Raw genomic sequence first — 72,089 nt, forward strand, 5'->3', positions numbered from 1 at the left:
AATTTGGTGCTGTGAATTTTACATTGAAATGAGGTTTTTCCTTAAAACCCTAGAGAAAACAGCCCCTGCACAGGAGCATTAACAAATTGCTTTGCAAATCTAGGCTAAAGTGAACATTCAATTTGAGGAGGTCAAATCAAGCTCAAGTCCCGAAGCCCAAAGCCTGGGCCTGGCACAGCAGAGTTGGGTGGATGTATCCAACCATTTGGTCCTGTGGTAGCCACAGCCTCTCCTGCGGGGCTGACTCCTTGTGGCTTTTCCAGATGCCCAAATGTCTCTGCCCAAGGTTCCTGGAGCCTAGGACTGGAAGCCGCTGACACCAGAGGCCCTTGGTGACAGCATTTGCTCAGTTACAGTCACTTGGGGGAGAGCAGAGACTCCTGGGGTAGGGCCTCAGGCAAGTCCATCATGGCATGAACTGTGGAGAGTATTTGATCGACTCCTTCCCTTCACAGATATAAACATCACAGTGACAACATTTATTGAGAGTCATCAATCCACTAGGCGTCATACTGAGTGCTTTACCTTTCACCATGGAAGGGTCCTGGGCAATCCTCTGTGATAAGACCATCACTACCCTGTCCCACTTTATAGATGTGGAAACTGAGGCCCAGGGGTTCCCTTGCCAGGTCGTGCAGCTGGAATTTGCATCTGGACATGCTCATTCAAGACACTTCATTGTGACCACCTGTCTACACTGTCTGCCCGTGCTTCTGAGTTGTCTCAGCCACATCCTCCCTGCCCTTGCCATCCCTCTTGTGTCACAGATCACTTCTCCACCATCTGGGGTTGTCATCGTCCTAAACTGCCAGCCTGCAGCCCTTGTGTCTGTGTCTGGGCTGAGGGAGGCCCCGGAGTGGGCCTGATCCTTGACTTAAGATGTGCTCTGGCACTGCGTTTGTTGGCCCGTCCTCTTTCCTTTGAGGCCTGGCTCAAGGACACTCATGCTGTGCCTGTTTGGTCTCGTGCTTGCCTTGTTTTCTCAGGATTTCAAAGCCTCTGCCTCATCCCTCTCCATGCTGTCATTCGGACCTCGTTCAAGCTCTGAGGGAAGGGACTCCGCACCAGAGTCTGTCACAACGACTCTGTCTTCTCTTGCATCCCGTACTCGAATTCAGGCCCAGAGAGCTGGAAATTGCTGCATGAGACCAGATGCCCAAAGCCCAGCAGGCCAGCGTGGAACTGCTTCTTAGACCCTTTATCCCCAGGGGTTCCTGGGGTTGTCTCTGGCTGGAGGGACCTTGGTCCCGGGGAGGGACACCATCCACCTCTCCTGCCACCCTGGGCACAGTTTCTCTGGAGTGATGGAGATCAAGGGGCCACAAACGAGTGTTGGGAACTGCTATAAACCTGGCCCCCAGGGCCCTTGCCACAGAGCTGGGGGCAGCTTGGGGACCTGGATTAAAATGATACGTTTTCAATTTGGCCTTAAACGAATTCACCAAATCGGCATCTTTGATGTCAAGTGGAAGTGAATTCCACAAATCTCAATTTATTTTATGGGGCAGTGTTATTGATTTTTTTTTATCGTCTGCTTCTCCTTCTTCTCCCCTCCCAGCTGCCGACCCTCTTCCACCTGGATTGAATTGTTTGATTTAAGAGTAGTCATTCCAAAAGAGGAAGGGACGCCTCTCCCTTCAGTCCACACCTCCCCCAGTCCCTGTGCAAGTGCACATCCCTTTAGCTGCAGAGCCCAGGAGTGGCAGGAAGGGACTGGCCTTGGCTGGGACTTCCCCAGCTGAGCCCGAGCCACCAGGGTACCCTCCCTCTCCTGGGGTCAATGCGCCATCCCAGCCAGCGGGGTGCCTGTGTACAGAGGGCTTGGCAGGTGACCTCATGCCTGTGTTCTGCATGGTGCCATTTGCTTCCCCAGCCCCTGAGCATGCCCAGGCCAGGTGGTCTACCACACCAGGCTATATAAACCAGGCCCCAACTGGTCTGCCCAGGCACTTCTCCATCTGGCCTTCCATTCCCTCTGGAGTGTCTTTTTCATATACAGGCATTTGTGTCTCCAGCTCCTGGTGACTATTTGTGGCTCATCCCTGCTTATTGCCCTACGGTCACACCTGGGACTCCCACTCGTGCCACCCTCAGGCCTGGTCTTGACTATACTGGGGCTCCAACATGAGGCTCCCCCAATTTTTATGTCCTGCACCGACTCCAAACTTTCTCACATCTTGAACAGAACCCCTGCTTACCCGCTTTCTGCACCTCATCGAGGGAACTTCTGAGTAGTGGCTCCACCCTTGACTCAGAGGCTCAGGTGAAACCTGGCCTCGTTCATGTCTTTCCCTCACACCAAGATCCCGTCCATCAACAATGTGCATGGTTCCTGCTCATGGCAGACAGAGTCACGACCCCCAAAGTCCAGACCTTAATCCCCAGGGACCTGGGAATATGTTACTTTACACGGCAAAAGGGACTCTGCAGATGTGATTAAGGCTTAGGGTTTTGAGATTGGAAAGATTATCCTGGATTATCTGGGTGGGCCCAGTGCAATCACACGAGTCCTGGCCAGCGAGGACTTTCACAGGCTGTGGTCAGAGACAGATGCACCCGTGAGGACTCACTGGCTCTTACTGGTTCTGTGGTGTAGGCGGGTATGAGAAAGGCCTGGAGAGAGGCCTCCGGAAGCTGGAAAAGACAAGGAAATCGCTTCTGCCCTTGAGCCTCCAGAAAGAAGCACGGTACCAACCATGTCTTGATTTTAGCCCAGTGAGAGCCATGTTGGATTTCTAACCTACAGAGCTGCATGATAAATTCGTGTCGTTTATAACCACTGAGTTTGTGAACGTGTCACAACAGCAATACAGAAGGAATTCAGGGCTCCAGAAATGCACATCCTGAAATGACCCTCCCCCACCTCCTCCCAGATGCCTGGACCTCCGCAGAGCCTCCTGTCCCCTTCCTCCACTGTGGCACCGGCCTTCTCCCCTCGCTCCCCACCCGCTGCAGTCAACCATCCAGCAGGAGCCCGTGTGTCCTTCTATTTTTCCACGTTTTATCTTGAAATAATTTCAAACGTGAAAAAGTTAAGCAAAGGATACAAGAAACTCTCACCCCTTCATCCCCTGAATTCATCAATGGCTAACTTGGTGCCCATGTGGTTGCTGGGTCATTCTCTCTCTTGGATCATGTCATGTCATACTCAAATCCCCAGTGGCTTCCCATTGCCTATAAGGCCAGCACTCAGGGCACACGGTCCTTCCCTGGACCCTACCCCCAGGCTGGCCTCTGGCCATTTCATCTGCAGGTTCTGTACTTCTCCTTCTCGTTGCTCAGGCCTGAGCTTTATGCCATCGCCTCCCAGAGTCTTCCCTTGGTCATTCACCAAAGCAGCCTCCAACCCCAACCAAGCCACCTGCCAGGATGTTACCCTATTGTATTCTCCTGTCGGCATCTACCAGGGGCCGAAGATCATTTCTGATCCACCTGTTTATGGGTTCATCCCTTCTCTCATGCACAGCTCCTTGGGCAGGGTGCTTATCTCCACCTCTTCCCCTCAAATTCTAGAACAGTGCCTGGCACACTTAGGTGCTCAACAAATATCTACCAACTGACCGGTTTTCTGTGACTGAGCCCCCTATACATCTCAGGTTGTTTCCTAGGCGTGTGTCTTTTCTTATAGGCAGACAGTATTCTTAGTTTTCCATCTTCAGCTCTAGGGGCTGTGCACATCCTGGGATCACCTCTGGGTACGGGGGATTTTCTTCCTAGGTGTGAGCTCCTCCGTGTGAAAGCCCATGCCTTCCCGCCCACCACCCTGACCTGCACAGCTCTGCGGTGAGTGGGCACAGCCGATGGAGGCTCAGGGGTAGGATAATCACCGGCTCTCTCCAGCGCCGTGTTTTCTTTTACATTTTTCTAAGTGCTGTTAACTTTTCCATGTTGTAGGGTGAACACACAGAACTGCCCCATCTGATGGATGATGAACCTGGAGCAGACAGGTTAAGTGGCTTGCTCGAGGTCACACAGGTAATTAATGACAGGACAGCTCCCCTGATCCCTAGCCCCCTGCCTTTTCCTACAAACCACAGAGTGGCCGCCTCTTGCCCCTCCCCTTGGGGACCATGAGCCCAAGGCTGATATGATGGGCACAAAGCTTTTAGCAGCTGAGTGGAGGGCAGGAAGCCATGTGGTTAGGTGAGCTCTGGGCATGTGTGCCTAATTGCTTTCCATTTCCTTTTCTTTCATTCATGCAGTCATTCATTCACTGAGGCAGATCCTCATTCACTGTGCGTTCATTGAGGGCTTCCCACATCCCCCGCTTTCTGCTTGGCACAGAGGAGGGTGCTGGGGAAGGAGGCGGGGCCTGCTGGCGGACCATTCTCACATGCAGGAGGTGATGGGGCGGGATGGGAGAGGGTATTCCTGCAGGCAGGGCATTGGCTGCTTGGAGATAATTGAGGAACTTAGCACAAAGTTATGCAGTCACAAATCACCAAACAATCCTTGTAGAACATTCAGCTTGGAATGACTTTCTTCATACCACTGCCCAAGCTACTTGCTCCTGCCTCCCGACAGAGAGACCCTATCTCCTAGTGCTGGGCTGTGCCCTGCATTGAGCTTCCCTGCCTTATAGTCCCTCCCCTCTGGTGGCCAGTTCAAGGGGAGGACTGCTGACCCAAACCTGGGCAATCAGGGTCCTTTCTTGAGATTTAAAAGCTGTATGTGAGACAGAAATCTCTCCTGGGGTGGAGAGCTGGGTTCACTGAAGGGGAGTGAGACAGGCTGCCCACAGCCACATCCTTAACATTTGTGCAGTCAAGGGACTGATACAGCCAATGGGCAGAGCCAAGAAATGTAGGGAGAGTCACAATGGTGACAGAGTCCCTGGACTGGTATCCCCAAGGGCTTCTGTCATTACCCACCCGATTGTGCCTATAACTCAAGCTCTTGTTAACTCTATAGAATTGCTGGGGAAGACCAACCAGCCTCTGTGTCCACTTGGCTGTGAAACCATGAAGGCAGCAGGGGAAGGTGTCTCCTCATTCAGGGGAGCTAGGAGTGGGAACCCATTTACCTACAGTAGGGGACGGAGAGCCTTCTGGTTCTGCTTACCCAGGAGAAGATTCTGACCCAGGCTCTGTGCTGTGCCCACGATGTGTGTTCACTACCTGTCATACTGTGCCACACTCACCAGTCTATTCAGGAGTTCAACTCAGCAAGATGTATATATGAAATGGCTTAATTTTTTAACCATCAGCCTGACGATCCTCAATGTCCCATCTCCATTTCTTAATGACGGCTTAGAGTTCATCACTTTCTGATCACTTTTAATTATTAACATCTACCTAGTTGGAAGTGCACCTTCAATTGTGACCTGAACCATGTCTCCTTGCCTCTCCCGGGTATAGACTGGGAGGGACCCTGACTCCCTCGAGGGTTGTTCGGGGCAGCAATGGTGGGGGTGTTGGGAGGAGTAGAGGTGAACAGTCTGGTTCTGAGACCACCCAGGCCTTTCTCTACATTAGTGACTGGCTCCTCCAGGAGGGTTGCAGGGAGAGGGACAAGTGACCCTTTACCCAACAGGGGCTGGATTTCTATTTTTTTCTTTTTGCTTCTCTGCTAGCCCCCAATAGGGCGGCAAGTCTAGGTAGCTTGTATCCAAACCCCGTGTCTCACAGGCCCTTGTGTGAGCACTCTGGGGTCCTGAGGGGCCTCTTCATATGCAGTACTCTTCCTGAGAGTCTTGGCCCAGCTCTGAGCGGCATACCTTGTACCCATCCATGTCTTTATTCTAGGGGTCCACCTCCCAGCCTCCTGCTGCTGGTGCCCCTCACAAGTGAAGAGACAAGATCTGCCCACATGAGGTGAAATGATTCTCTCTTCTCTTTCTTTTCCCTTGTTCCCCTCTGTCTTTTATAAAGTTGACTCTATCAGAGTTTTCACTAAAGTTGTCCCCAAAGACTCTCCTAGCCCATTCTCTGTGACCTGTGGTTCTCCAACTTTACTTATCTATTTGAATACTTAAGAAGTAGAGAGGGTTATACTTGTGAGGAGCTTGGAGTTTCATTAGGAAAGTAAAAGTAACACAGATGCAGCAACCCGGGACCCAAAGAAGGCACAGCATGCCAAGTGGATCACTGCACACCAGCAGGGCCAACGGGACTCAAAGTCAGCTGCAGGACGGAGGGCCAGGTCAAGTCTAGCCTTGCCCCTGCAAGCCGTGCACGCCAGGCAGTTGACCTCAGCTCTCTGTGCCTCAGCCTCCTCTTCAATAACACGTGGAGAGTCATCGCATCCTATTGAGGATGAAGTTAGGCGATGTATGGAAAGCATTGAGAACAGAGCCTGGTGCTCGTCACACTCCATGAATGGCTGATGACGGTGTGTAGTGAGGGCCAAACACGGGTGGGGTCACCTTCTGTGGATTCTGTGCAGACAGCTTTTGCCAAGAGTGTCTGTGTGGTGGGAAACTGCCCAGAGCAGAGGACACAGAGGCCCTAGGCAGTCATGAAGATGTGCCACGCCCCCCAGGGAAGCTTGGGTTCCAGGAGCACCTCTCCCAGCAAAAGATCCTATCCGCCTCACTGGGTCCATCTCGGAGAAGTACAAGAGGGCCAAAAAGCAGAAGAAACCCTTGTGGCAGTGGCAGTGTTGGCCCAAAGTGGGCGTGTCAGCAGGATTGTCCACCTTGACTCCATTCCCAGAACTGGAAGGTGGAGGGACCTCCATCTAGGACTCAAGCGGTGACTGCTGCGTGGGTAGAGGCTGAGGGGCCTCCCTGCCCTGACAGAACTCTGTTCTGGATCCTGGGTCAGGAAGGCCCAAGGATGCATAGCTCAGGTGGGAGGATCCCCTCCCTGGGATGAGTCTGGCCCCAGAAAGACATCGTCTTCTCCTGAAGTTCCAAGGGACAGGGCAGGCAGAACCAGGCCTGGAACTGCAATCTTCAAAATGAGATCACATGGAAGGCTCTTTTATCCCAGAGGCAAAACTGTCTCGGAAAACAATGAAACAGGAGTTGGGGACAGCCCAGGCAGGCAGGAGTGGCAAATTGTGCAGGCATCCAGGTGCTCTCTGCGCCCCAGAGCTGTGGCCCTGCAACTGCGTGTTTATGGAGGCTCGGGCGCTCCCAGGGCGCAGCTCGGTGGAAAGCCGGCCGCAAAGCTCCCCACAGCATCTGCCAAGAATACACCCGACATAATAATTTCTTTGACCTCCACCACATGAGTTTCTGAAAAGAACAAAACAGCATCATTCCCTGGCATTTACAGTTTAAACCTTTCCTATTCAAGTTTCTAACAAAAAAAGCCACCAACCCATTCTGGCCGTGATTAAAATTCATAGGCTTGCTGCAGAGAACAGATGCAGAAGCAATTTTAGGCCAGTCATATCCCAGGTCTGCAAAATTAATTTGACAGGTTTGCATTAAAGCACTGATCAATATCCACTTTAGAGCGGCAGAGGCTAACTGAGAAAAAATAAGTGACCGGAGTGTTACCAGACGAGAAAAAATGAATCTTTGAGACTTTTTTCCCTCTAAGCTTGCACCTACATCAGAAGTCTTGACCTCAATCCATTGATCGGCTGCAGTTAACATGACAAAAGGCCCAGCAGATAGACCGGCTTGGCCTACCAGGGAACAATCACCCGGATACACTAAATGTGGGACGAGTGACTAGACTGCAGAATTAGTCTTGGCTTCCCGAGGTCGGCCACCAGCTGGGCCTTCCTGAGACCCATTTGCAGAGAATCAACTTTTCCTAAACTTCCTCCCGCAGACGGCACCGGATGTGGTCCTGGGGAAGGTGGGTCCTGACCCAGGACAACCACCTTGACAGGGAGGCATCTTTCTCTAAGCGGCTTTTTAAATGGAGGCATTGAGAAGGGTCCTACACAGAGTATGATTCAAGGGAGCCCAACTTAAAACCTCAGAAAGTCCCAGCTGGACAGCGGCTCCCTGCACTGGACAGAGAGAGAAGGGCTCCGGCCAGCTTGTCTTTTATTTTATTCTTCGGTCTATAGGAATGTATTCCATCGTCTCAGCATCCCCTGAATCTGGGCCGTTCTGGTACTAGGCCTGGTTGACTTCCTACCTTCTCCCACTCCAGTGTAAATTCATCCTGAACAATAAGTCAACAAATCTAAAAAGGTCCCCAACTAAGGTGGGGACTTGCATCAGGCATTGGAGAGACTGGATGGAGCATCCTCCTGAGACTTACATGGAACTCTGCCTTCCCCACAAAAGTTTTCCTAAGGGAAGTCAAGTGTTCCCTTCTGCTGCCCTCTCATCTGCTAGAATGGGAGCCCCTCTGTTTGAGGCAGAGCCTCAGGTCCCACCCCTACATGCCTCCTTCTGCTCTGGACATGGAGCTGCCCTGACCAAACTTTACTTCTTCAGGGTTTGGCTCTGCTTTCCAGGACCCAAGATCACCCACACCAGGACATGATCTGCCAGCATGTCTTAAGCACATATTGGAAGACCTAGAACAACATTCCAGAATATGAACTCTGAAGTCAGACCACCTGAGTTTGAATCCACATTTGCCAATTACTAGCTGGATGACCTTGGGCAAGTACATTAACGATCAATGGTGCACAACAAACCACCCCAAAATTCAGCAGTTTCAAACAACTACTGTATTATGCTCGTGGATTATGAGTCAGGAGTTTGGACAGGGTGTCTCAGAGATGGCCTGTCTCTATGATATTTCGGGCTCACTGCAAAGATTTGAGAGCTGGGAGAATCTTAAAAAGTAGGGCTGGAATCATCTAAGGCTCTTACTCACACATCTGGTTCCTGGGCTGGAGTGACTCAAGACTAGTTCATGTCTACAGCATGTGCCTATAGTCTCTGCCCAGCGCCTTGGCTTCCTCACAATATTGGCAGCCTCAGAGTAGTGGTGATTCTTGTATTGAGTCTCGGTTCTCTAAGTGCATGGATTCCACAAAGTGGAAGATACCTGGTCCTTTGTAACCCAGCCTCTGGAGTCACATGACGTCACTCATGCCATACTCTACTAGTGGACACAGAAGCCCACCCAAATTCAAGAGCAGGGGGATATAAAATCCCACCTGTCAATGAAAGGAGCATCAAAGAATTCTGGATCCATGTTTTAAAGCAGCACACTTTTTTCACACTCAGTTACCTTATCTGCAAAAGAGAGATACTAAAGCCAATCTTATGATATTGTTTTGAGTCTTAAATTAGGTAATGTATTTACCTGGCACCACTCAGTAAGAGTCAGCTTTCATAACCAGGAGTAGCTGTGGCCAACTGAGCAGTCTCTATGCCTTTACGGTAGCCTTGCACTGTTGGCACACACATCCAGCCTCATGCTAGGGCTGTGAGGGACTCCTGGAACCCAACCCCTGCTATCAGGTAGGGGAGGTAGATGCAGACATAGGGCAATTAGCAACTGAAGTCAAATGATGTGGGTCAGACTCAGTACTGACAAGGTCAGAGGAAGGAGAGAGAAATGTGAGCCAATCTGATCAGAGAGGACTTTTAAGAGAAAATGGAACTTGAGTAGGATCTTGAAGAATTTAGATTGAACAAGAGGAAAAAGGTAGAACTGGAGGCCAAGTGTGTAGCTCAGTGTTCAAGCACTTGCCTGGCATGTGTGAGGCACGGTTCAGTTCTCAATACCACATATATATAAATAAATATAAATATTTAATATTTAATATAAAAATATTTTTAAAAAGGAAAAGGCAGGACTTCTGGGTAACAAAACTGATCTGAAAAAAGAGAGTGGAATGAGCTAGCAAGTTCTTGGGACAATAGGACATTGGCACTTTGCAAGGATATTTAACCTCTTTTAGTTTCCTAATGGTAAGTTGGAGATGCAAAAGAGTATTCTAATAGTGAAATATCTACCTTTTTGTCCATCCACCCACCCACCTATCCACCTACCTACCCATCCATCCATCTACCCAACCATTCATCCATACACCCTTCCATTTATCCATCCATCCATTCATCCATCCACTCATTCATCTACCCACCAACCCACTCATCCATCCACCCACCTATCCACCCAGCTACCCATTCATCCATCCATCCAGCCAACCCTGCCAACCTCAGTTTTACATGCTAAGTCTGCCAAGGTGAATAAGATGGCCTCAGTCATCCAGTAGTTCTCTTCACAATCTCCTGGGATATCTCCTTCAGTTCTTCTCTTTGACTCTGTACTATTACATATCCTTTGTGCAGGTAGCACTATCTGTTTATAGTTGAGTCAATTAGCTGTACGACTTTCATTTAGTAATTCTGGTTTAGCAAATGAAGGAGGAGGAAAGAAACAGATTCACTGGGTACCACCTAAATATCAGTTACTTTACTAGGGATTTGTCGTTCAGGTTTCTTATTGAATCTGGTAAAGAAGGCATTATTATTCCCACTTAATAGATGAGAGAGCAGAAAACTTTAAGAGAGTAAGCAATCTAAACAAGGAACTTCAGAAGGAAGCAGTGGGACTGGTATTTGAAACCAAGTGTCCCTGTCTTCAGAGTCTAGGCTCCTTGGCATAAATCACATGGCCTCAGAATCCCCAAGGTGTCACAGTAAGACACACACAGGAATTTTGTGCTTTAAGACAGGGACTAGAGGATTTGGGCCTGTCCTGCCTGTATAGCTACAGCAATCTGGCCCACCACCAGGAGGAAATGTCCATATTCTGTTACATTTCCCCTGAAGGGAGCCTCTTGCAGACAGAGATGAGTGTGCCCAATTCTGGCTCACCACCATTTCTCCATCCCTCCACACGAATATAGTGCTTTGCTGGCAGGAGGAAAATCTCCAAATATTGGTTAGTTTCTGTTGAATTTTCCAACTTTGGAGTTGGGTTTTCATGAAACAATCGTCCTTCGTATCCAGTCTTCCCTAAGATCACCAATTTCTGCTTGCAAGATTTATTAGCATGGGGTTGCAGGGCAGTGGGGGAATCTCAGGCTGTGGATGAATAAGGCTTGTGACCCCCCCTGGGGAATGAAACTCAGGCTTCATTTGCTTCCTCTAGTTGTCCACAGACTTCACCTGTCAGCCAAAGTTATGAGGAATGCCAAACGGAGCTAGTTTCCTTCCTTGCTAAAACCCAAGACAGGGTGGGTCCAGCAGCCTCACCAGTGGGCCAGAGCCTTCCTCAGCCCAGCCCACTCCTTGGGAGGCCACCAAATATGTGTCCTAGCTTTTCAGTGGGCTGCCTTTCCAATGGTTGCCTTTGGGGCCACACATTTTTGCCAGCCGCGTTTAATATTCAAATAGATCCGCTAATTCAATTATGTGTTGTATTTTTCTAACTGTAGTCACACATTGCTCAGCCACTCAACAGAGGTATTCATCTCATGGGACTTAAAGAGATTCAGAATTAGTGTGGGGTTAGTAATAAGGTCAGACATGGGAGGTATCTACCTATTAACCTTCCATTTTGGCAACCAAACAGCCATACCCAGCACATAAGGGAGGCCCTGGAGACTGTCACTATTAATAATGTCACCAATGCAAGGTGACTAAGGTTCATCTCAGCTATTTCAGTGACAATATCACTATTGCTCTAACCATAGAAGCCGTCCAGTAAGAGGTGGGGGTGGTGACCTGTTAGGATTGTCTAGTTGGACAAGAGCCCAAAGGGAAATCATGGCACGTACCCTAAGAGCAGCATCACAGCAGTTCAGAGAGTATGCAGAGAGGGACACATGGCTGCAGTGACAGCAGGTCATGGAAGACTTCCTGAAGACTCTTTTTTTTTGGGGGGGGGGTCCCAGGGATTGAATCCAGGGGCACTTAACCATTGAGCCACACCCCAGACCTTTTTTATATTTCATTAGGGACAGGATCTCGCAGGGTTGCTGAGGCTGGCTTTGCACTTGAGATCCTCCTGCCTCAGTCTCCAGAGCCGCTGTGCCATGTTACCCAAGCTTCACAAGAACAAGTGTTTGTGTGGAATAGCAACCAAGAGTGCTCTGCAAGTGAAGTATTACATTTTACTTCCTCTGCTACAAAGACGGACGTAGCACCTTCGTCAACTGGACTTGACCCTGCTCTTTTCATCAGAAGCACTGGTCTTGGTTCTCTTAGAAAAGGTCCTACACACACACACACACACACACACACACACACGGGAGCCTCTCTGGGTGGAACTGGGCTCTGTGAGTAGGGAGGGACCCTGAGGGAGTGTGGACTCTGGGCTCAGGCTTGGTGGCTTGTAGTTTCAGGGCTCTGAGACCTTAGCATCTCTGCTCCAGACCCTTCCAGACCCCAACCCTGGCCAGCGGGGTCCTAGATTCAGCTGTCCATTCATCAGAGAAAGTGGGACAGCAGGCAACAGTCAGCTGTGTCTCTATTTCTCAGACGAGAAAACAAAGGCTCAGGGAAGGAAGGAGCTGGCCTGGGATGCTGGGATTTGAAACAATCCTTTCTTTTTCAAATTCTGGGTTTAAAACTCCCTCCCTGAGATGCCTCCTCCTCCTCCTCCTTCAGTTCCTGAGGATCTTCCACACTGTCTGTCCCAGTCCCCCCTCAACACTGGCTCTCAGGGGAAGGCCACCCAAGGCCTGCCAGTGACTGCCTGGGGGTGGGTGGCCCCTGTGCTTCCCTCCCATGTAGGGCTGGCACTTACGCCCCTTCCACAAGGACCTCCCACCCCCGGGACTGAACGTTCCACGAGAGTCATCACTGGGTCCCCAGCACTAGGGAAGGACGGCCTTATCTCCTGTCAACGGCTTTTAGGCATCCATCTAGGGCCAGGAAGATGAGGGACTTCTTCAGTCCCACCCAGCAGCCTTATGTGTCTGGGACAAGTATGTCCTGCCAGAGCATGGGGTGATTTAGATAGGTGTCAGAATATGCCCTTTTGATCCAAAAAGACCTGAATATTGGGGGGGGGGCAGTTAGATGAGGGATAAAAAGGAGAGGGAGGAAACCAGGGAGGAGGAGGTGCCTGGGGTACGCCAGTGTGCTAGACTGATGGTAGAGGGACAAGCATATTCCAGAGGCCAGAACTAGGGTGACCAAGTGCTAAAATCAAGAAAACTGGAGGGTGGCTACCCTAGACAGGAACAACTTGGTTTAATTCAATCCCTAGAACCTACCTGGAAGGCTTCCTTGGGTGACTTTCAATCACAAACTTCTGTCATTATTCACTTCTCTGAGGCTGCTTTATCTCCAGCAAGATTTCCAGAGTAGGGCCTGTTGAATTAAACTGAAGTCCTTTTCCTTGGCTTCTATTATGGACTCTCCATGTATCACCTCCTTTAAACCTTCACAGTTGCTTGAAGTAGGTAATACGGTCCCATTTTTCAGACGAGGAAACTGAGGCTCCCTGGAGTTAACTAGTTTCCCAAGGGGCTGACATTTGAACCCATTGCATCAGGCTCCAAAGCCTACCAATATGTCTGGGCTAGCTAGCTACTGAGTCATGCCTGTCAACAGCATGTACTTCTCAAACTGTTACCCCAAATCCCTTCAAGGTAATAAACCAAGTAATGCACAAAACTGCCTGGGGAGGCCCCGCTGGAGCAGATGGCCTGGGCTGGCTACACCTGGTGGTGGTTTTCCACGGTGCAGTTCAGCCAGGCCCACCCCATGCCAGCCTTCAGTTCTGGGGGTGCCAAAACCCTCGGGAAGCTCCTTGTTGGCTCCCAGGCCTGCTCAACTAGCCTTGCCAAGTGCTCCCCATCCATCAGCCCATCGCTTCCAAAGGATTCATTAGGCTGCTGTTTCCCCTGAGTGATGGAATGCAATGGGGCAGCCGGAGCTGGGGACAGGTGTGACAGGTGAAGGAATTCTTGCCAAAATACGGAGTCAGCTAGGCTGCTCAGGCTGAGGTTATTTGTAGAACAATCTTTGAAGTTTCTAGCTCTTGGAAACTGGAGTATTATGATGGGGAAAGACCTCATTTCACTGCCTTGAGGCTAGCAAGGGACTCTCATCCTACCTTACACCTGAGTCAACCAAGGTAGTAAGGAGGCCACACCTTCCTGACTTCAGGCAGTTGAGGAAATGTTCAGCCTCGAGGACCACGTCTGGGCCAGAGGCAAGAGCCCTGGACAGAGCCAGCTAGAATGAGCTCCATTTATTCATTAAAGTGCCTGTTTTGTCCCAGAGGATTTGGGGGTATATTCACCGTAAAATATGAGTGTTTCCAATGCATTATTCTCACTCTTTCTGTAAATAAAAAATAAATGCCAAATAACCATGTCAGACCCAGTTGTTTGATGGCCTCTTTCCTGGTACTTAATTTTATTTCACGACATAAAATAAGGGGGAGGGTGGGGGCAGGGAAGCCGACTTTTGTCAAAATACGGTCTCATTGGTTAACACCTGAGGTGAAAATGACTGAAAAGAACTTAATTCAAAAGATCCTTTAGGCACACGGGAGCTTCTTCCCACCAGTGAGAATCAGACAGCTATGGAGAGAGAGCCATCAATAAATAATCAGCTGGCTTAGACTTTTAAACAGAAATCCCAGCCTCACCATCCAAAGGTAAATTGCATCTTTCGCAGCCTCCAAATAGAGCGTCATGCTCATGTGGACTGGGAAGCTCTGTGGCTGCCAATGGAACCTGACCTCTTTCTAATAGAATCTGTGTATCCTATTCATATGCTTCCTGTTTATGTCCTGTAAGTCCTATTAAGTGTCTGTCCCTCCAAACCCTGAGTAGCATCTTTGTGGCCAGATCCCACTGTGTCTCCATTTAAGGGACAAGATCCTGGTGCAAATGTTCCCCCTCATAAACAGCAGGAGTGGGATAGGCTCTGGGCAGGGAGGTGATATTGCTCAGGTCCTGGCCCCTGTGCCCAGGCAGGTGGCAACTCCCCAGGGTCCTGTGGAGTCCCAGTCCTCCTCCAGGAGTGATGTCATATTTCAAATCTGATTGCGGATATTTTCCTGACTGTGCCCAGAATAGCCCAGTGGACTTGATTTCACTGCCAGGGCTATGGATCTGTCAGTGTGACAAGGGAGCAGACTCTTCCAGGGGGATTTGAGTCCCGTCTTCTGCTCCCTGGTCAGGCCCCATGTAGCCTGGGGTTGCCGAGGGCCGGCCGCGAGGCTCCAGGGCATCCATTACCTGTCTGCTGGTGTTTTATGAGGCTGTCTCTGCAGCAAAGAGCCAGCAAGGGGTTTATGGAGCTGGCCTCTTTATCCCACAAGCACTGCTTCTTATTGCTTGTCACTCACTTCCAGACGGTGGACACCTCATTCCTTTAAAAGCAACCTGATGGGCCGGTCTTCTCCAATGGGCAGGAGTCTGTGAGCCAAAGGCCCTTTCTCCACCTGCAGAAAGCACTGCACTGCCTGCAATTTGGAAAAATAGCAGCCCCACCTCCAATCCTTTTTCCTGGATCTCCTGGTGGTGGGGCGGGTGACTCCTCTCTATGAATAAGCTCCCTACCCCAGAGCAGGAAGGAGAAGCGAGATGAGGTGATGTGATGTTTTCCTGGAACCACATTGCAGGCCTGGTGCAGCAGAAGAGCCCAGAGTCCTCAGCCCATGGCATCTGCCAGAAAAGGGGGTCTGGAGCCCCAGGGTTTGCCTGCCCAGCTCACTGGCTAGTCCTCACAGAGATGTGCAGCAGCGGGGAAAACCACACTGGATTTCTAAGACTTAAAGCCAAAAAAGTAAAATATTAAAAATTTAGGTTGGGTATATTAGGTTAAATAAAATATAGCATTAAAATAAATTTCACGTTTGTTTTACCTTTTAAGCTGTGACTACTAGAAAATTTCTACTGGACACCACACTATCTTATAGGACCTTTAATTATTTGAGTGGAGTTACTTACCAAACTAACACCAGCGTTTCTATGTTATTCCAAAATAGTGCTGCGTGTGCACTATTATATGTGTGCGTGTATACGTGTGCACACACACAGTATATGTAATATATGGTGCAGTTTAAAACCAGTGAAATGGTTACTTTCCATGCTCCCGTTTATCACTAAGAATACCCTTCAGATGTGGAAGAACTGTTTCCCCCTCTCTGACCACATCTCCTCCTGTCCCTGATCAGAAGCAATTGCCTTGTGATTTTACACTGATCTTATTAAATTATAATTTTTATTTTGAGAAATTATAAAATAATTTAGATGGCACCAATAACCATCTAACACCTGTGTACAACTGTCCAACCTTGATCACTGTTCAGCAATCGTGCTGTTTGTTTCTCTTTAAGTCAGAGAAGGTATTGTGGGTAATGCTGGAGCTGCCTTTGAATTGCCTGCAAACTCACTTCCCTCCCACCTGCAGGGCTCTATCTCTACAGCAAGGCATTAGCGTAACCTCACATGACAAGGAGAAGGCCGGCCACCCAACTGGCACTGGCCCCAGTGGGTACTGTAGAGATTCTCAGAAGGCATACACATCCTGGAAGGAAATCAGCAGATTATTAAAAAGAGAAAAAAAGAAAAAAAAAAAAAAAAGAATAGCCACCATCAAGTAAGACTGTGAGAAATCAGTTACAATGGAGCCAGAGAGGTTGAGTGACAGATCTGAGGTCACCAGCCCAGCAGGGTCAGAGCCTGGGTCTTCCATCCAGCACTGATTTCAAGATGGGCTCAACCGTCACCTGGTGGATCATCTGAATCAGAATCTTCTCCATATTAGAGCCCAGTAGGAGTAGTGGAATTGTGGAATTGTGGATTGTGGAATAGTGGAATCCTGGAAGCTGAAGATAAAGAAGAAAGCCTTTGAGATTGTGAAGATGGATTTCTTAGATACCTGGGTCCATTCCCCTGACCAAAAGTCCCTGCTTCTTCATGTCACATGCCTTTCTTGGCTGCCTATGGACCTTCTGGTAATTTCTTGGTAGACAGGAACACTCATGGTCCAAGTGGTGACTGAACGTGAAGGAAGAGAAGGCCTTGGACTGAAGCTAAGCCAACTTCATTATAATTGAGATCTGAAATGTCCCCCAAAGTCTCACGTCCCCAAAGCAGAGATGCTCAGAGGTTGGGCTTTTGGGAGGCGATTGGATCCTGAGGGCTCTCACCATATCAACAAATCAGTCCATTAATGGATTCATAATTTGATGGCATTATTGGGAGGAGGTGGTAGGACACCTTGGAGAAAGTAGGTTCCTGGAGCATGCTCTGGAAGGGTCTGTGTTGTCCCTGGTCCCTTCCTCTGTCTCTCTCCTTTCCAGCTACCATGAGGTAAACAGCTTTGCTCCATCGCACCCTCCCCACCATCATGTTTCACCTCACCACAAACCCCAGAGGGGTGGACCCAAGTGACCCTGAACTGAAACCTCTGAAACCACAAGCCAAAACAAAAATGTCCCCTTTAAGTTGCTTTTCTCAGTTATTTCGTCACAGTGACAGAAAACTGACTAACACACTTGATTTCTGTCTCTACTTCTTACTAAGAAGTAATCTTTCTTTTTGTTTGTTTGATACTGGACATTGAAAGCAAGGGGTGCTCTACCACTGACAGACATCGCCAGCCCTTTGTATTTTTACTGTGAGATGATCTTGCTAAATTGTTTAGGGCCTTTCTTTAATTGCAGAGACTGGCTTTGAACTCACGATCCTCCTGCCTCAGCCTCTTTAATCACTAGGATTACAGGAGTGCACCATTGTGCCCTGCTGTTCTTTTTTCTGTTCTAGGTGTTTGATAACCTTATTTTCTTGTGTTTCTAGTCTAACTTGGAATAATGAAAAATAAATTTCTACCTACCAGGAATTGCATTGAGTTCCAGTTAATAGCAGGTTCATTGTGGTGATTCTCACACTGCTGCTTTGGGGACCAAGCCTTCAACTCATGAGATACTCAGGGTCAACTGTGCAAGGAGGCAGGATAAAGTAACTTGCAAGAATAAAAGGAAACTGCATTCCATACTCTTTCCCCAAGAGCACACAGTTGAAGACTTGGTGCATGGATCCATCAAATTACCTATCTGAGGTCTCAAAATGAGGGTTTGGTTTGGCTATGTAAGATCAGTGACTAATTCCCTGCCTCTCTGAGGTCCTCTGGTCCTTATGCAGGTAAAGTCTTTATGCTGAATGTTGCTATCTCAGTCTCTAAGTTCATGAAGACAGGAGCTGGGCCTCTTGCAGAGTTCACCATGTCTAATTCAACATTCTGCATGCAAGTGGTGTTTGAGAATTTTTGTGGAGTAAATAATAGTGCAATACAATTAAGATATACTGCTCTTGCTATGAATAACTCTCCATCCCGAGGCAGAGCAGGTGGGTTGTGGTGACTCTCTTCCCTGTTCTGGATACTGACAGAAGGGTCGACATGGGGTCTCTTTGATCAGGGTGGAGAGGAGACAGCAAGAAGAAAGAGAACACATGTTCTGCAGAAACCTCCAAACAATCAACAGCACAAATGCCTCTTCTTACAAACGTGCAATTGAAGGCAGATGTTTACCCAGGACAATCCAGAGAGGAAAAGCCAGCAAAAGCCAGAGAGATTCACATTCCACAAACAAGGGATTTCCTGGGGGAAGGAGTGGCAGGTAATGGGTTCTGCAAATTTCTCCTCCTGATAACTACATCACAGGCTGAGTCCGAAGAGACGCTGTCTTCCTATTGAAACCTTATTTAAATACTGCCGCCTGTTCCAGGCAGAATCACTGCATATTGGCTGGCTTAGGCTGTTCTCTCAAACCTTTATGAAACACTTGGACAAGAAATAGCCTGTGTCTCTGTGGGAACAGGGGACACAGCTCACAGGGAATTCTCTCTTCAGGAGTCAGCCTTCCCCAATTCTGACTAGTGGCCTTTTACCAAGTAAAATCAGTAGAGAAAACTTAAGAAGCTATGCTTCTTAAGACAGCAAAATACTGCTCATACCTGTGGATGCTCCCGCCCTCCCCACCCCCAGGAACATTCCAGGAACAACCACCTCATGAGAAGAGTCTACATGACAGTCAGACTCGCTCCTTCTTGTGAATTCGCTCCCAGGATTCTTTGTAGGCACAGCAGAGGGCTCTGGAGCGGGCTCAGGGATTTCAAACACGGATCCACACACGAGCACCATATTCTGTGAGGCCTGGGATAAATTAGCTCCTGAAATAGACATGAAATGATCCTTGACGCCCTGTCAGTTGCAAAGTGCAGAGTCTGTGTTTTTTCCCTGGGAGTCGTCATGGGTGCCTGGCTGACCATTCTCCTCTGCCATCTGATCAATGTTGTTTTGGTTTTGGGTTTCAGGGGTGTTTTTTTGAGGAGGCAAACCAGGATTTCATGTTGGAGGTCTTAAAACCGAGCAAGGTCTACTGGCCCATTTTCCTCCACCAGTAGAGGAGTTGGTCATTCCTGAATCAAATGACCTTGTGAAACCAGCAAACTCCATCTAGTTTAGGCCCCAAGGCTGAGGCTGCTGATCAGAGCTGGGCTGATTCTTTTCAGATAGCTGGGGTTGCTCTCAAGCACGGCTGCGGGCGTGGGCGGTCACTCCCCACCCTCCCGCAGGCCTGTGTCTCATTATCATATTCGCTAAGTGCATATGAAGTGCCAAGCACTGTGCTCCACACAAGAAATCCAAACAGCAGCAGCAGGCCTGATCTGGCCCCATAGAGCTTGCAGCCTCCTGGGAAAACAGGTTCAGAAACCAGAGAATCACCAAGGCAAGGTAACGCCTGTGAAGGAGCCCTGGGGATGGTGACTTTAAGAAGTTTTATGGAAAGCTGCTAGAAGAACTTGTCCCCTGCCAGTCCCTGAAAGCAGAGGCCTGGTGGGTGGAAGCAGCTCCATGGTCATGAGGAAGGGTGGAGCCTGTCCTTGGAGTCTGACCGACTGACTTTCCTGGCAGCTCCATAGGGTCTTGACTTGTATATCCTGCTCAGAAGAGTCCTAGGTCCCTGCCTTTAAGGTGGTAGAAGCTTCTGGATATTTCTGGAATTTTCTATGTGGTCTGTGGCCAAGTGTGTGGTTGGGGTGGGGAGACTGGAAACAGCAAGAGAGGCAGCTTCTGGGGGCATGACCAGTAATAGGGCAGGAGCAGGTTGGGGACCCTGGAGGTCAGAGGGTCGGGAGGCTCTGCTGTGGGTGCCCTGGGCTGGGCTGAATAGCCTGAGAAGGTGAGCAGGAAATGGCCCTGAGGTAGAGCCAGATTTATTCACTGTCTGGGCTCGCTCCCAGCCCATCCTTAGCTCAGATCTGGCAAATCCTCTGGTTCTGGAGTCATTTTTATTAGCGATTGCCTTTTTTTTTTTTTTCTTTGAAAATGTGGTTGGACGAAAATGAAATTTCAGATGTGTGTGTCTCAGCATTGATTTTTCTATTTGTAATAACACACCCCAGCATATCTCCTTTGATATCAAGAGGATAAAATGTCCCTAACACGGAGCTCTCCATTCTGGGGTAATGGATAAAGCCTGTTTATGAGATGTCATTTATTCCACAATAGACAGTAAATAAAAGCCATTTCAAGCTTGGGTTAAATCAAAGCTTGTTCAGGATTTCAGCAGATTTGCAAATCACCTCGGGGACCCTCATCAGTTGCAGACGCTTTCCCTCCTTGTGGTTGAGGCTCCCGCCCTCTGCCCAGCCTCCTCCACCCCCAGCCGCCCCAGTTCCTGCCTGATTTGGAAAGACAACTGGCCCGGCTGAGGACCTAGTGTGACAGGAAAAGTTCCTTCCCTCCATTTGGGAAATAAAGCCTTTGAAAGGCAACAAGAAATTGAGGTTATATCAACAAAAGCCAGAATGTCAAAGGAAGGAAAAAATACTTCACAGGAAAATAAGACACCAACCAGAAATGGAGAAAGCCTCTGGAAGACCTTGGCTCCATTTAGTCATGTGCACATTCTGTGTGTTTCCTCCCCCAGGGACCCTGTGCACCAGAGGGAGGGGTGGGGGGAGGGGGGACCACCTTGAGCATCTCCTCACCAACCCAGGACCTTGCCCTGAGCTCCCCAATTCCCACCCTCCCATCCCACACCCAACCCCTGCACATCTGGGCCTTTGGGACCAGGCTGCAGCCTCAGCTTCCCCAGGAAGCCCTGTGCCTCTGTCTCCCTGCCTGTCAATCACTGAGGGTTTTTAGGCTACTCTACACATTTTGTCTCACCCAACTCCTGCTCATTCTGGCCTCTAAGTGTTGCCTCACCAACTGAAATGTATATTCCTCTAAAGCTGCAAGAGTCAATCCTGGGCTTCTGCTCCAAATTTCTGCAGGAATTACTCCCTGCCTTTTCGACTCCAGCATCCCCAAAGACATCCAGATCCTGACTTCCTGCCCCATGGAGCAGGTCCCACTCTGTAGGTCTGGGGACATTTTCTTCCAGAAAGCTGTGTGTTCCTCCCTTAGAACCAACCAACTTTTTTTTTTTTTTTTTTTTTTGGGAGGGGGTGGAGTACTGAGGATTGAACCCAGGAGCGCTCAACCACTGAGCCACATCCCTAGCCCTTTTTTATATTTTATATGGAGATAGAGTCTCACTGAGTAGCTTAGGGCCTCACTAAGTTGCTGAGGCTGGCTTTGAACTCGTGATCCTCCACCTCAGGCTCTGGAGTTGCTGGGATTACAGGTGTGCACCACTGTATTCAGCATAGCACACCCCTCTGCGATGCTAGACCTGCCTTTCAGAGGGATCACAAATGAGTCTAATTATGCTTCCCATGGTGGCATTCCACAAGGGAACTAGTCCCCATCTAGTATGATTCAGCCATGCTCAGGACAGATTGCTTATTTGGTTTCAATTTATTGCTATTTATAAGAATCTGTATCAAAAAATTTGGTTGGCTGTTTTAGACCTAACAACCACACCAGAAAATTGTGTTTAAATATTTCAGTTTTAACATACTTATCTCATCTTCCCAATTAAATATTTACTGAGCCACAGCTTTGTAGAAATTTTTATTCGGGGTCTGTAATAGGTTGTATTGATTGATAACTTTGTCACCCCTCCCTAAGTCTACCTTAGGTGGGAAGATGATATATTCCTGCCCTGCTGACTATGTGACTTGCTTGGTCAAAGAAATGTGAGCAGAATTTGGCACAAACCAACTACTAATTTTCTGTGGACATTGAACATGAACCAGCAAAAACATTTGCTCTTAGAAAGACACCTAGGTCATCAGCACTGGGCTAAAGTCATGAAGTAAGGCTCTAATTTCAAGAAATCACAGGCAGGTTCTGCACCCTCAGGGAGCTTGCTGTCTAATTGGGGAAAGTATTGTCTCCGTCTTGGACCAAGTAAGTGGTAAAAACTGAAGGAGTTCACAGGAGGGGGATGAGGATGAGCTGGGCGGTCTTGGGAAAGCTTTAGGGAAGGTGGGGTTTTCTTTCCATTTGGTCAGTGGCTTGAAGATCAACTTTCGCTGATGGGTCTCAGCAACTTCAAGATCTGCCTGTGGAAGTACATGCGCACTGAGCTCAGCCTCTCCTGTGGAGGAATTAAAGCCTCTGGGCATTCCTCTCCCAGAGGTGAGCCAGAGAGGGCAGCTCACACTGCACCAGGCCAGGCCTGGGACGACTTCTGTACAGACTACTTGGCAAGGGTTTCCTGACATAAGTGGCAAAGATATTTGAAATAGATGTCCCATTTTTCATCTTTCTGAAATCACATTGTAGGAGTAACTGTCTGTGCCTCAGTGTAAAACCAGTCTGGGTGAGGGACTGGCTCGTGGAAGGTAGCCAGGAAGGTCCTCAGCAGCACAGGTCATGACTGTCCCTTTGTTCCCTTCCTTGCCTGGACTAGTTCAGCTAACCCAGTGTTATCCATCTCACTTAATCTTCTCAACAGCCTTCCAGGGATGGTTGTTATCCCCATTTTACAGATTAAAACACTGAGGTTTAGAGGGGGTAGAGATTTTGCACAAGGTTATACAGCCAGTGAGTGGTCAGCCAGGACTGGAACGGTGCTGTATCTGAACCCAGGACTTTGTCTTCAACATCCTCTGCTGCCCAGGCAGTGGAGGCCCCACCCCATTGCCCTGCTCTGTGGAGAGCAAGGGAGGGAATCTGCCTGGGAGCCACCTGGCAGGCTCTGCTGCTCAGCCAGGAGGTACATGCCCAGAGGAGCTGCAGATGAGGCAGATTCTCCAGGAATTATGGAAAGACAAAAGGGGCCAGGGTGGGAGGGAGGCGGACAGAGATGAAGGGAAGAAGGAGAGGCCGAGGTTGGCCCCCTCAGTGCCCTGGTGCCTCCCATGCTCCTCTGTGCCTCTAATTTCTTGTGATCGGTGCCCGGGTGCGCTCTGTTACAGTTAACGTGGTGTCAGCGGCTTCATTAGGACCCAGGTTTTGATTTATAACCCTCCTTTCAAAAATGTGCTCCTGGCTGTAAACTGGCATCCAAGGTCTTGGGCCGAGAGAGCCATTTCTGTAGAAGACACACGGGGCCTGGTACAGGAGGGGGCCCTGTCTTGAGTCCAGCCTGAAATAAAAAAGGGGGGGAGGGGGCTAAGCAGCAGCCTAGATTCCAGAAGGAGTGACCAGTGGGTCCATTTCTTAACAGTTGCAGCCAGACTCTTTCATGCAAGTATGCATACACCATTCCCGGAGATGGTGCCACGTAGGAACTCTGTACTGCAAACATCATTAAGAATAGTAATTAATAAAGGTGATGAAGACAGTGACCTCAACCCAAGACTCCCTTGTGGGGTGACATATGAATCTGACCATGGGGATTCCAAGTGTATGGTCTCACTGACACAGCAGCCCTGATAGGCTTGGGAAGGAATTACTGTCCCCATTTTTTAAACAACAAAACTAGACCCTAGTGCTGTGCCTTGAGGCCCCAGCCCCGGTTCCGTTGGGGTTTGCCATCTGAACCGAGGTGCTAATACACAACAAAGCAGAGTTGATCTGCACGCCAGCTGCTCGTTTTTCCACTTTTATTTTAGAAGAATACGCATCATTGGAAACAGGTCCCATTTTAAGCCACATGAGGCTTGAGAAAAATAAATGTGAAAATGAAAGTGCTATTTAATATAGGAATCATTATTACTATTATTATTGCAAGGAGCCTATTTGAAACTGCCTAAAAACCTAAAAACTGATTAATATTTTTAGGGCATTAGAAGGTATGTCTTTTTTCTTCCAATATAAATTCTTCTCTCCCAAATGGTTGAATAATCATAATCATAATCGTTATCGCCATCATCATCATCCCTTCCACTAATGCAGTGCCTAGTACATAATTTCCTATGAATTAGCATATTTGCTGTTCAACTACCCCCATTTAACAGATGAGGAGGTGGAGGCTCAAGTGCATTTAGTAAATTGAGGGGCCTCTGGACTCAAATTCGGGTGATGGACAGGTTCAGCACGGTCCTCCCCTCCCAGGGCAATGCTTTGCTTGCTGAATGCCTGGGAGCCTCAAATTGCAATGGGTCAGAAATTAGATTCACCATCAAGGAGAGAGCTAATGCAGTCGCCGTCAGGACAGATGCGGCAAGGACAAGCCCCTCAATGTCTCACCAGCACATTCTCTGTACATGGGTCCTCAGCCCTGTCTGTTCCCTGCCCTGGCCCTCCTGCTGGAGCCCTGTCCCATAAAAGCCTGCCCCAGGGGCTGAGAGCCGGGTGGAGCGCCATTGCTCCCACTGAGCAAGACTTGGGCTGTCACTGTGCTGTTATTTATGAGTCCCCCTTGCCCAATGAGTGGCCTCGAAGGGGGCCCAGCCTGGGCCTGCTGTCTGGCCACACTTGTCACACGTCATTAGATGTTTGGTTGCCGCTGACCCTTTTGCCATCTGGCTGAGTGGCCTCAGGGTGAGGGGAGGCAGGCAGCAGCTCCCCGTGCAGCCCCGAGCCTTTGTGGTGTTCGGGAAATGGAAGGTTTGCAGAAGCCGTTGTGCTGAGCCACCAAGGGGAAGCCAGAACTAGAAAATGATCTTTTGGAGAGGGAGGCCCAGCTTCGGGTTTCTCAGTACTGGCGTGACTGCCATTTGAAGCCGGATGGTTCTGGGCAGAAGAAACTGTCCTGTGCGTTGTAGGATGTGAACAGCATCCCTGGCTTCCACCTTCCAGATGCCAGTGACACACCTGTCTCAGAGGTGACAACAAAATATTCTCCACACATGGCTGAAAAGGGGGAGAAAATCACCCCGCTGGAAGAAATGATGGCTGGCTCTAGGGAGGCAAACCTTGGCAGACCTGTAAGCCCCCAGACAACGGCCATTTTTTGAGCAGCATAAATAGAGAGCAGGCGGCCCACGCACACTGCATGGGCCAAACGCTGCCGCCATTGATCTCATGGTGGGAATTCCTGGCTCCTGTTTGCAGATGAGGAAACTGCAGTTTGGAATGAGGACGTGATTTGCTCAAGGCTGCTCAGCTGGGAAGTGACAGAGCTGGGTTTGAGGTACAGTTTTCTTGAAGTGTGGTGCTTTGTGTCCTGGTTCATTTGGGCAGCCCCGCTGGTTGGCCCCGGAGTGTTTTCTGATTGCACTCTTGGCCTGATGCCAAGGTGTTTAGATGATGTTCTTCTATTGTTTCTACTTCCTGTTGTTGTTGTTGTTGTTGTTGTTTAATCCCAGGAACCCCGACCTTTCTAAGGGCTCCCTCTGTGCCCTGGAGCAACCCCTGCCCCCCACAACAGCATCTGATCCACAGGACCCAGGGCGGTAGGAGAACTTAGCGCATCTCCAAGGAATGCTTACACTGTGAAAAGATCCCGGGCAGAGAAACCCAAAGCAATGCCATTCTGTGACATTTAGGTTACTTTACCAGGTTGGTGCAGAACTCTTAAATTGGTGTATTTCCTAGTCTATGCAATCTAGGAGATTCTGTCTCTATAAAAGAGAATTATTTGAGTTAAGAAAAAAACAGAACCATGGTCAAATGGTTGCTATTTTAACAATTACACATAAGTCTTTAATTATGTCACCCCAGATCCTCTCTGGAAACAAGTGACAAATTTCTGAAGGTCTTTTGTGCTTGTTATACAAAACAATCCCCACCCAAGACTGCCTATCTCCAGATGTGCTCTGTGGTTTCTGGATGAAATCTTAGTTTATATATAAGCCAGTAACATGGTCCCAACACACACATAAATTGTGTGATCTTGAGCTCTTCTCAATCCCCTTCTCCGAATCACGTGCCCACTTACTGTCTAGCAGGCAAGGTTGTCCAGTAGGTCTTGCTCTGGGTGTGAGTCATGACTTAGGGCCTGGTTTAGGGACCCACCCAGATTGCTCAGGCTTCTTCCTTCAACTTAGCAGCATTGAATCAACTCTTGTTCCTTGAATGGATCACTTCCTTTGCCAAAATAATTAATTCGTGGACATTTTCATCTTCTGTTTCTCCTCCCTTCAGGACATACAAACCTCATTTAATGACCCAACTACTGGAGGAACACACTGTCTAGAAAGGTCATCGGGTGTCCAGGTAGAGCCAGAAAGGGGCACTGGAGGGACTAGAGAGCTGGCAGTTGGTAGCCTTTACAGCTTTTCCCAAGCCCGATTATTAAAGAAAGGTTTTGTTTTGATAAATTTAGATTTGAGGTGGAATTTATTCTTGCCCACGTTCAGAAGTAAGACCGAACGCACATTCCAGAGCCAAACAGAGAGTGTCCAGTGACCCCCCTGGCTTGTGGGCTGGGGATTTGGGCAGATTGTGTGAGGAGGGGATGGTGGCCAAGCCCAGACCAGGCTGGCATTTACACAGATGGGGGTCTGAGGAGGTGAGGAGTGGGTGGACTTCAGGAGAAGGCAGACACTGATGGGACAGGGAGCCCAGGGCAGGTTTCTGGGTGGCACTTGACTGTTAGTTTCCTGTGGCCCAGCTGTGAGGCTGTCCCAGGCCATGAAGACCAGGTGAGGCAGTGTGAACTCCATCTGGCAGGAGAGACAAAGGCAAAACTTGGAGACCTAAAAAGTCTTCAGCCCCTTCCACTCTCATGCCTCTGCTTGCTGTGTGACCCCAATATGCTGCCGTACTCTGGGGACTGCCTGGGTTGTCAGATCAGCATGTGATTTAATCAAGTGGGCCCTGTGCTTAGCAACTGCAATGTGTTAGAACATGGATCCCAGCGGCGCCGTCTTCCTGCACGGTCTTACACTACCCAGCGCACGTCCACTGCCATTGGCTATTTCATCAGGACCACACCCTTGCAAAAGGGGACACATAGTGTGTAGATGGGGCAGGACAGGAGAATCTGAGGCCCAGAGAATTGATACCACCTGCTGGAGACCTTGAAGTGAGTCACCTGTGGGTCTTGGGACCTGTGACAATTGTCTAAGAATCGCAGGCTTGGAGGGACAGCCCCAGGCATTGCTGGAAAGCAGAATGCAGGAAGCTTCAGACCCTGGCAGCTGTCACTGCCACAGCCTCCAGGCCACCTTCCCTGTACAACAGACACCTGTGGGCATCTACAGCACCACAAGTCTGTGGTGCAGGAACAAGAGGGTCACACAGGACTGAAAACCACCAGCGGGAGCCCACCCCATAAAAGGCAGCCAGGGTTGCCAATTTTCATTTTCATTGGAGTGGCTGGTGCTTAGTAATCCAGAAGCTTTATTTAAGGGCTGACCTCTGACCGGGCCTGTCACTCCAGTGGCAGGCGCCTGATAGCCACTGGAAATCAATAGCCAGCGTGAAGGTCACTTCCTAGAAAAACTGGGGCTATCAACGTGTCAGTTCCAATGAAAGATGATAACCAACCAGCAGAGAAGTTTATCTGTGGCCGAGGGCTCATCCGAGCGGGGCTTGTCGTGGGCTGTTCATGTGCACAGGAGAGCACCTACGTGGGAGAGGGCCTGTGTGCACGCGTGGATCAACACGTGTTTATGAAATAGCAAGTTTGCACACACAAAGGATCGTGAGTTGTGCTTTGTGTGGATGTGAATGGGCACGTGGGTACGGAGAAGTGTGCGTTTGTGTGTGCAGTGTGTCTAAGGGCAGATGGCAATGTGTTGTGAGAGAATGGCATGTCTGGGCTTTTGTGCATATATTCATTTCCATGTGTGTTTGTGTCTGTGTCCTGTACACACACAACCGTGTGCTTGAGCGCCGTCAGGTTGGGCATGCAGGAGGAAGGTGCCTCTAATGGCAGGCACACATCTTATGTGGCCTATACAGGTGGAAATAGCATGGCCCCTGTCTCCCCTCCAGGCTGCTCTTTGACCCTTCTCCCCTCCCTATTCAGACTGCTCGCTCCTGGGCCTCCGCTCAGTCATTCCCTTGCCGAGGTGAGCCCTTCTCTTCCTCAGGGGCCACACATGCTCTGCCCTCAGTGCTTCCTCTCCTCACTCTTCCCATCCTGGCTCTTTCCTACCATTTAGTTCTCAAGGTGAATGCCCGCCCCTTAGAGAGACACCCTGGCCACCCTCCAGGCGCCCTGCACCCAATGCTATATGCACTTCCTCTGACTATCCTAACGGCCTGAGAGAGTTTCATTCATCCTGAACGCAGTGTTTCCTGTCCCCAGCCAGGGGTAGTTGAGCCCCCACTGAGGTTTGCAAGGTGCCTAGCAAATGCGTGACACACACCAGGTATTCACCCCTTGGTCTCTCTTCAGAGATGGAGATTTCCATCTGCTGAGGAGTTCCACACTAAGCCTGCAGGCTCCACCCCCAGGGTCTCAATTTCCCCATCTGTAAAATGGTAATACCTACCCCTGAATCAAAAGAAGTAAGTAAGATTAAAATAGGTGGGAAACAGGAGCTGCCAGGTACTCATAACATTTTCAGTTAAGGGCTATTATTACTAGGAAAAGATATTCAGAAAGGGGCAGCCAGTTAAGCCAAGGAATTCCAGAGATTCCAGAGGGATCTTCTCCAAGTCATTAATTCCATTTAGATACACAAACAAATCCAGAGACCTCCCCAGGTGTTTGTCAGCCAGGATGTTCATTTCCTGCCTGGGTACCTGTTTTCTGGAAAGTTTCCTAGTCTCTTCCTTTCATGACTAAGTCTATTTGGGGAGAGTAAAGAGTGATTTTCCCTTAAAGAAAAAGAAAGGCAATATGAAGAATGAGTCAATGCTACTCAAAGAGGATAGTTGCCATGGGAACCTGAGTCCGGTACCAGGGCTGCTTGAGCTGTTCGCTAAGCTGCCCTGGACTGTGATTTGGGAGCTGGATTCTTGTCTCTACCCAACCGCTGCTGAATTGTGGGAACTTACACCATCAACACCTGGCCCCTTGGGCCTGTTTCCTCATATGTAATATTAAAGAGTCTAAAAGATGATAGAGAATCTCTGGGTCCTTCATGCTTTGCATGTAAAATTCTAAGTTATATCTCTCCTCTGGGTGTCAGTTTCTCCATCTGTAAAGTAGGAGTTGCTTCTTATAAACAGTTAAAGGGAAAGGGTATAAAAAGGAACCTGGGTTAGCTATAAGCATCAAATCTTCCCATCCCAGAATGACATCTCTATATTTTTAAAACAGAGCCTTAGGATATGAATTCTAGTATTTGGAAATTCCATTCTTTTGTTCATTTACCAACAAACCTGTAATGAGCAACAACAGCATCAAGTGCCAGATGTGGCAGAAGGAGCTGAGAGTGTGGGGTGACCAAATGCAACCTCTGCTTTCACAAGGGTGACAGGGAGAGCTGGCTCAGAGCAGGGAGGGACAACTTCTAATCAAGATCGGTACCCATGAGTGACAGCACCTTTGAGTCTCTCCTCCAGGGTCAGCCCTTGACATAGGATGAGTTGGTGGCCCGCCCTCTTGTCTCCCGTGCCTTCCTAACTGTGTCTGAAATTCTTCTTAAGGGCTGGACCATGCATCACCCATTCACTTAGGTCACTGCGCTCCTGTGTGAGAGACAGTGCGGGACTGTGGAACCTGGGGGGAAGGGCAGGGGAGGGCTGGCTCACCCTCCAGGAGGAAGCAGCTCCTTCCAGACCAACCAGCGGGCCCTGGCACCACCTGACATCCCCCGCGAGTGTTCCTTTCCTCTCTCATGTCTTAAGCAGGGGTGACCTTTGAAAGCAGCACTGCTGGAAATCCTGCCGTAAAGCAGACTTTTTCCTGGAGTCAGAGTTTGCCTCTGTTTCTATGTGCGGGTCTTCCTGAAGATGAGGACCTTCGTTTTTCTTATAGAAATGTGGGCTGAGGACACACCGTAGAAAAGTAGTTAATATTTCATTATAAAAATAAAACTTGTCCGTTGCAAAGGAAATGGAAAGTGGGGTAAGAGAGAAATGTTAAAATCGCGCCTGGTGTCCTGGTCCCCAGCATTCTCCTCCCTTCCTCCAATTTTTCCATGTGTATTTCTGCAGGTGTAATCTTAGTTTGTTTCCTGAGCTTTTCCACAGGTATAAAGTCACATTCCACGTGTTTTCCATATTGTCATAACCTGTTTATCCATTCCCTTCATCTACTCTTTTCTTTTCCCTCTAACATTTTACCATGAAAAATTTAAACATAGAGCAAAGGTGAAAGAATTTTACAGATAGATTATCTACCATCTAAACTTGGCCATGTCACCTTTTCTTTCTCTAGATATTTATAAAGGGCCCAGCATATGTGAGTCCCTTGTAAGGACTTGGGATGGATTTAACAGAGTCCCTGCCCTCAGTAACCAGAGTGACAGACAGACAGACAGCCATTGTTACAGAAAGCAGTACACAAGGTGGGTACCCAGTGGTCTGCGACAGGGGCCAGACTAAGCTCACCAGTGTTCAGGATGACATGTGGACAGCTTTTGACTAGCAGGTAAATTTTCTCTCTTTCCTTCTGTCAGAATGATACTGTAAAGAAAATCTTCATACATGGTCTCTATTCAGCATTGTTTCTTTAGAGTCTCAAAATTATGACAGAGGGAAGGAACTTTTTAAAAACGTGCTGATCTGTGCTTTTTGCCAGGGTGTTTCTGGAGGGATTAGCATTCTATCCAAAGGATGGTTGAAGGAGGCCAGGTCCTCCCTTTGGGCTCTGGGATACACCTGGACTGCCTGGGTTTGAATCAAAGTTCCACTGGTTCTTAGCTGGATGACCTTGGAAACGTTACAGGAGCTCTGAACCTGATCAGTGTCCCTTGTCTGTAAGATGGGATTAAATGGTATCTACCTTCTACAGTCAGGGGGGAGGATGAAGCGAGTTAATTCACAAAAAATGCTTAGAAGAATGTCCCTGCACAGGAGGGTTCTGTGGTCGACAGCTGTCACCCTGCAGAGGGAAGCTCCACAGGACCAGGGTTTGTGTCCCGATGCCTCCCCCATGGCTATGAGCCGACTTTGACAGCAAACAGCACAAGGACAGGACACATCTGCCCCGACTTGGGAGTGTGGCCAGCGCTGCTTCCTGTGAAATCCACATGGAACCCATGTTTATAAAAAGTGCACGTCCTGTGTTACTCCCCAGCTGTGCAGAGCCCACGGAGGATGCTGGGGACACAGCGGGCAGGGGAGCAGCAGCCCAGACCCTACACTCACCTTAACCTTCCAGCCCTCCCTGCCCCACCCCAGTCAGCTGGAAATGAGGACAGGAGCGTCTGTTTGAGGCAGGGAGGACGTTCTGAGTGTATCCTTTGTCCAGGTCCATCACATGTTTTGGAACTTCCCAAGATCCTGGGAGAATACAGTAACAGACGAGGAAACTGAGGTCAGAGTGGCAAAACCCAGCAAGCTTTAGGACGACACTCTGTGCTCCCCTGTGGCAGGGGGAGGGAAGAAGAGAGAGAAAATGGCTTGTCTGTGCCTGCAGCAGGATACCCAGAAACCCAAGGGAGAGGAGGGGAAATTTCTGGAAGAGAACCCATAACAGAGCTGAAGCAGGGACCCTGGCCATCTGGGATGGAGGGTGTGGCAGCAGCATCCTCCTTGGAAACTCTGGCATGGGCAGACACCAGGGAAGAAGGTGGCTCTTAAAGTCCTCTGTCTCTCCAGAGATTCAGGCAGGTGGGGTGCGGAGACTATATACCTGGTTCAACCCAGACCTGTGGGCAAGAAAAGTACGGTAGGGGTGGGCAACCACTGTGTAAGAGAGGCCGCCCCTGCTCTTCCTGACAAGCTTCCACCAGCGAGGTTAGCAAACCTTGTGGACTCAGCCTTGGATGAAGACACACAGCTCACACTGTGATCCGACGCAGTGTCTGTGTGCATTTGTGTGTGTTTACACAGATCCCACCGAAACAAGCGCGTCCTGAGACATCCTTCACCTCCCGCCTCCCCGTGTTTTCTCCTGCGGCTTCTGGACCTCCCCTCCTTCTCTTCCTCCTCCTCTTAATCGAAGCCCACTAAATTGATTTCACAGCCCTGCAGTTTGACAGAACAGGTGCAACCAGGCTAGAATCAAGTGCTACATGATGCACTGTGGATTGCATGAGCTGCAGAGTGCAGCGATGAGAACGGAAAGGGCTGGAGCAGCCCAGGAAGACTTCAGGCTGAGGAAGCAGCTTGAGCCAGACCCCGGAGGGTGGCAGACTCCATTCCATTTAGCAAGCCTCCCTAAAGCTCTATGTGCAGCTTCCACACTGGGCCCTGGGCTACCAACAGAGGGGAAGGAAATGAGCATCCCAATTTGGGGCCCTGAAGGAGGCTGTGGAGATGGGCACAATGGAGTGTCTATGGGGATGAGGGGACAGCAGGGCTGGGTAGCAGGTGACAGTAAGGCTGCTTTCAACCCAAAATCACACCTGTCATTTGCAGAGCTCGTTGGCCTTTTAAACACTTGCGTGGAACGCCATTTCATTTGCCATCTGTGACAAAATGGTGAGATGTTTGAGGTTTACCATAGCTCCACGGGGCAGGTAAGCAAAGCATGGCCTAGCAGCCCCGTGGCTTGGTCACAGGCACGCTGCTGATGTGAGACAGCCAAATCTGGAGGTCACATCATCTAGCTCCAAACTCTGCCCTTTCCAGACTGGAGACCCAGATTGGCTCCCCAGGACATGTTATTTAACCTCTTGGCCTCAGTTTCTCAGTTTGTAAAATAGGAACAATGATCGTACCTGTCACTTGGAGCTGTTGAGAGGTTTTATGAATGAAGTTTGTAAACCACTTTGTAAACCACAGTGCTGTTTAAATGTTAAAAGTATTGAGCAAATGTTTATTGAGGGCCACATGTAGATAGGCCAGGACCGGGTGGGGGAGTGGAAGAGAGACACCGAGCACATAATTACGCAAATAATTCAATTATGACTGTGGTAAGTAACGAAGAGGGAAAGCACAGGATGTCATGAAATAGAATAACAAGGCGCTCTAATGTAATCTGAGAGATCAGGGAAGGCTTCCCAGAGGGAGGAGCTTCAGCTGACATCCAAAGGAAGGGTAGAAGTGAGCCGGACCCCAGAGGAGGACAAGAGCTTTCTAAGAGGAGGCCCAGCACCCTCAGGAGCCTGTTTTGGGAGACAGGCAACTTTCAGAGAACTGTTTACTTCCCTTCTGCTCAGTCAGATCAAACTACCAGAGGAACTTGCCACTCACCCTCACACGTCTGTTCCCGAGCCAGGAAACACTCGGGGTTTGTTGAATTCATCATATTCTGGACACGGGCAGAGATTCTCTGCAGTTCACGTGCATCACATGGATGTGCGATGGCAGGAAATGTTTGTAAGCTCAGGTGGCAGACCCCACTGGCCATCTCGGTATTGCTACCATTGGACTCACACATCCTCCATTTTCAGAATATGTGATCATATGACCTGTTTGTTCTGGACCTTCCAGCTTACTCAGGTGGTCTCAGCATGATGATCCACTGTGCCGTGCTTCACTTTCAAACATGTCTTCGTTTGGACAAGAGATGATACGTGCATCTTAACTCTGGGGCACAAGGAAAAATACTGGTAGCATGACAAATGTCCCCAAAGGTGCCCATTGGTAAGTTGACGCTCTGTTACATAAGTCCCCAGTTCCTCAGGGTTTTTAGTCTCCCAATAACTGCTGGAAAATCTGCTCCCTTTTCTTTAAGCGTAACCTACTCTTATTTCCACTTTGGGACAATATCTGAAGTGCCCCCTTGAACAGCGGGGTGGAGTGGGAGGAAAACAGGACTCATGGGTGTTAGCCCTGGTTCTGCCGCACCTGGTTCAGGCCCTTCACATGCCCAGACTGGGTGTCCCTTTTGTTGAAGGAGGATGATAAACAGACACCCTGTTCCCACTGTCACCAGGGCGAGGTGCTCTGCACACAGGCAAAGAGCAAACACCAGAACAGGACCCTTGTCTTCAGCTTGAAGAGGCTGACAACCAGTCAGTAGCAAACTCTCTAACTAATAATCATAATGTCTCCAAACACCAGGGCCATCCCCTAGAAGGCCGTTCTCTGAGCAGGAGCCCACACCTTCCTGTCATCCTGAGGGTGACTGCCACAGCCAGGATTAAACAGAACAGTCAGCGGAGGAGGGAGATAAACCCCAGCGTGCAGATGGTCCAGGGTTCTGCAGGTTGAGGCCCCAGAACGTTCCTCTGGCCAGTGCTACTGAGAGCATTGAGGCTGCAGAATCCTGGTTGCCTCTGACAATTTTTTCCTTTTTTTTTTTTTTTTTTTTCTTTTTCTTTTCGGAAGCTGGAGATCCCGTGCCAAGCCCTCCAAGCAGCCCGACTTTCCGTGCAATAAAGCAGCAGTGAGAAAGGCTCAGAGTAATTAAGTGGCTGACGCACAGAAGAAGCCGTTACAAAGAATTGACTAAATTGCCCATTCATTAGCAGCTCGGCATGGAAGGAGAATTACAAATAGACGGCGGAGCCCGCAGTAATTCAATCTAACCTTGTACTTACAGAAAACAATGAGATAATGAACAGAAAAATTACCAGGCACATATTGTATTTTGTTAAAGGGGCGGGTGGGGGGGCCGGGGGAGGTGGAGAGCGCAGGGACGGACTGGCACATGCAATGCTAATGGCCTCGCTCAAGCTGAGCAAACGTTCCTCCAACACAATCAGAGTCCTCAGTCTAAGGGCCTCTGGGGAGCCGAGATGAGGCAAGATCGCGAACAAAAAAATGTAATTTATAAGGCGTCTGTGGACTGGAATTTATCATCGGATCCGCTCGCCGCCGCTCAATTGATATGTAGTTGATTTCAAACAACACCCCCCGGGCGCCCAGAGGGAACATTTTTTAGATTTTACGCTTGGATATATCTGTTTAACTCGCCATTTACCAAAACAACGGCTGATGACAGCACAAACCAGTCACTCTGGAGAAAACACGCACACACGCTCTCAGACACACGCGCTCACATGCACACGTGCGCGCGCGCAGACACACACACACACACACACACACACACAGGCATCCAGGAGCAGCCGCCATAATAACCAAAGCAGACAAACCTGCTCAGCCCAAGAAGAGCGCTGCAGATTTAGAAAGGGAAAGCCAAAAGAGCAAGCCTTTCTCTGCGCCTTTGCAGAGAAAACTAAGTGTGTAGAGCTCATTTTCTGGCTCACTCGTTGGTTTTCAGGCCTGAAACTCCCTACCCTTCTTGGCTGGGCAGTTCAGAAAGGCTCAAAGCCATCTGACTCCTCTCTTCCAGGACCTCAGCACCGGCAGTCCCTCTCTAGGACCAGATCTGACCTCACCCAGGATCCACAGGACCCTAGACTTCAATAGGTGGGAAAGAGTCCATAGGTGGTCAATAAGTGGGTGGGTCTCCATAGAGAATAGGAAGAGGATAAATGGGTCCAGGTTTGAAGCTTTGCAGCCCCTTCCCAAGGCCAGCATGGCCAGCAGACCTGGGTGTCAGCAAAACGCAATTTTAATGGGTGTGTATAAACTGCCCACCACCTCAGGGATTGAGGGTTCATAGACTGGGTGGATAAGTCATTACATTTTAAGGACAGTTTTGAAATCAACTTTCCTGTTCTGTGGTGCCTGGGTTGGGTATAGAGGGAGAAGCAGCAACGACATTTCTGTTGTTAAAGAAAAATAATTCCTAGCCTGGTGTGATGGCACATGCCTGTAATTCCAGTTGTTAGGAGGCTAAGGCAGAAGGATCACAAGAGTTCAGGGCCAGCCTCAGTAACTTAGTGAGGCCCTTAGCAACTTAGACCCTGTCTCAAAATAAAAAATAAAAAGACTGGGGATGTGGCTTAGTGATAAAGCACCCCTGGGTATGTCAATCAAAAGAAGAAGAAAAGGAGAAGGAGAAGAAGAGAAGGAGGAGGAGGAGGAGAAGGAGGAGGAAGAAGAAGGAGAAAGAAAAATAATTCACTGGATACTTGTTAAAAATGGCAAGACATTTTAATCAGGACTACTGCAGTGGGGGAAACTGAATTCAAGCCCACTAGAACAGAGACCAGTGGAGAGGTGTAGCCAGGGAACAGGGCGAGAAAAGTATAGAAAATTATTACGAAGAACCTGGTTAGGTGTCAGGGAACTTGATGGGATAGATAGCAAGTGTGGGAGGAGGAGCAATAAACTGGCTTAGCCGGGTTCTGTGCTAACACTGGGCTTGCAGACCAAGACTGAGGCCCAGTGGAGAAGCGGGCTGGAAGAGGCAGACTGAAGCGTGGTCCGGAAGCCATGGAACAAGGGCCTGGTCTCCCTGCACAATACTGGTTCCTTAGACTAAGTGCCTAGCATGGTGTTTAGTGATAGGCAGGGAAGGGTTGACACAGTTCCCACCTGCAGGATCTGAGACCACGAGAAACCATTCCCAGACTGCACACCTCTGCCCAAGCAGATGCCTCAGAAGCACCTGCTACCACAAGATGCCCATGGCACTGAACCATGAGGCCATCCTTGCAGATTGTCATTGGCCTGAGCTCTGGGGACTAGTAACCTCAATCAACTGGCCAGTAGGGGGCAGTCCAGCCCAATGGGAAGGACACCAAAATGGAAGTCCAGAAAAATCCTGGTTTAATTTCCACTTGGCCACTGATTGACTGAGAGGCCCTCAGTACATCATCAAGTCCAGTCTCTGGACCCTTGTCTGCCCCTGTATTTGTAAAGTACCCCTAATGCTGTCTGACCTTATGCTCATAGAGATTCTATGAGATATCTTGGAAGTAATCAAGCTATGAAAAATCTACATAAGCATTCAATGCATCGAATATAAAGACCAGAGATTCTCTAAGTATAATCTTGGGACCAGTAGCAGCAGCAAAATTTTGGGCCCATTCCCAAACTTACATCAGAAACTCAGGTTGGGGACCAGTAATCTGTTTTGAAAAGCATACCAGACTCTGAAGCACCCTCATATTTGAGAGCTACTGATCTAGCAAATACAGATTGTGTAACATAGGCAGAATGCAAAGGGTGGCTGAGAACACAAATGGTTTTGGAAACTTAAATCTCTTTCAGTCAAAGAAAAAATGACTCCAGAAATTACTAATCAAAAAGCAGTATTGGCATTTGAGTAATGTCATGTACTTTTTAAAGCACTTTCAAGTATCCAGTTTCATTTGCTTCTTTAATTCATTCTGTGAGATAGGCAGAAGAGCACATGATCTTGTCCCAAGAAACACAATGATTCAAGAAAGGTTGCTCAGTCACGGTTGGAGTGTTAATGATGAGACAAATGAACTTGGGGCTCCCATATGGCCCCATATCCATAGTATCTGAGATTTAAATCTGAAAGGGACCTTACAATGGATACATCTTCATATAGAAACTCTGCTCATTTTTGCCATCTCATGAGCACATTCCCTTCCAGGACCATGTGTTAGTTCACTATCAAGTATCTATATGGTTCCCTCACCCATGTGGGACTCTGGAGAGCTGGGGAAGCAAGTAAGCTTTGTCCTTTACCTCAAAATTACCCCAGCAATTCAGCCAACACTAAGGATGTCATTGTGGTCTCCATCTTAAAGATGAGGAAGATGAGGATCAGGGGATGAAGACATTTGTTGGAGGTAACATGGCTAGAGATAGAACTGAGTGTTGAAGCCAGACATTCTATTTTGGTCAGCTTTTTCATCCCTGTGACCAAAATACCTGACAAGAACAACTTTAGAGGAGGAAAAGTATGTCTGATGCTCAAGGTTTCAGGTCTCGGTCTGTAGATGACCAATTCCATTGCTCTGGGTCCAAGGTGAGGCAGAACATCATGGTGGAAGGTTGTGGAAGAGGAGAACAGAACAGGACATGGTAATAAGGAAGCTGAGAGAGAGAGAGAGAGCTCCACTCACCAGGGACAAAACACAAACTCCAAAGGCATGCTCCCAGTGGCCTCTCCTCCAGCCACACCCTCCCTGCCTAGAGCTGATGCCCAGTTAATCCCTGTCAATGGGTTAGCGCACTGATGAGGTTTAGGCCCTCGTAACCCAGTCATTTCACCTCTGAACTTGCATTGTCTCAATGTGAGCTTTTGGAGGATACTTCATATCTAAACCATAACAGATCCATCCTGACTCTTGGAAAGCAAGCTGGAAATGGACACCTTCAATAGTTCTTATAAAATAATAGCCAACAGGTGTCCAGAGGGTTTTGGATATTGACTCAATTTCTCTCTCTCTCTTTCTTTTGCAGGTGCACACACGTATTTGTGATGTACTGCTTGAGTTGTGAATGGTCTTAGGGGTAATGTACTCAATGGACCATTTAGCATAAAGAATCTCCCGAACATTCCAGGTGGGTCACTCCACTTGTGATCACACCTTCTGTGATGGAGATCTTACTGCATAATACATCTGAGAGATGCTGCCCCAAGTCATCGCTGCATCTCTTAGAAAAGTTCTTGTGGTGTCCCAAATCCATTCTGCCTGTCACTTGCCTCTTCTCTGATGTGTTTCCTTCTCTCAGAAGTTCAGTGAGATGTAGCGTCCCTGGGAAGGGTCATCTGAAGTCATTGTTGACTGAGTATTGAGGACATAGAGTCACTGGAAGTGTTAATTTAAGCATCAGTGACTGATACCTGCTCATTATCCCCTAGGGAATCCCTGCCAGGAGTTGGTAAATGGTTGCAGGAAGGAGACTCTTCATCCCAGCAATGGAGACTTCAGGTTCGCAGCTCGCCCATTCTGAGCTGGCACCTGTCTGCACACCTCTGTGGGAACCCTGCTCCCCATTCCCAATGTTGCCAATGAGGAAAATGGTTTCAGAAGTCTTAGGGAATCAGTAATGAGACCCCAAGAAATCACTCAAAATCTACCTAGAAAGACATCGGTGCCCCTTCCTACAAGAACTTTCCTCTTCTTAATCTTTCAATCAACTTTATACCCGCACTTTACCAACCCTTGGCCTGGGAGCGCACAGACACTGAATTTAACAACCCATCCAGGGCAAGGGGCCAACAATTAGTAGGACCATTAATGAGTGACCATCCCCTACAATCACCAGGCCCATGAAAAGCCCAAATCAGCTCAGTTCTGACTCAGAGAAGCATGCATAGTGCATTAATTGGAACTGTATTTTTATCGATGCTCTCAGTCCATCCAGGGATTAATGCCGTCTCCTTGATAGGGAGTTAAGGACACCTTTTCACCCCGCCAACATAAATGGCCTCCCTCTGACCCCTCATCAACACGTCCTTGCTCTTCTTCCACTTCCCAGTGCGGGTTGTTTTAAGCTGCAAAGGAGGAAGGGAACTTCAGAGCTCACTCCCCTGTGTGACCTGCATGACCTCAGCCCCCAGCTCTGGAGGAACAGGCAGGACTGTATTACAGAAAGGCAACGGTGGGACGACTGTATACCCCAGACAGTCTGACTGCCTTGTTTCCAGAGTGAAGGCGCTGGGGTCCCAGTCCCACAGCAGTGCCTTGGCATTTCCAAGGACAGAGTGGCCCCACCAGATGAGTTTGCTCAAGGAGCAATATTTCAACTCTGATGTTTTTCAGTAATCATTTATAAAGGTCTTATTGAAATTTATTACATATCTGCTTGTCATACAGAAAACATTTGCCATGTGTAATTCAACCTTTTCTGGCTATATAATTATCACCAAAGTGATGGTGCTTTGCTGTGCTGGGTTGGGAAAACAAGATGAAGGTGTTTGAGCCATTCATTCCACACCAAGGGCCCAGGAGACAGCATTTTAGTGTCCTTGGGTCCGAGCTGAACGATTCTGTATTTCTTTATTTGCTGTGAGACTTTTGCCTGATACTTTTTGTTCTTATGGATGTACAGTGCTATGAATAGAACTGAAATCCTAAGGAATCCTGGACTACAAGAACTGTGAACCCAGGTGACATTTTTTCTTGTCACTAATGTTTATCTAGTACATACCACAATGCCTGGGAGAGCAGGAGATCAATCATTACTTGATGAATAAAATGACTTATTTTCTAATTCTAGCTGCCTCACCTTGGACAAACCCGGGGTCTCAGTTTTCAAATCTGTAATATGGGAATAATAACAACTTTATTTTCAGGATCAAATTAATCAAGTCACAGTTTTCTTAGGGAAGTGCTGTGAACTGAAGAGTGCTATGTAGGGTAACTAATTTTTAGTTTGTAAAAAGACTGTGATTAATATCCTATATCCCTGATTTTGGGGGAGCAGCCTGCGGTTCTAACTGTAAGTCTGATAGCAGTGGCCTTGGCCTGTTAAGGCAGCAGAGAAGAAACCAAGGCAATGGGTCACATGGTTCACCCTGGATATGGAGAGTGCTCCGTGGTCCAACGTCTTCCACGTGGCTCCCATCAGCAGGGGACATGTGTCCCTGGGTCCCTCCCCCTGCCCTGAGCACTGCCTTCACTGTGTCCCAGCTCCCTGTCCCCAGCCCATGTCCCTGTACAGGAAGGAAGAACTTAACCTGCAGTTCTTCCCTGGAGATTTGGACTAGCGTTGCCATAACCAGGGGTCTTTAAGTCATTTTCTAATCAGATTGACACAGATTTTGATCAGAGAGCATTTGCTCTATCATTAATTCCCCTAAAGAATTTTCAAGAGAAAGACATTTGCATTTCGAACAGGGAAAATGAAATGTTTAAGCACCTAAAACCAGGAGCTAATAGTAGAATTTCCAGAAAGCAGTAGCTGGCAGATGACGTCGGGGTCATAGTGGGGCCAGACTCAGGAGGTAGGGGTCTCTCCTATTGCTTCTTCGATTCTTATTGACAAAAGTCTGAGAGCCCCTAGTGGCACTGCACAGGGTCACAGCCCATGTGCCCAGTCTGCCCAGCTCTCCTGGATTCCGGGGAAACTCAGGCATCCTGATTCTCTTCCAGATCATGGTGAATTCCCTGCTCACCCCTGAGAGGCCAGGTGCAAGTGTCTACAGCTGATGGCCCAGGAACCTTACAACTAATTAGCTTTTCATTTTTTTTTGGGGGGGGGAGGGGGGTGGGTACCGGGGATTGAACTCAGGGGCACTAGACCACTCATAGACCACTGAGGCACATCCCCGGCCCTATTTTGTATTTTATTAGAGACAGGGTCTCACCAAGTTGCTTAGTGCCTTAATTTTGCTGAGGCTGGCTTTGAACTTTCTATCCTTCTGCCTCAGCCTCCCAAGCCACTGGGATTATAGGCATGCGCCACTGCAACCAGCACAACTAATTAATTTAAAGTCATTATTAATGTTTTCTTCAGAAGAATTCAGATCATCACTATAACTAGCAACAGCAGCAAAACCACTACCTACCAACACAACCACCACCATGACTACAACTACCACTACCACTACCTACCAACACAACCACTACCATGACTACCACTACCTCTACCTACCAAAACCACCACCACCATGACTACAACTACCACTACCACTACTACCAACACCACCGCCACCATGACTACCACCACCACTACCATCACCATCACTACCATCACTGTAACTACCACCAACCATCACCACTATCACTATAGTTACCACTACCCCCACCACCATCAGCACTGAAACCACCACCAGCACATTACCATTACCATCTTGGCTGGGGCCAACAACACAATCACCACCACCACTAATATCAACTTCATGACCAAAACTACCTCTACCACCATCACCACCACCACCACCGGTATCAATACAACTACCACCACCATCACTACCACTTTACTAGGGTCACCCACAACACAGACACTACCACTAGACCCTGGTCTGGGCTTGAGTTACAGTCCAACTAGTCATTAGCTCTATGATCTTCTAAAACTTATTTAGATTCTCAGATTCCTGAAAAGAATCCCTCAAGCTGAGAGGATCAGAAGATAACTGCACAGCATCCCAGGAGAACACGGTAGCTACTTATTAGAAGGATACTTTTGCCAAGAGAAGAGTAAATGAAGTGATCAACAGTTATTCATTGCAGGGGAAAGAGGGGGGGTCTCACCCCAGAGTTTTGGAGTTTTTTGCCACCTTAAGAAAAGAACGTAAAGTTAAGGTCCAGCGGGCTCTTGCCCTTCTGTCAGGTCCTGTCCTTCCAGACTGGGCAGAATGCTTCGTTCCTCCTCTGTTCGGTTTTCTCCAACCCTGGGAGACATGCTGTTAGGGACATGGTGAATTTGCTGGAGGAGATACCTCTATTCTTCTTGCATCTCTTGTTGTAGCAAATGTGAACAATAGGATATCCAGATCTGCCCTGCCAGATTCCTGGAGCCCAGAGCATTTTGAATAAAGAGATGCCAGAAGTTAGAGCCCGCCATCTTCTAACTCTTGCGCTGTCTTGGGAATGTGCCACTTGACACTGACCTGGGAAGGTCAGGCCCAGCAAGTACTGTTTCTGGGTGGCATCCTGCCCTCCCTCCTCCCTCCTTTCCTTCCTTCCTCCCGTTCCTTGTCATTAGTTCATAGACCACTACTGTGTCCACAAGGTCCCAGGAGCTGAGGGTGCCCGCCTGCCTCCATGTCTCCTCTTACTCTGAGACGTGCCCAGTGGCACCTCTGCCCCTTTGCCCACTCGGTCTTTTGGTAAGGCACAGCTCTTGGCAGACAGTGGGCTGTGACCTGCCTGCCAGAGGCGCCACGCCACGTGCGTGCCAAGCGCATCTCCTCTCCCTCCCGGCGTGCCAGGCTCCTCTGACAAGGAAGGGTAAGGACCCTCCAGGGTTCTCGAGAACATCAATATGTTGTGTATTTAATGTGCTGGCTCTGTTACAGCAAATTAAAGTGAGGGGGCCTGGTGGAAGGGAACACAGCCCGCTGTTCCCGTCCCTTGTCACGCAGGAGGCTGTGGAAATGGCCCTCCAGTGTGGAGGAGGAGGGCACATTACCCCCCCTGCAGGAGCAGAGCAGGCATTAGACAAGCCCCGAGTCTTAATGGGACGCATCCGGCAAACATCTGAGCTTGGGCCTTCAATCACAAACGCTGCAGGATTTAAAAATGAATAAACTTCACATTGTGTTTCTCTTATTTATCCTTTATGCAAATTGTCCCTGGGAGGACCCATTACTCGCACTGCATGGGGACAGCAGAGGCCGGCTCGGAGGCTTGGAGGACCACTTGCAAGCAGTTCCTGGAACGCCAGGCCCGTCCTAGTGCTTTACGGAGGGAGAGGAAGCGATCGTAAAAGGGAAATAAACAGACTGAGTGGTGGGCTCCTGCAGAAGGCTGGGGCACGCGTGCTCACAGTGACATGCCACAGCACGGGAGCCACACACGGGCGACATTCAGACAGGCCCTGATTCAAGGGCCTCTCTGAGGAGACCATGTGTCATCTCCCCATTATTCTCCTCTAATCACAGGGGGATGGGTCATTTGTGAGACTCAACAGAGATAGCAGTGTGCAGGGCCCTCCCATGGAGATGTCCCCAGCAGCAGTGACAGGGCTCCAGAGTGAGCGGGGAACTGGCCTACTGCTGCTGCCCAAGCCCCCCTAGGGCTTTTGGCACCCCAAGAAATCAGGAAGCCGTGGGCCTGGGGTGTTGGAGCCATGAACCTGGAGGAAGGAAGCCATGTCACAAGAGTCAGGCAGAGCCAGCACTGACCTAAAGAATGGAGAGTCCAGTCCAGGACGCAGTGGGCTTTTGGAAGGAGCGTACCACCATGAAAAATGAAGAACCCTGAGACTGGAGCTGAAGCCGCCTGCCGTGTCCTGTCCAACGGAGCTTCTGGGCAACAAGAGCACATCACGCAGCCAACTGCAGATTTGAAAAGAGGGCGGCCTGTCCTGGGCCCAAAGCCACCCCTGTGGATTTGGGTTTTGTGGTTCCTGGCACCCCCGAGTCAGGCATGGCCGGTATGGACTCCATGCTTATTATCCAAACAGAGGAGCACCAGCCCCTTGGAGGGGTTAAGTCTGATACAAATCAGAGTGCCCACAACACAGTTCGCTAAACGCAGTCACACAGGTCAGCGGAGGTTGGTCACCAAGTACCCGGAAACCTCCCTGAGTGGTTCCTCCCTGGCCTCTCCCGGGAACCCATGCCTCTCAGGATCTCTGTTCCTCCTTGGTTCCCCTCTGTCCATGCGTACTCTGACGCGGGCCTTCCTCTCTAGACAGCACAGGCTCGCTCCCTTCCCATTCCCACCCTCAGCTCCACCCAACCCATCATGGCCACCTGCCCCCCACAGAGGGCAGAGCAGCCATCACATTTCCAGGCTCAGGGATGGAAAAGCCTGGGACCCCACCTCCCACGTCTCCTGCCCCCATATTCCCTCTAGCTAAGCTGCTGCCTCCTTTCAAAGGGCTCCTGGCTGCCACTTTATCTCTGCCGTCCTCCCTTGGCCCTTGGGTCCAGTCCCTCACTGCCCCCTGGGTCTGCATACCATCTGGCTCTCACAGAGACTGTTCTGGCCACCTGTCCTCCTTTTAGAGCCCATAGGCTCCCAGGGTTGTGGCATCTAGCTGGAGTCTTGAGGGTCTCCATGATTCCCTCTCATTTATTTAACACTTACCACCTTCTTAAATGTATTCAATTCCCTCTTCGATGGCTGTGCCAGCCCTGTACTTAGCTGCAGGGATATGTAGATGGAGGCACAGTCTGTCCTCAAGAGGAGCGCAGTCATTGGCGGGCCCAGATTGGAAAATCAGCCTTTAAGACATTATGTGATCTTACAAATTCTCAAGATGCAGGGGGAAGGTGAAAGAGGAGGAAATATAGGCGGGGAAAAATGGTTCCCAGGCAAGTAAGTCTTGAGCTAATATCTTTCAAGTTATTGTTTTAATCACCTTTTCATCACAGTGACCAAAATACCTGACAAGAACAATTTTAGAGGAGGAAAAGTTCATTTGATGCTCGTGGTTTCAGAAGTCTCAGTCCATAGACGGACAACTTCATTGCTCTGGGACAAAGGTGAGACAGAACATCATGGCGGAAAGGAGTGACAGAGGAAAACAGCTCAGGACATGGCAAGCAGGAAGCAGAGAGAGAGAGAGTTCCACTCACCAGGGACAAAATATAAACCCCAAGGGCACACTCCAGTGACCTGCCTCTTCTAGCCACACCCTACCTACCTACAGTTACCACCCAGTTAATCAACATCAGTGATTAATCCACCAATTAGGTTATGACTATCATAATCTAACCATCTCACCTCTGAGCAATCTTGTATTGTCTCACATGTGAGCTTTTGAGGTATGCCTCATATCTAAACCATAGTACTCATTAATGTACCTTTTTGCATAAGGTATGGTATGATTGTCTTTGACAAGTGAACATGCATTGAGACTAAGATGGGCATGATGAGAAGAGGGATCAGAATTTAAGTTTTTTGTTCACCTTTTTACGACAGACACCACTCTGAGACCTTTATGTTTAAATATTATTTAAATGGTACATAATTCTATGAAGCCAGTGCTAAAAAGAACTTTTGATAATATTGAGTGATTATGATAGGACAGGATTAAGGTCCAAGCTCTGGTGTCAGATTGCCTGGATTTGGGTGCCATTCTGCTCCCCGTTAGCTGTGTGACTATTGCAAAGTGACTTAATCTCTCTGACTCTGAGAACAGTCAGTGTCCTTATTTCTCAGGGTTGTTGAGAGGCTTAAATGAGTAACTATAAGTAACGCACACCAACCTAGCCACCACAGAGCTAGTGCTAGCTGCTATTGCTGTTGTAAATGTTCCAGATGTATGAATTCATTTAATCTTTATGGTAGCCTTTCCAAGTAGACATACACTCATCTCACTGATGAGGAAACTAAGGGAGGGACAGACCAATTAGCCTTTTCAAGGTAGCACCATTGGTAAATGGAAGAACTATGATTTGAACCAGGAAATCTGCCTTCAGAGGCCATGCTGAGTTCTCAGGGAGCCGGGGACCATTTGTAGAGGTGCATTGGGGGCTGTACCAGACATGGGCACCACTATCTAAGAAGAACTCTGCTTTAATAATGACTTTCTAAATATAAAATTTTAAAACAACATTTATTGAAATAATTTTGAAAGCATACTTTCAAAAGGGTGTAGAAACCACTGGTCTGAGTCAGTTTCACATTTTAGGGATGAGGATAGAGACAGAGCACAGGGAAGCAATCTGTTCCACACTCAAAAGTGCGTGACTGTGGCCCCGTCTCCTTGTGGTCACCTCTGGCCTTTCCCCTGCACCATCTCACCCCTGATCAAAGCCATTAGATTGAAAATTTCCCTAAGAGGACAGAGTGACCCAGTGTGGGCAGAGCAGCTGGTGCTGCTAGCTGGGAACCAGGCCTCTGCAGAAGAGCCAAAAGGGAATGAACCAGGCTTGGTGGGAACTTTCAGAGCCTGCCAAAGTGGCTGGGCCTCCACCCACTCCATCTATGCAAATGCTGGGTATCAATTTGGGTAGGGAAAATGTAATTACCCAGGTTGGAACAGGACCAGGACCTCATCCCCTGGACTGGGAAAATGCTGGAGGATTCTTCAGAACATAAAAGTTACCTCCTTCTTCCTCTGTGCCCCAACCCATCCCCATCAGACAAGAGCAGTTTGGAAACGGAGGAAATTTCTGTGGAGACTCCGGCCCATCCTTTCCCATAACCTCAGCACCAGAGGGGCAGGACCCCTAGTGTCACTGCTAAGATGAAGGGAGCTCAAATCTCCACATCCTCACACCCTGCTGCTGATGATTTTTCCTTTTTTTTTTTTTTTTTTTGTGGTACTGGGGATCGAACTCAGGGCCTTGTGCTTGCAAGGCAAGCACTCTACCAGCTGAGCTATCTCCCCAGCCCTCTGCTGATGATTTTTGACAGTGCCAATACTTGAGCTCTTGAGTGAATGCATTCATGTTACTTTGTTTTATAAGTTCTTATGAACTGATGCTGCTGCCATCACCGAGAAGAATCCACTGAACTTGACCAAAAGACAATGCAGAGGTTGCCCATCAACAAATTCCCGTCCTGGAAGGCAGCAGTAACCCTCTGTGGGATCGATCTCTGGGAGAGGAGCCCTATGCCTGGCACTTGGGGTGCATCTCTTGCTGTCAGCTTCCCATTCACAAACTAAGGAAATGAAACATCCAATTTCCAGGCATCGGACCACTCTGGTATTCCAGGCTTCCTACAAGACTAACGGATGATCTCCACAAACATCCGGGCATCATGTGATGAAGACAGGCTCATCACATCTCCATCAGCAGAAGAAGTGGACATTCCAAGATGCCTGTAACATGCCAATCACTCAGCAGCAAAAAAGAGAAAGGCATTCATCTATCTTTCCATCCAACTGTCCACGTAGTCTATTTTTTCACGAGTAAGAGTGGAAGTAGCACACAATTGACTTACGGGCTGTTGGGCAGGGAACCACAAACATAAAGGTAATTAAAACCCTCCTGGCCTTGGGTGCTTGCCACGAGAGGGGCCAAGAGGCTGACAGCTGCCATTAGTGCAGCACTCCTGCAGGTGTTGTCCTGGGGAAACGCTTCCTCTCCTTACTCCTCGCTGGAAGGGGCGTGCTTTGTTTAAGGGCTCCTATTTGATTTGCAAAGCCAGCACAGGCTCTTATGGGAAACAGTGGGGAACTGTTTCCACGCATGGAGAAATGCCTTTGCTCAGGGCAAAATCCGCTGTTTGGTGAACTGCTTTGCCTTCCCTTTGTGTCAGTATGATTTGAGGGAACCATTAAGCTTTAACAATGCAGAAAATAAATCCCCATTAAAATATATGCACCTTAAAGAACTGAGTTCTCCACCCAAACTGCAAAGGAGAACTCCCATCTCTGCCTGTCACTAGCCCCACTGTCCTTCAAGGCCAAGTGAGGGGGACTCTTATTCCAAGCACCTTCTCTTGATCCTTCATAGCTGGGAGTAATGGATCTGTCACCCCTCCAACCACCCATAGACATTCATTTGTCAAACACCTAGGGTTGGATTTTATTTGGATGATAAGCAGATTGGATTACAATGTGGACTCCACAGAGTGGTCATGAAGTGCCCTTTAGATTTGTGATCCCATTTAATAGCCACCTCTCCCCCATCCCAAGACATAATAGGGACTCCTGTAATGTTTATTGAATGAATGAATGAATGCACCTAGCTGAAAAATCAGATACCTCATCTCTCTTGTCACAACCTAATTGAACTTCATAGCTCTCAAGATCTGTAACAATGGCAGTCCCCAGTAAGCCCCCCGAAAAATTTGACTAGATCCAGTCTGACCTTTTTCTCAAGGGTCCCAGTCCTTAGAAGTCCCTCCCTAGACTCTGAGCTCCTATGGCTGGGATTCACATTTAACTCCAACCTCTGTCTTACTGACTTCAAATGTCATTTCTTTCCTGCTTTGCCATATCTTTCATTTGGTTATAAGATGCCTCTATAGCTGGGGAATAAAGTCACAATCACTAAAAGCCAAGACTTTATCTTGCTGTCCCCTTCAGAGACTAGGGTTTTGCAGAGGACTGACAGTACTCCATATATATTTCCAATGGATCCACCATCCTGAGACTCACCATTTGGTCTGAACTCCTAAGCAATAGACAGACAATGACTAATGCTTTGGAGCTGATGTGAGATGTTCTCCAGTTATCCAAAGAAAAAAGGGTCTGGGACCCAGAAGTCACCAGAAGAAATGCAAAGACCTGACTGCAAAGCTCCCAACTCTAAGAAGTGTCTTGTTTCCCCTGAGTCAGCCTCTAATGATGAGGCCCAGCCTTGGCTCTGGCCCCAGTGCTGCCTCTCACTAGTTGTGGCTTCTTGAACCCAGAGTCATAACCTCACTTGGCCTATTATCTGTCCTTTCTTTTCACATTAAGGATTAGGTCCTGTCTCAGTTCCTGGGGAAACAAAAATAAATCAAAGACACTCTCAACTCTAATAAACACTTTTCTACTTAAAGGTATGAAGGGGTATTAAATAATGTAAACTTTGGTATGGTATGGTCAGCAAATAAATAAGCAAAAAGTAATATGATGTGATATGATGTAGGAACTCTTGGAGACCACAGCCACTCCTGTTTCTTGAGAGAATTTAAGATTTAAAGAAGGGGTGACATAGAATCGGACAAAGCAGTTGAAGAAAGGGTCTTCCAGGCAAAGAACAGAGAGTATATTAGTCTTCTGTTGCTGCTGCAACAAAACACAGACTGTCCCCAAATTACAATGGTTCAATTTACAATCTTTGGACTCTACAGTAGTTTGAAAGTAATATACATTTAATAGAAGCTATACTTTGAATTTTGATCTCTTTCCAGTCTAGCAATATGCAGTATATTTGGTACACTTTTGGCTTACAGGATTTTCGACTTTAATGTGTTTATTGGGACATAACATCATCACATAAGTCAAGGAGCAATGGAATCATAAGTTCATTGGCTCAAGACAAGGTGAATTTTCATTTTATGGTTCTACACATCAGAAAACCGGGCTAACACAAAGATGTCACCAGGACTATGCTCCCTGCTGCAGGCTGTAGGGGAGGATGCACTCCCTTCACTTTTCTGGGCTTCAGAAGTCACCCAGTTTCCTTGGCTCCTGGCCACCTTCCTTCACCTTCACAGCCAGCAACAGCTAATGGAGTCCTTCTCACACTGCCTCACTATGACCTCTTCTGCCTCCCCCTTGGGTGTAGAGCACCTGGTGATCACATTGGGCCCACCTGGATACTCCAGGAGAATCTTCCTATTGCATATACAGACAGCTGATTAACAACCCTGAGTCACTTTTGCCATACAAAGTCATAGTTTCACAGGTTCTGAGAAGAGGAACATCTTCAGGAATTCGTCATTCTACCTACCCCAGCAAAGACAGAGGCACAGACAAGTGCAACGACAGAGAAAGAGAAATGTTCGGAGCTCAGTGTGGAGTGGTTAATAGGGGAAAATCCAGGTGACGAAGATCCTCACATATCAAGCACATTTTTTTATCCACTGTGGATTTTGAGTAGGGGAGTGACCCTGCATGATCAATCACTCCAGCAATGGGATGGGAAGGACCTCAAAGGAAGTGAGGCAGGGAGCCCGCTAGGAAGTTTCTGGAGCAGTCCACATGGGAGGAGACAAAGGCTGACCTAGGATGAATGCAGGGCTGGATTTGAAGCTTCTAGGGTGGGAGTGTAAGAAAGAAGAGGTCAGCCATGCCTGCAGTGTGTGGCTTAGGCCTCTGCATGAATGATGGTTCAGTGAGCTGAGCTGGAGACTCACTGGGCATGTGCAGAATACTGTGAAGAGGTTCAGGTGTTGGTAGGACGCCCAGGTAAAACATCTTGTTGGTAGGCCATGAGTGTAAGGGATGGGAAACTCCTACCAACTTCACAGAGGCATTGTAAACACTACCAAGGCAGGAATGCAGGCAAATGCACCGTTATGTAGTTCCTCACCAGCAAATAAAGATGGCGAGCCACTGAAGATACATAGTTCATCAACAAACATATCACTGGCTCCTTCTGCGTGTCCACTGGCTTAGGTCCTACAGGGACCCAGGGAGTTCCAAGTTGCTCTTGAATTGGAGAGGTGCCAGGTACTTCTGGGAAGTCAGGACACACGAGTCAGGAGAAATGGAGTAACACAAATGTCAAAGTAGCCTGTCTGGCCCACACCAGAAACCTGCCAGTGGTGCAGTTGTCTCCTTGACTCTTGGTTTCCTGCCTAAGATCACCACGTCCTTTTGATTTTATCTTCTAAACACTTCCTGATTCTGCTCCTTGATGCTTTAAGCTCAGGCTTTTTTTTTTTTTTTCTTCATTTGAATTAGTGTGAAAGACCCTGAACCAGCCTCCAGTCTTATTCCCCTCCAAGCTGCTCTTTAAATGACATCTAGAGAATAATTTCTGTAACTTGATCTTAACACTCCTCAACCTGAAACATTTGATTCTTTAGTCCTCTTCAAAAATAACCCATCTTTAATTATTTAAACATATTGTTCTTAGTGGTTTAAAATCCAAATCTGGTAACTGTGCTGCCTGAATCTATTTCTAATGTCTGTTGTTTATCTTGACTTTTCAGTCTTGTCTTATCATCTTATATGCCTGGTTATGCTTCACGAGTGTCAGACTTGTATATGAAAACTTATGATGGTAATTTGATCCGTTAGATGATGCCATCTTCTTCAAGAGAGGATTTACTTTTATTTTGGTGGGCAACCAGGGAAGAAGCACTAGCAATTCCAAATCATCCAAGTGCAAACAAGAAATATGATGGCTTGGAATTGGACTTCATTCTCTACGAGAACTGGTCTACTCGTTATTTCACCATTACTCCTGAGATAAGGCCCTTCAGGGTTCCAACCTGAAGACTGAGTATAGACCCAGGCCTTTCCTCCTTGATGGTCTCTGAACTTCCCCCTTTGACTTCATGGCCTCATGAGTCTGGTGAGAGCCTTTCAGCCTCTTGGCCTCTTCATCATCACTATGTTTGGAAGCATCATTAGCCTGTTGGACTATCTCTCTGCTCTTCCCTCCTCTCCTAAATTTTGGCCTTGGAATTCCTCAGTGCTTTGAAAGCTCTCCAGTACCTTCAAAGATATCATTTTGCTTTTGTTTTTGTTAAAGAATATTTTGTTTCACTCTTCTAGTTGTTCTCAGAGGAAGAGTTGTTGGAAACAACTTACTGTCCATCCCTCGGATATATTTTTAAGAGTGTGTGTGAGTGGGGAGGGGGAGCATAGGCAGAATCCAGCCAGGAAGACTTCCCAAGCCAGACAATTTAGCAGAGGAAATTTAACATAAGAAACTCATGTGGAGTGTGCAGAATGAACCAAAAGAGCAAGCAGGGACCAATGAGATCAAGAACATGAGGACTAGAGGAACCGATGAAGAGTTGAAGTGATCAGAGCTCAGGAGGCAGGGCCAGCTGTCTGGAGCTGAACAATGGCATGCCCAGTAGAAAGCACAGAGCCACAGATTGCCAGGGGTGCTGCCCAAAGCAGGGGGAGAGCAGGGTGACCTGGCTCCCTGCCTTGTCTGCTCCTCATGCCCTGCAGTCAGGACAGTCAACTTCCAGAGACTCCCCTGGACCAACTCATTAGAAAGGCAGTAGCCAAGGGAGCCTGGGAAAGCAGAGGAAGACAGGAAGAGAATCTAAGACCAAAGAGCCAGTGACTGGATGCCAAGCAGACAGAGACACCCAAGAAGGTAGTATTTATGGTTGCTTCAAGGGTAGAAAGAGAATTGGTGGATGGCAGTTATGGGAGTGGAGACTGAAGTTGAAAGAGACAGTTTGTGCTCATATTAAATATTAACCATAAACACATACCAGTGAAAAGTCAAATCAAACCCTTCCATAGCAGCATTTCTCAAACTTAAAATTACCCAGGGAGAAAATGCATACCCCGTGAATCTAGATTGTGTCTGGAAAATGCTCTGTACACACCATCTCTTGTGATTCTGGTATGACCTTCCAGGTGCACACAGTTGAGAAGGTGACTGGGCACCTTCCCACGGCTGCATCTGTGACTGGTTCCTCTGTGAAACTCGCCCTTACAATGAGGACAGAGGTTGACGTTTGCTTCTCTCTTGCCTTTGATCTTTCTGCACTATGTCCTCCAAGCGTCCTAATAATTTGTCCTAATAATGTGTGTTTTCCTTCTACATTAGCACCTGAGAGCTGAGAACTTTCTTATTTACAATAAGCCCCAGAAATTTCTTGCACTGTCCGTGGCACATTGGAGGAGATCGTTGAAAGCTGGCTAAATTGACTGGCTCGTAATTTCCACAGAAAGAAAGTGACTGGGAAGAGTTTCCCAGAGGAGAAATCGCCTTTGACAAGCAGAGTGGAAGGGAAAATACATCCCAGGCTGGGGAAAGGGAATACACTGAGGTACTAAGGCGGCAGGCTCGTTTCTATTAGTGAACAACCCTGGCAATGAATATAAAGTGCTTTGATTTTTTTTTTTTTAAGACATATTCCCTAAACCCACACTCGATGGGTCCCCCCTATCTGGGGCCATCACTTCCCCAGATGTTAATGAGTGCTTCCAGCATTGATCATGGGGAGAGACCCCCACAGCTTTATAAAACATGCAGATGACTGGTTTTTAACGAATGCAAAATGCCAAACAAAAGCAGCATCGAAGGCCAGTTACTCATGCATAGTAAAGTTCCCAGGGAAAAAAGAAGCAAATAAATAGGGAAAAAATACCTTGGCTGGAACCATTCCTAATAGGCAATGGACAATTGGGAACAGCAGGGGTTTGCAGGGACACAGGAGCAAATAGCAAATACATTTGGAAGATGTCAGTGACAGCAAGATCAAGGCGGCACCAAATGGCCCCCTGGCTTTTGTTTCTATTAGGACCTGAGGCCTGTATTCTGCCTTCTCAGACAGAAATGCTCAAGGCTAAGCTTTGTTTGTTTGTTTGTTTGTTTGTTTGTTTGTTGGGTGAGTTGGGGAGGAGAGGAAGAGTTGGACATACACACACAGCAAGAAAAAAAGCAATTCTAGAAATGGTGGCGTTTAAATGGGACTTCTGTGTGTTCCCTTTGAACTAGAAGCCACCGACTTGAACTTTGCCTTCCCTGAATTATGGGCAGGACCTCGCCTGACTCACCACCCCTGTATCCTCACATGAACTCAAACTGAGGCATCTCACAATATTTCCTAACATGGCCATATACAAAGTCACCGTGACTGTCTGTGCCGATGTGCGTTGTGGGGAGTAATTTGTTAAATGCACACAGCTTCTGTAACCCTGTTTTGGCATGCCTTCTTTTTTAACATACCCAAAGCCTCAAACCCCAGCACAGTCTGGGCTGCTTCCTACCCTGTCTGCCAGCCCCTCTCTTTGCCTGGGTAATGCAGATGGTGTGACCCCAGAAGCCCTGGGAGGGCCCTCAGCCCGTACCCCTGCACAACCCTCACACACAGGCTTAATGATGCTTGGGATCCCTTTGTCAGTAGCACCATCTTTCTTTTCATACTGAGAAATGAGTCTCAAGTTGTAAACTCTCTGGGGAGAGAAGCCCCCGTCCTCACATTGCTTCGGAAGTGTCAGTGGGTGTCTCTGCGTCCTTCTAGGAAGCCGCCATCCTTCGGGTAGTATCCCTCGCCCATTAGACCGAGGAGTCAGCATGTCGGCATCAGGGAAGGACTGGCGGGGTCAGCAGTGTCTGAAGGCTGCAGAGGGGCTGTGAAGCGGGGACATACCTGCCGAGTCTCAGGTTTCATCTCAAATTTCCTGCAAATGTGAGCCTACCTGGTCATATATCCCGTTTGTTTTACTACGAAATGGTGTTTGTAGTGGACACTCTGGTTCACCCAGATGTTCTTTGTAAGACAGACATGTCCACAACTGTCATCATTTGCTGATGACTCACAACTGTGATGATCACTGGGCATTGACCTTGGTGCAGGGTACGGGCCACACCCAAGGCTGTGCTCCCTCCTCGGGGAGTGCAGAGAATAATGGGCTAATATGAAAACACAAAAGCCCACTTGCCTCAACTCGGGATGACTCGAAGGGTCATCTCCATGGGGTCAGCTGAGACTTCCCTCATTGCCAGCACATTGCAGGCCACCCACTCCCTCTGCCTGATTCCACCTTCTCCACTTCTCCCGAGAGCATGCTCCAATCGGCCTCCCGCATGCCGCTCCCCACCTCAGAGTCTGGCTCTCCACCCTGAGCAGATATAGTCCTCAGAATTAGATCTAGAACGGGGTTTTGGAGTGGGCGCATCACTGTTTGGCTTGTGGCAACAAGGACCCCTTGTCTGCTGGTCACCGGAGTCTGGACAGCGCCCAGCATGCTGTGGCAGGGCAGCTGTGCATCAGTGGTAAAGTGATTTAGGATCCCAGTGGAAGGGGACAGATCGACTGGAGAAATATCTGAGGCTTAGGAGGAAGTCTATGGACTTGGGTGGTTGCCACTCAGATGGTGCAAGCCTTTGATCTAGTGAGGAGAGATAATGGTGAGCTCACCAAGCCCAAGCAAAGTACAACCCAGAGAGTCTTGTTCACAGCATGAGAGAGGCCCTGGGCTCCTGCAGCCAGAACAGAGCAGAGGAGCAGGTGCTGAGTGAATCCTGGGTACAAAAGCTTCAGAGAAGGTTGATGTGGAGCACAGCTGGTTTCCTACATGCAGGGTAGGGCCCTGGCACGTGATCAGGGACCTGATCCTGGGAATGGGAATAGCTGGGTAAACCCCACAGGGAATCTTGAACTCCCAGTGGAATTGATCTCAGTGGAATTAATTCCACTGGGAGTTCTCCCAACTTGATCTAGGCTTACAGAGCTGTTTTTGGTTTGGGCTGAATTCCTGACATCAGTCAGTCCACCGAGGTCCATCAAGCACTGTGCTCAGGGTACTACTGAGCACTCTGTTGCTCTGACACAAGTCCCTGACTGTCCAAGAGTTCTGCCTTGGCTCATGAGGGAGGCCACCCTCCTCTGGGGTATTCATTCTCTAGCCGAGGATTGGTTAAGAAGCTAGAAACGAGAACAGGAGAGTGACCAGCACCTGCTGCCTATCTGATCTTGCTGGAAGTTTAGAGTCTGCTTGGAGGCCACATGTCACCTCTGCCTCAAGGGCTGTCCCCAGGCTATCAGTTCACTGCATTTGTTTCCAGGGTGGGGTGTGACTCAGAGGTAGAGAAAAAAAGAAAAAAGGAGAAAAACTCCACATGCTTCAGAGGGAAGGCAGCAGTAGTGGGTGTGCCGAGGTCCTGCTGCCCCCATTTCTGTACCTCCGGATCATCTGGACCTCCTCACATTTCCTAGTGGCCACCACAGTTGGGGGTGGCCATGCAGCTGGTCTTCACCAGTAGGATATGACAGAAGGCCTAAGTGCCAATTCTAGGAGAGACACCCTTCCACACACATGATTCACACCTGATTCCCCTTCAGGTGTCTAAAGAGATGAATCCAATGGCCTGGAGGCCAAGGAACCACAGGTGGAAGGAGCCAGAGGCCCAGACAACTGTGTAGAGGACCCTCCTGACACTACCTCTACTGACCCACTGTGACCTGAGCAGCAAACAAACTTGGGCTGGCTTAAGTGACTCACTCCCTTGCTTGTGGGAACAACAAGCCAATCCTGATGAGATACAAAGCTCGAGAAGAACGGAGGGAGGCTGGAGTGTTTAGGGGGTTGCCACAGAGGAGGGAGGCACTGAGTAGTTTCCTGCAAGAAAAATGGGCTTCCGAAGGCTCATGAGCAAGAGGGGAACCCGGCGTCCCTTCAGAAGCACACCCTGGCCTGTAGGAGGAGGAAAAGTCGGGCAGGTGACTAGAGAGGCTGAAGCAGTAAGAAGCCAGTCCAGTCATGCAGGGGGAGGCCAAGGTCAAGGCAGGAGAAGGGGTTTTGGAGGAGAGAGAGCCAAGGGGCTGAGCAGGAGGGCTCTGCAGAACATGGTGTCAGGTGGGGCATGGAGGATGCAGGGAAGCCCGGAGGGTGGTTTGAATGTGTTCCCCCAAAAGCATGCGTTGGAAACTCCACCCCCAAGGCAACAGTGTTGGGGACTGAGAGGTGACAATGCTCTAGAGCAGAATGAATGGATCAGTACTATTGCCATGGGATGGGTTACAACAGGAAGAGGATGAATCTGGCTCTTGTAATGAATGCCTATCATTTCATGTTGCCTCGGAACACATTTTCAAATACTAATTTAATTTTCTCATGCCACAAGTGAGCCCCTGACATTTTCCAACTCTATCTCACTCCCAAATGTCTCAAGTTGGTGACCAGAGACTAGAATTTCAAGGTATCTCTCCTGCATGCAGACTGGTCTCCCCACTTTCCTGCTGCTTCCTACAAAAGGTTCATTCATAAGTTTACCCTAGAACTTAAAAGTGACAACATCCTGTTCCCCAGTGGGTGTGGATTTCCCTCCTACAATCCCCAGTCTCCACGTGCTCTACCCCCAACCCCAGGTGTGCAGGTGCTACGGGATCTGTAAGTCCTAAAATCCCTTCAACTTCCACACTGTGGTGGCCATGGAAGTTGAACCTGCAATCCTACCCCTGACAATAAGGCAAGCAGCCCTGTGGCTGGATCCCCTGCTTGTGCTCTTCTGTCTGGGCTGCACGTAGAGGCTGGGGACGGTGACTACCAACTACACTGAATAGAAAATTCGATAGAATCAATTTCAAACTAGTCTCTTCTTGCTCACTCTTTTTTCTGCCTACCACCATGGGATGACGCAGCATGAAGGCCTCTACCTTTCTTCAATATTGACTTCCTAACCTCCACAATCATGAGCCAACAAATTCCTTTAAATTTGTTTAAATTACCCAGTCTTAGCTGTGGTGCTCACCTGTAATCCCAGGTACTCACGAGACTGAGGCAGGAAGATCACAAATTTGGGCAACTTAGCAAGTCTCTGTCTTGAAATAAAAAGGCCTGGGGGTGTCGCTCAGTGGCTGAGTGTCTGCCTGGTATGCCTGAGGCTCTGAGTTCAATCTCCAGCATGGGGGGGGTCAGGGAGAATAGTGTTTGATATTTTGTTAAAGCAGCACAAAAAGACTGAGACAGACACCAAAAGGGTTGGGGGTCTTGAAGAGGAGAAGGATGATGATTCATGTTTGGACTATCAGTTTGAACTGCCAAGAGTTATGGCAAAATGTCCAGCTACTACTGTAAATGTCCCCCTGGAACTGGGAAGAGGGTGAGAGCCAGTAGTGATTACAGGATAACACGGGTTGTAAGGCCTTTGCAGATCCCATCTCTGGGTTCCCTTGTTGATAAATATACCCAAAATACTCAGATCCCACATGCAGGTCTGCACTGCAGTGTAGATTCAACCCCACAATTGAATATTCTCGGAAAGAGAAATGAGCCAGAAGTGCAAGTCCCTGGGAAGATGTTTGACAGGGGCTGAGGAGGTTGACTCTCGTCCCATGTTGAACCTGACCTGGTCTCGGTATTCACACTTTCCACAAAAGGGAGGCTTAGAACAGAGACACGCTGCAATCCGTGGTGATGCAGGATGCCGTGGGCAATCCAGCAACAGAAGACAGGAGTGCGACACTGGCCTCGAGGAGAAGAACAGCAAATATTCCAAGAAATGAAAGAGAAGCCATGTATAAATGTCATTAGCACTTTCACAGTGATAAAAGAAAATACTTTTAAAATAAATGAGGTGCTACTAAATAAATGAATCACTTGAAAATGTACTTGTGGGATAACTGAGATAAATTAAAAAACAGATTAAAGTAACATCTGTATATTAACATCGTCATAAAATGGAATGGTAATGGGGGGAGCGTGCAAGGTATTATAAAACAATAATCAGAAACGTGTCAATTGCTGAAAGGCCACCACCAATGCAGACATATTTATCTTGGTGCTGCTATTTCTGCAGCACATTTCCCCCAGCCAGTTCTATAAGAAGGTCTGTTCAACTCTGATGAACACCCTTGAATTCCATCACAGAGTAACCCCGCCTCAGGAAGGCTGTGCGTTGAACGGATCATTGTCACCAGAAATAGCGTGTCACAGGACATGACAGCTAAGTGCTCTTCCTTACCCTAGAATGCCCTGTTTGACATGGCCCAAACCTTTAGGAGATAACACTGGATTTCTTGGAGTATTAATAACAAAAGTTATGAACTTGACACCAATAGGCTAATTGTTAGACTTTCTAACCCTCTTTCCCATTTGATCCCTGTGGGAGGAGACCTGTAAAGATGTGTCTCCTTTTGAAGGCTCAGGAGACTCAGGCCAGAGGGTCACATGACCTGCTCAAGCTCACGCAGTGAGGTTCTGCATAGGAACCTGGTCTCCCGGCTCTGCCCCCAACCCCAGGACACTCTCCCTCTGGCCGTTCCAGTTCATCTCTCCGGCTGCCTCACTGGTTGCCTGAGTCAGTCAAGGCCCCAGACCATCAACCTCACACCGCAGACTTCTTGTCGGCCTCTGTTCCTCCCTCGGGACTAGTTGGCAATTTCTCTTATTGGTCCTAGTAGACACTCACTTCAGCCATTCTGTGTTTCTCTGGCTACTATTCAGCTCCCTGTTCCTTATCCCTCACCTTCAGCTTGGGCTTCCTACTTCCCTCCAGTCTCAGAAGAGTCCCATCTCCTCCTCTCAAGAAGTCTTCCTCACATCCTTGCTGTTCCCAGATCTACATCATCAGGTACTTCCTCTCACCTGTACTCTCCCTTGGTGATTCCTTCCTTGGATCCCATGAGTGTCCCTTGTCATGAAAAACCATTTCTTTCAGCTTTGTTTGTGCCCTTCCTTCAGATATTTTTCCATTCCTCCACTGCTGTTCTTAGGAAAATTTCTATAAATGGCTGCCCTTTCCTCTAAATGCTGAAGGCTACCTCTGAGTCATTTGGGGAGCTTGTTCAGAACACAGATTCCTAGTTCCCACTTAAGAATTTCCTATCTATTAGTACATAATGCATGCCTGTAATCCCAGACACTCATGAGACTGAGGCAGGAGGATCATAAATTCAAGGTTGGCCTCAGTAACTTGGTGAGGCCCCAAGCAACTTAGTGAGACCATGTCTCAAAATAAAGAATGAAAAGGGGTGGGAATGTAGCTCAGTGGTAAAGTGCCCCTGGGTTCAATTCCCAGTACAAAAAAGAAAGAAAAGAAAAAGAATTAAATTTTCCTGTGGAGGTGTGGGGGATCTATATTTATAAGATGTTCCCAGGAGATTCAGATGAGAGGTAGGATTGGGGAAATTTGACCCATAGGACCTGCATATGACCCCTAACCTCCATGGGGACCTCCATCCACTGAGGAGTGTGAAGTTGTAGGAGATAGGATGGGAAGGTGGCATCAGAACTCAGAGTCCCTGAATGCTGGGTGAGGAGCCAAGACATGATTGCCTTTCTGGCAGGACAGCCAGGAGAAGGTTCACTGTGACCTGGAGAGTGGAGGAGAATTCTGTTTCTTTTTCTCTCTTGGTTCCTCCCTGGAAGGAGCCCCAGTCTCAGAGGTACACTGCAAAAAGATAGCAGCTTGGGCACCTAAAATTCTAAGAGGAAATCCAACTTTCTAGAGAGAAGAACAAAGAAATGTAGCACTGTGGTCTAAAAGGTATAAAGAAAATCTCATCTTCTTTTTCTTTGCTTGCCCATCATGTTACCCTCAATTGCAGGGAACTCTGTAGTACCATGGGCAGATAGAACTCTGAGACAGTCTATGTCTGTAAAGCCATAGGGCTTGGAAGGTGGACACTTGATGAAAGAGAATATGGTGGAGCCCCAGACAGGAGAGAGCTCCACAAAAGAATGCCAGAATCCTGGGCAGTGTTACACAAGTCTTGAGTTGCACTGTGCACTGCACAGATACAGAAAAGAACAAAAGCAAGACCCCAAAGGATGTGAGGACTGAATTGAATATGTTGCCACCAAGATCCAAACTCACTCTGGAAGCACACTTGTGGGGAAGACCCAAGGAAGGATATGACAGTCCAGCTGACATTAGAACTCTCCCACAGAAGGCAAGACTGAACTTGGGGACTGAACCCAACTTGTTGAGTTGTATAACACCAAATCAACAAGCAAAATCAACATTCTTTGAGAATTTTTAACATCTCCCAGAGTCACAGTATAAAATGCAGAATCCAGAATTACTTGACATAGGAAGAATCAGAATGTGATCAAACTGTGATCAGTTCTCAAGGGAAAGATCATCAACCCATGCCAAGGCCAATATACATAAATGCTGAAATTATGAGACAAAACCTTTAAAGAAGTGATTATAACCATGATCCTGCCTTTAAAAAAGAATGGAAAAATAGAAGTTCCCAACAGAAAAATAAAAACTATTAAAAAGGAAACAAGTAGAAAATATAGAACTGGAAAATTTGAGATAAACAACTCACTGGATGGGTTCAATTGCAGAATAGAGATGAGAGAGGAGAGAGCAAGTGAACTTGAAGATAAAAACAATCGAAATTATCCAATCTAAAGAACAGAAAGAGAAAAAGTATTGATAAAAAATGAATAGAGCCTCAGGGACCTGTGGAATAATATTAAAATGTTGACATTTCATTATTATAATCTCATTTTAAAAGAGAATAGGACAAGATTAGAGCAGGAAAAAATTGAAGAGATAATGTTTTAAAACTGCCCATGTTCAATGAAAGACATAAGTCTACAGATTCAAGGTCAGTGAACCTTCAAACAGGGAAAAAAAAAAAAAAAATCAAAGAAAACCACATCCAGACAAATCATAAGGAAATTTCTGAAAACCAGAAACAAAGAGAAAAAAAAAAAAAAAGAAACAATTCAAAAACAGTCAGAGAAATAAAGCACATGCAGGGATTTATAAATACAGATTTCTGTCAGCAGCCGTGAGCACCAGAAAACAGTGAGAAAACATTCTTACAGTCCTGTAAGGAAAGAACTGCAAACTCAGTGAAAACATCCTGCAGGAATGATAGTGAAAGAAACACATTCTCAGACAAAGGGAAATTTGTGAAGAGAATCCATTGCCAGCAGACTACCTAAAGGAACTGTTTCTTGAAAAACAAAACAGTTCTTCAGGCTGAAGGGAAATTATACTAGAGGGAAACTTGGGACTTGAGGAATGAAAGAACAGCAATAGAAATTTAAAAATGCTTGGATAAATATAATAAATTAGTTTCCTTCCCTTAAGTTCTTTAAAGTATGTATGGTCATCTAGCAAATGGAATAATAGTGACTACTGGGTTTTCAACACAGGCACCAATATTTCACATGACAAGAATAACGTAAGGGTAGGGAGAGTAAAGAGACCCATGTGGCTGTAAGATTTATATATTTTATTTGCTGTTGTACAATATTAACTCTATGGGAACAGAAAAATTAAGTATCAATATTGTAATCCCTAAAATGACTACACAAAAATAAGGGCATATAGTAAAAAAGACCATAGATAAATGATAATAGAATACTAAAAATAATCATATAATTCCAAAGAAGGTAGGAAAAGGCAGAAGAAAGGAATAAAAAAACAAAAAGACGGGGAGCAAGTAATAAAAAGGTAGAGCTAAAGTCACCCATTTCAGTAATTAAGTGTGAATGGTCTAGGTATAATCATTAAAAGACAGATATCATCAGACTGGATATGAAATAAAGATACAACTAAATGCCGTCCAAAAGAAAGAATTTTAAATTAAAAGGAACAAATAGGTTACAAATGAAAGTATGGAAAAATCTATACCATGTAAATACTAATCAAGAAAGAACGACTCTATTAATGTCATACAAAGACGACTCTGGTGTATGTAATGCTGAAGTGATAAACAGGAACGTGGGTCATGTCAAGAAAAAAACATACTAAATGTATAGCCACCTAATTGCAGGGCTGCAAAATAAAACATAAAAAGCTTATATTTAAAAGAAGAGCTCAAAGACTCCAAACACAAAGTAATGATAAGGAAATGGGAATGTTAACTACCCTGATTTGATTAATGGATATTTATATACATTATTAGAACATAACACTATTACATGTTCAAAACTTTTTTAAAGGCTTAAGGAAATGGACATGTTAACTACCCTTATTTGATCATTATATACTATGTACATGAATAATCACACCATACCCCACAAATTTGCACAATTAAAGTAATAACTAATAAAAAATTGGCAGAGCAAGTCCCCCAATATATAAAAAGGATAATACATCGTGAATAAGGGGGGTTTGTCCCTCCCCATGCAAATCTGGGTCAACATTTGAAAATCAATTACTATAATTTACATATTAACAGACAAAAGAACAAAAACTATGTGATCATCTCAATAGGTGCAGAAAAAGCATTTAACAAAAGAAAAACATTTCCTTAACCTGATCAAGGGTAGTGATACCATTGCATACCTATTCCTATGCTGAAATAAAAGGAACTTACAATACTAAGTGCTCATGCAGATGTGGAACACCTGAAACTCTCACACATTACTGATGGGAATGCAAAATGGGTGCATCCACCTTGATAAACAGTATGGAAGTTCTGATTTATAAAGTTAACCAAACACTTAACATATGACCCAACAATCAATAGTGATCCAAGAGAAATAAGAATTTCTGTTCACAGAAAAACCTGTATATGAATGTTTATAATGGCTTCATTGCTAATACCCACACCTAGAAACAAACTTTCAACTAGTGAAAGGATAAACAGATCGTGAAGCATCCATGCATGGGGGAGTACTCAGTAATCACAAGGAGTGAAGTGCTGATATGGGGATCAACATGGAAAAATCTCAAATGCCTAATGCCAGGTGAGAAACACAGACTTCAGCTACACATTCTATAATTTTCATTTATATGACATTCTGGAGGAAATGAAATTGTAGGGACAGAATAAATCAGTGGTTGCCAGGAGTAGAGGTAGAGAAAGGTCGACCCCACAGGAGCTGTCTAGGCCTCGTCCATGTTTTGATTGTGGTTACCCAATTAATTATAGGCACTGGAGATACCATTGAACCATACACCAAAGAGTGAATTTGAGTTTATGTAAAGTAAAAATTTTTAAAAAAACTAAAATAACAAATAGAATAGCATCTATCAATATGGAGAAAAACAAAAGTAAAAATAAAAATTTAAAAAACAAATACTGCATGGAAATAGTGTTTAAACATAAATGATTACTTAGAAGAGTTACATTTTAGTTCGCTTAGAGCTCATGACTAGCTAATCATATTATTTGAAAGAAGAGTGGTTCATTGAGAGAAGGAGACACTGCACAGATGAAATTTGTTGGATGCGTGGTAGGTTAGGCACTCTGAAATGAGAAACGCTCCTAATAGGGCAGACCTTGGATATTTTCAAAGCTTCTGAGGAGCCAGTATTTCCCCTAATATTCCCCTGTAGACCCTGGGATCTATTTTTTTTTTCTTTTTAAGGGTTTATAAAAAACAAGAACAACAAAGAAGAAAGAAAACATAACTACACATTTGCTGTTAATTCAAGCCGCATTCCCACAGAATAGTTTTCATTATTCCCAATTCACAGATGGGGAAATTGAGGCCACAAAGACAAAGTGACATAATAAGGGCTAACTGTTAAGAATCTAGTCTTCTAGGCTGTTGGAACAGTGGGAGCGGTGCCAACAATTGGAAAGAGTTCTTTTGGTTTGTTTGTTGCTTGTGTGGCGATTGTGAGAGCTCCGTGAACAGAGCTGAGCTTCTGGGCTCAGTAAGGAGGTGGGTGTGGACTGTAAGAGGAGGAGGTGCAGGTGGGGACCTTTGGCTTTCCCAGAGTGGCTGGAGAGTCAGCCCGTCTTAGGCAGACAGAGGCGAGAGCTGAAGAATGAGAACTCCAGGCACTACCCACTGTTACCACTGCACCACTCCTCATCTCCCTCTGCCCAGCGCCTGCCCTGTCTACTAAGGTGCAGATGAGGGTTTTTGAAAGTGATGGCATTTCAGTGTCAGTCACTGACTAGTGGAGGTGTCATGTGCCATCCCTAAATCCTTGCTGATTAGCAATGTTCCAAAACTAGGTATGGAGTCCCTGAAAGACCCAGAGGCGCTGCCACTGTCAAGCCCCTGGGGATCTTCTTGTTGTCCTTCATTTAATCAGTCAGCATTTTAGCAGATCCACCAGAAAATTCATTAAGTGCCCACTGGGTGCCACAGTCAACTCAGAGGCCAGCGTGACTCTTGCAAGGGATGGGCCATCAGTGACTTTGGCCATTGGTGACTTTGGGGGGAAAAAGCCAGTGACTTAACAGTTTGTCTCCTATCCCCTTGGTCATTAGTAAACTAGGTATTTCCTGAGAAGGATTCTAATTCTTACCTACTTCTCAGAGATGCCAGAAGAGCAATTAGCTGATGTTCATCTGAGACAGAAGACAAAAATGGAAAATAAAAAGCTCTATAAATGATCTTCTCCTCTGTTATCATCATCATTATTATCATCATCATCACCATCATCCTTATTTCTGCTGAGTTACTGCTTCATCAAACTATTCTTATATTTTCAATTAGGGTAGAATAAACCTGAATGAAACCTGAAAATTAAGGATTTAGAAGTTATGTATCTAAGAGCAGAGACAGTGCCAGAATCATCCCTAAAATTTTTCCAAAATGAAAGTAAAATTTATGGTCCCTTCCCCTCTAATCCAACCCAAACCCACCCCCAAATCCTCAAGCACTGTGCTGTCCTCTCTCCTTCAGTCTTTAATTCCCCCTTTCTAATAATTTATCAGTCTTTCCTACTGAAGTACCATTTCTAGAGGTTGCAACTGGAGTAAATAGTCAAGGGTCAGGTGAGGGTACCTGCAATCCTCCACGGGCACAGGTGTGAGAAGGCACCAGAGGTCTGGCAGGGGCAGGCTGAGGGAGAAGCATCCCTGCCGGGTGCCAGAGTGATCTGAGGTCTGCTGAGCCTTGGGGGAGCTGTCCAAGGTACCCGGATGGTGGTCCAGCTGGGAAAGTGGGTTGGGTGGTGAAGTCTGGGAAGGACATAGGACAGTGGCTCTCTGGTTTGAGAACCCACACTTGAAGTTTATTCATTCCCCCTTTTTCCTGGGTCAGTGGAACCCCACGATGTTCACAGCCAGTGTGTCATGGAGCGAAAGAGAGGACTGTAGAGAGCACAGAATTCACTCTTGGGGTTAGAGGTCTAGTTGTTGCACAGGGACACACAAGACCAGAACTCCGAAGGTTTCCCAAGTCCCTCCTCTTCCAAGAAGCCCTTCTGGTCTCATGTCTTCCTCCTCTTCTCACTTGTTTAGGGCTATCTTCCCTTCAAGTCTGTTAGCTCAGGAAGTGCACACAAAACTATTTATCTGATTTAGCACATATCTCAAGGGCCTAAAGGAAGGGGTGACTCTGTATATGTGTGGGAGTGTGCGCATGTGTGTTTGCATGTGCATGTGAACCAGTGTGGACATTGCACATGCATCAGCTCTTCATCTATTCTTGCTCTGTTTCCCTGCTTGAGAAGTACAATGTTTTTCTCCTCCTCTTCTTTTCCCTATCCCTATTCTCAATAGGGTATTTTGTTCAGAGTGAACATTTGCTCTATATTGGATGACAATTTGTTGATTTCAAAAGAATTTATAACAGCAGTGATAATCATACCTACATTGGTCTATCTCTATTTAAATTTTAAGTGTCTTTGCATGAGTGAAAATTAATTGCTCATTTTTAGCATGTTACTCATTTCAAAGCTCTTCTAAATGCACATTAGTTAATACATAAATTAAGTTGGAAGGTATTTTTGTCTCTTATAGGGAAATGGGAAAATAATATACTTAATAGAGAATAGTTTTCACTAAGCAGAAAGTAGATTGCATTTGAAGCCATCTATCACTCCTCTTTCTAATAGGGAACGGAAAAAGACAGAGTTGAAATGGAATCCAAGCCTTGTCGCCCCCTGACTGGCTCCCTCAACAAGCTCTGCAAACTCTCTGCCTCAATCTCCTCATCTATAAAAGTAGCATAATAAAATCTCACTCCTAGGGCTGATTGTGAGAATCAGGAGGCAGAAATTTTGTAAATGTTATCTTCTCCTCCCCTCTCCTCACTTGGGGAAAATTTCTGGGAAGAGCTGAGATTTAAGGAATTTCTGAATAAGAGGATTAACATTGGCCTTGTATTCATTCCCCTGCTTTCCAGAGTCCTTCTTCTACCTTTGGGGAGGTTTAAAAAAACACCCTGCTGCCTTCCTCCAGCCTTGCTCCAGCACACATCTTCTGCCTACTTCTTCCATGTGAAACTCTTGAAAAGGAATCATTCCATCTGTCTCTATTTATGTTTGTTTTTCCAAAACACCTCTTGCAAAATGCAAAAGTTTTAATAACAGGAAAATGATCATTTGGTGGATTACAGAGCAGTAAAAATGAGGTTGGGAGCTGTACATACACCAAAATACTAAGCCTATTTGATGTTTATAGTGGGAAAATGTAATATTTAATAAGCAAAAAATGCAGGAAACATGAACCAGTTTTCCCCTTTCTTTCCTTCTCCAGAAGAAATTAAACAACTTTTACACACCACATACTCTTCAGTAGAGGATGCTAATGACATCCCCAATGCCTCTTCATCTGATCAAACTTTATTGTCTGTGTCAGGCTGCCAATTAAGGTATGGCTCTCCCATCGCACAAACTTCCCGAGTCACCTTAAAGGTTAATTGAATCATGTACATGTGATGCTCCAGTGGACAGGGGCTTCTAGAATTCCTTTCAGACAGTGGATCTGTTGGGAGAACAAGTGAAAAAATAAATAAATAAAAAACACACAGTGGTTGTTAAACAGCTAAAGCAGAGGTTCTTCATAGGAGAGAAGTGGCCAGAGCCCATCATCCTCTTCCCTCTTGTCCTTCTTCACTCTGCTCTTCTCCAGTCAACACCATTTGCTGGTGAAGACAGCAGTTATCCAAGACAGGTCCATCATGGAAATGGAGTCTGACCCAGATAGCCAGCCAATCCTTGGTCCCCAAAGCAAGACCTCAACCAAAGGCCCACTACTTCCAATGCACTTCCTTGAATTGAGCATTGTTCTGTTCTGAGGACCAACCCTAAGAGGATGTGTTTATGTGATCCTGAGTCTCCCCCACACTAAAAGTTACGATCCAGACACAGAATGAACTTCATTTTTCAGTCTTTGCTGAATGAGTAACTAGAATCAGAGAGTCAAGGTTTCCTCAAGCGGGGCAGGTTCCTATAAATGGTTTCCCCCAGTTCCCTGAGATCACAGAGGAGGAAACTACAGTCATAGAGGAAGCATGGCTTTCCTGAATGCATAAGGACATGATATAGAAGAAACTATTGCAGATGCTGGTCTGCTGATGAAGGAAGTCCCACCAACAGGACTGGATGTGCCTAAGCCCGTTTGTGAATGTGCTGTGTGCTCACCCTCATATGTCAACATTGAACGTGCCACAAAGAACATCCTAAGTTCATTAAGTCAGATATCTAGGGCCTCCACTTCGTGGCATCCTTGGTCCCCAGTTATGTTTTTAGGAATAATTTGCTTCTCTAATTTTATCTAAATTTCTATTTCTTGTAATTCATCCAAGTAGAGGAAACTTTGGGTTAACAGAACTTCTTTTGTAAATTAAATGAACATAAAACTGTGGCTTCAAGAATGCTGACCAAAAAAGATTTTTCTAGAGGATGTGCTAAGAAGATTTTGATAAGGAGTCCTGGTGTGGAGGTCCACAATAAAGTTCAGGTCATAGACTCATAGGATCTCAGGAATGGACAGTTCATGAAAAGTCACCTTGCCTAAATAATACCCAGTACAATTCCTGGGCCTCAGTAAATAACTGGTGAAAACATGAAAGGATGTTGGATATATAGCTGCATTTCCCCATTCTCTGCTCTCCAGGAATAAAAAGGTGACATTTTACTCTTTAGGGTGGTATTGCCACCTGATGAGCTGGCCCAGATCACTTTAGTCATCAATATTATAAATTTCTTCCTAAGCCCAAATCTGTTGATGGCTTATAATGCCTGAAGTTCCAGTTCTGTTTTAAGGGGCAATTCAGAGTGAATATATCTCTCTCCCATATGACAGCCCCACTGTTGCTTAATTATTTTAAAATAGTTACTACGCATACCTAAATGTCTCTTCTTCAACCATTCATCTAATTGCATGGCTACCTCATGAGATTATTTCAAGTATTAAATGACTTGTCCATTAAGCACCTGGAATGTAGTAAGCAATCAATAAAAGGCACATATTATTTTTGTTATGAAGACTTTGATTTCAACTGCTCTAATGTTATAAGGGAAGCTCAGTCTCAAAAACAATCTGCATGAGGTTTTAGTTATTAAATAAGCCAGCCTGAGCAATATGGGGGAATACAGACCATATTTGCACACAAGAAGGGTTGATAAGTGTTAGGAGCTCACTCATTTACTTGGGGACAGAATTACCCAAAGGGAGGAGGGATAGGAACTCACAAAATCAGCATACTGCAACCATGTCTTAGACTAAGCATAGCTATGAGCAGCAAGTTTTATTAAACTTTATATACTTGGAGTCTCTTAGTGAGTCCATCCAACTAGGAAGCTCAGTCATAATGACCTTGATGGTGTCCTAGTCCCAGAAATGTCTCTGAACATGCTTTTATTTGTCATTTTCCCTTGCAAAGGGACTAGACTAGAATATAAAATTTCCCAAAGGACCCAAACTAATCCCTGTAGCATGAATCACTAGCTGTTCACCAAATTCTATTTTGTTTTCTGTTTAGGCACAAGACTAACTACATTTCCCCACTTCCTTTGCATTTGCAACCAAATAGAAGTTTTAACCAATGATATGAAATGACGATGATATATTCCACTTCTAGACTTCTAAGAGAGAAGATATGATTCTCATCTTCATTCCTTCTGTCCTCCACTACCAGCTGCTATAGATTATAGCCCAAAGTTTAAAAGTTTGATAGACTCTCAAGAGGAAAGGAACCTGGGTCCCTGAGTCACCATGTGGAGAAAAACTAGCTGCCTAGTGGACAGTAACATCAAAGTTGCATTGTTATGAAACCAAGAATAAACTTCAATGGTGCTTGATACTTTGAAGTAGGTCCTGGTGTCTCAAAAATCTAAAATATGTGAAATTTGCTTAAGGGCCTAGTGATGAGTAGCAGACAGGCACTGGAGGAAGAAAAGAAAACCACCTATGCTAGCTGGTTACAAAATATATGATAAAATTGTCACATTCAATAACACAAATGTGAGTGTGAAGCCACCATAAGTGCTTACACAACCTGCAGATCTACTGGGAGCATTTGAAAAAAAAAGCCAGCAGAATAGGTTTCATACATATAAGTGACAAAGCAAAACATGAGTTCTGGCATTTAAGAGTAGAAATGTAAAGGAATAGAGTCCAGAAATTTGAAAATTCACATAGTTAGAAAAGTCAACTATTTCTGAACCAGAAATAACAGGAGATAAGACTTTTCCACTCGAGCTTGTTGTTTGAGATGTCCTCGATGTGGCTGCCATTAACTTGGGAAAGAGAAGCATCAAAAGAGGCTATGAGAACTATGTCCACCATAGAAGTCTGGTTGTGATTCCCAGCATGGGAAGATGACTGGATGTAAATAGATCAGAAGAACTGTACTGATTTTTTTTTGTAGCCATTGTTTAATATAATATCTCAAAGAAGACATTATCTTATAATGCAACATTCAATCAACAGAATTTTTAATAAACAACTATCATAGAAAAGCTATTGTGCAAACATCTGAAGATGCAAAGAGAAACATTTGCTGACTATGTGTGATTCTTTTCAGTGGAGAAAAGAAGAGAAACGAGGCAGATGAGGATAAAAATAATGCAGATGCTATGATAAAGTACCCAATGCAATCATTTGTCAGTTAAATGAAATGTCTGGGACAGTTTCAGTGCCAGGGAAGTGACAGTGCACCAAAGAGACCAGGATGTCTTCCTTCACAGAGCAGGCACTCTACTGGAGGTCCCAAGGGGCACAAAGGATCAAACCTTCTGGGTCACCAAAGCTTCAGTGGAGAAGGGGGCATTTCTTTCTGGGTCCTATTTAAAGGGGGAAACAAGCTCTAATTGACAGAGAAATGGCTACAAGGAATATTCAGAGCATTATTTATGATCAGAAGGATCTAGGGGAACATTGAAAGCAGAACTGCTTTTCGATTTATAACCTTGCACCCTTGAGGCAATGCACACTGTACATTGTGTGTGTCAGATTAAAAGAACTGTACTGTTAAAAAAGACCTCTGACTGTTTGAATCCTAAAATAATTCCAGGTCTCTGTCCTAGTTCATTTTGTGTTGCTATAACAATACTGGAGACTGAGTAATTTATAAAGAACAGTGTTTTGTTTCTTATTGTTCTGGAAGATGGCAGGTCCAGATTGAGGGATCCACACATGGTGAGGGCTTCCTTGTTGCCGCATCATCCCATGGCAGAAGGCAGAAGGGCAAAAGAGCATGAATGAGAGAGAAAGAGCTGGAAAGGTCCAACTCACTTTTCTAATAAATTCACTCTGGAGATAAGAAACCCACTACCACAATAGTGACATTAATCCTTAATGACAGAAAAGCCTCGGGAACTAGTCATCTATAAACGTCTCTCCTTTCAGTTCTGTTTCACTGGGCCTTAGCTTCCCAATATGTGAACTTTGGTGGACACATCCACACAATAGCAGTCTTCAAAGTCACATGATCAGAAAGAGGGCTATGAAAGATAGACAACACCCAAGGGATGCGGGTACCTCCAGGCTCGTTTTAGATGTAGCCACGAAGGGTAAAAAGAAGAGACGTTTTAGAAAGCAAAGTCAAGATCGTTGGAGAACAATGAACAAAGAACTCTTCCCTTGGAGAGAAACCAAGTTCTAGGTAGGGGACTTCCTCCAGGACAAGAGTAGGGGGGTGTCTTCTCCACCCTACTTGTCCACCAGGCAAGATTCCACCATGGCTACAGACCAGAGAGTCATGGGTGCCACCCATCTCCCATTCTTTGAGTAAAAATTATTGCTGTGCTAGGCTTGTCCCTACTCGTCATTGTATATTTTGAATGCTGTGGAAGTGGGGAGAAGAGATTTGTAACCAGCCCAAAACAATCATATCAAGATACGCAATGGTAACTGTCCGTCACCTGACAATGCTGGTCTGGGATCTGAACCCAGTACCTAGGCAGGACTTCAGGCAATCTCTCCAAGATGGGGTCAGCGGCTGGTGTGTAGGATAAGGAATGTCAAAGAATAATTGGTGGCTCCATGGTCAGAACACTACGGCAGACTGACCTGCTCTGGTTAATACACAGTCACTCTGCTTGAACTTTCACTCATTTGTAAACCTTCCTGGATAAAGATATGAAAGTCCCCATGTGGCCTGACCAGAGTAATGACCTTGGAGTTTCCATCATGTGGGAGTTGGTGACACTGTAATTGGCCATAAACTTTCCTTCTTCCAGTCAGAGATGACTTCTTCTCACTAAAAAAATGGAAAACCACTCCTTGAATCACTTTCCCATACCTTCCTTGGGGACCAGGATACAGACATGTTCCAACAGGAAACCTCCTGGATTCCTCAGACTGCATCATTGCTCCCAACTTTGCCAGAACAGGACATGCCCTGCTTCACATTCTGGTTTTCACTTCCTAATCATAAGGTTCATGAGTAAAATCTAGGAACAAGCACAGTTCCTTACATGTATCCACCATAGAACTGCCCAACAGTAAATAATTGAGAAATATCTGTTCATTAATAATTGGCAGGCCAGTTTAGAGAGTACAGTGGTAGTTTGGATCTTGAATGTTCCCCAAAGGCTCGGTTCTTAGCCCATGGTACAATTAGGAGGTGTGGAAACTTTAAG

The 72,089-nt window shown here is 46.9% G+C and overlaps 1 long non-coding RNA gene across 1 annotated transcript; it reads left to right on the forward strand.

Moving 5' to 3' along the window:
- The first annotated feature begins 19,429 nt into the window (after positions 1–19,429).
- On the forward strand, positions 19,430–34,436 carry LOC124965412 (uncharacterized). The gene is made up of 3 exons (XR_007105166.1): positions 19,430–19,525; positions 33,461–33,613; positions 34,301–34,436. It is a non-coding gene; the product is annotated as an uncharacterized LOC124965412 (long non-coding RNA).
- The last annotated feature ends 37,653 nt before the right edge of the window (positions 34,437–72,089 follow it).

This window comes from Sciurus carolinensis, chromosome 15 (genome assembly GCF_902686445.1).
Source record: "Sciurus carolinensis chromosome 15, mSciCar1.2, whole genome shotgun sequence".
NCBI lineage: Eukaryota > Metazoa > Chordata > Mammalia > Rodentia > Sciuridae > Sciurus > Sciurus carolinensis.